At 42.1% G+C, this 72,089-nt stretch overlaps 1 protein-coding gene and 1 long non-coding RNA gene across 2 annotated transcripts in view; one reads left to right on the top strand and one right to left on the bottom strand.

Annotated features, from left to right (window-relative positions):
• The window catches only part of lrrc4ca (leucine rich repeat containing 4C, genome duplicate a), a 44,554-nt gene extending 42,899 nt beyond the window's left edge, over positions 1-1,655 (bottom strand). The window contains exon 1 of the mRNA XM_062390303.1: positions 1,087-1,655. The gene's annotated coding sequence lies outside the window, so the exon portion shown is untranslated. The remainder of the gene's footprint in view (positions 1-1,086) is intronic.
• A 39,574-nt stretch (positions 1,656-41,229) lies between these two features.
• On the top strand, positions 41,230-47,327 carry LOC133954778 (uncharacterized). Its single transcript, XR_009920819.1, has 2 exons — positions 41,230-41,769; positions 46,939-47,327. It is a non-coding gene; the product is annotated as an uncharacterized LOC133954778 (long non-coding RNA).
• Positions 47,328-72,089: the final 24,762 nt, after the last annotated feature.

Here is a 72,089-nt window from a genome sequence, read left to right as displayed (position 1 = left end):
AGGTTCAAAGGGACTGATATGAAATATTTAATATGTCTGTAGTAGCCTCTGTTCAGAGAAGCACTCATCCCAGAATAGTCCTACACTTTAATTTAGAGATAGATAGATAACTATATAGATAGATAGAGATATAGATAGATAGATAATTAGATAGATAGATAGATAGATGATTGATTGATAGATAGAAGGTTCAATGTTAAATCTAACTACAAATGCTGCTCTCCGACTTGGAACTTCTTCAGTATGACACATATGCATATTTTAATGAATTATCTGTTGCTTACACAGGGAGAGGATTATATTCAGCAGTTTAGTAGCTCAGATTCTTGAGCCATTACCCACAACACCCATGGCTTCTGCAGCCGAACAGAGGCAGATGGAAGACGGCGGAGTTTGTATTTCAGCACCATGTAAGAGGGACAGCTCCCTCTCAGGCTGTGTACAACCATGATGCTGAAATAAAAGGGAGAGAAAAGCAAACCGACCGATGTCTGAGACTCAGGCAACTGTCAGACATGCCTCATATAAGATAATTTTCTAATATCTAAAATATGTATTCCACATGTCCCATAAAACATCTCTCAAAGGTTACTATAGCAGACAGATACAAGCGCTAAATATGGCAGATTTTCAGATGCGTAATGGTTGAGCGCATGCAGATGGATGAGCTGCAGGTGCGTTGGATTTGCAGTGAACCAGTTGCTTACAGTGGAGGATTTGTTTGGAAATCTAAACTCCATCGTTTGCCATGACATTTTAGCGTGACGCTCGCGCGCACTCAAGTCAAGGGCGCGCAGGGGAAACGCAGGCAGACCCACGCGAGCGCGCATCCATGCTTCCTTATCTTCCAAATCGGCGCATGATTAGAGATATTTTAGTTAGAGGGCGCAGCATCAGTGAGGAAACAGCACCGGGGATACAGTGCTCTGATTTTGCTTCTGTCGCTGCTGCCATCAAAAGAGAAAACTGCCAAATATGGGGATTCAACAGGAAGGAGCAGGGGCTGGAAGGGGTAGTTTGGGTTATGCTATTGATACTAGTGAGACCGTCACAGGTTTTCTTTCTAAGCCATAAACACTAACTTACTTGTTCACGGAGACGCCGAGGTATGCAGGAGTGGTCCCTCTTCTGCTCCCTCCCCAAAAAACTGCATCGACAAAACATCCGCAATTCTCAGGCGATTGTGCAGATCCGCGGTGACACTTTCTTGTCAGGCACACCGCGTCCCCCTCTCTCAAAGCGACGTTGTATGTAATCCACACATCAGTCCGGATGCCGTGCGAATGACTCTCACAGTGGTGATAATAAGCATCTGATATCTCCTTCCCTTTCACCCCCCTCTGGACGCACAGAGCACGCAGGCACCCACAAGTGCCAGTGTTGAAACTCTCACGATGCGAAAGGTCTGGATACACCAACTGTGTTTCCTGGTTTTCTCCAAATGATGAGCCGGATCACTGCGAAGTAGCACGCGGTTCCTTTCTTCTTTCTGTTCTAAATCTAATGTTTTAAAAAAAGTGGTCTCTCCACGACGTGCAAGGAGAACGTCATGCGGTCAGTTTCCAGGAGCACACATCCTAAAAAGCCCTTCGTGTGACTGTATACAACAGAGCTGAGGTTACTCAAATGTTTCCAATGCAACTTTTTTTTCGTTCTTGAAAGTCCCTGTTACTTCTTAGTCATCGACCCTGCTGGATCTGATTAGATTTCACCTCACAACCCAGTGCGCAATTCAAGACGCTGGTATCTCTTTTCCCTCCTGGTTACCTCGACGGCAGAAGTCCCGCAAGCTTGGTGACTGACTGTGTATCCTGTACGTCGGAGAATTGGTAAAGTTGCCGGGATTAAAGATGATCTCTCTCTCTCTTTTCAGAATGCTCCACTCTCAATTGTCGAGTGGGAGAATGCGTCCATCTGGGATTGACCGTGGAAAAAGGGGGGGAGAAAAAAATCCAGCAGGTATCCTCAAGAAGCCTTGAAACCACCGTCGTTTCTTCAGGCAGCGGCTTCAATCGCGATGAGTCTTCAGCAAACGCTCAGTTCTTGCATGGTTTCTACGCCAACCCTTGATTTAACCCTGTCTGGACGGGTGCTCCACTTCACCCAAGGCAGTCATCACTTGTGCGCCCTCGCTCCTTCTGTTCACGCACCTCGCCTGTCCACCGGTGTGACACAACACGGGAGGGGGGAACTGCTCATGGGCTTATTATCCAAAAATCGTCAGAGCCCGATCTCCTTCTCCTCCCTGTGCGTAAAGCTGCTCCAAATGTGACCACTCCGGTACAACTTGCGCACGCAGGCAGGCTGCATCCATCGATGCGCTCTACAGTGCCTCGTTGCGCTCAGCGTTTACGTACCCAGATAAAACGAACGGCGCTGCAGGGACGGACAGTGGATTGATACGAGCGAGAGTGGGGCATCGTGTAGGTCCCCTCCCACTGACAAGCTGCGCTCTCCCAGTGAGACTGCTCCGCCACTCTCTGTGCTGGTGGATTGGCGCTGTCGTCAGCCGCAGGACTGAAGCGGCGAGAGCAGGAAGGATTGTTTCCCTTCCTCCTCTCAGAAGCCTCCTTGGGTTTCTGGGTGAACTCTTCTGGGGCTCCTAAAATGTCTTCACCTCCGCCGCAGGGAGCCCGCCCTGAAGAGGGGCATTCATTAATTGATTCTTTGCCCCAAATCCTTCTAATCCATTGATCAGGTTTTAAAACAGGGGAAGTAAATGCAAATTAGGCGCGCACTCTTTTGCATGAGCGCGCGCTTGTTTGTTTGAGTGTGTGTGTGCGTGAGAGGTATATAGAGAGAGAGGTGCACATGGACAGGGGAGACAGTGAGGGAGCGTCTTCCCATCTGTCTCCTGCAAATGGGACACCACTGCCACCTACCGACTCCCCACGTCCGTTTCCTCTAGGGTGATGTGATAGAGTGGCCTCGGGCCGATTGTCGCATTGCTTATATATATATGTGTATGTGTGCGTGCGTGTGTTTGTGCGCGTGTATGTGTGCATGTACAATACAGAGACACCAGCCTACAGAGAAAGTCCATGAACAGTTCACAATTGTGAGTGGAGTGAATACGAAGTGTAATATGAGAAGCTTGACATTGCAGAAACAGTCTCTCCACGGTTTATCTCTTCATAACCACTGGCTCTGTGTTATGAAATATGAAACACACAGACTTGCAGACCTGAAGCTTGGCAGCTGACACGTCGTCAGAAAGACAACCGCCTGTTAAGCAGTTATCTCAGGTAACCTGCACATTTTATGCTAAACTCGTATGATGTTAAAAGAAAAGACGAATTTGCAGACGAGAGCATGTCTCATCTGGAGGTGGGGCTGGGGATGAGGTGTGTGTGTGTGTGGAGGGGGGGGGGGGATATGCATTCACAGTCCATGTGCAGATGTGAGAAAACATTTGAATGCCAGACCTGAGATCTGTCCGTCGAGCTGTGAACACCTGATCTCATTTCCCCACAGTGCATCATTCATCTGTCTTCATAACTGTCGACCTGCCTGCCTGTGTGTCTGGCATATGCCAGTGAAGAGCACCGCCCTCTTGCTTTCCAGTCGACGGAGGTATCATGAAGTAGCATCACCCTCCTTCTTTCTCTCCATTTTTTCTCAGCTCACATTCTTCTTGAAACAGGCCAAGCGAGTGAATTGAATCTATTACCTTCTCTTGATGGTGCGGTAGTGTTTGTGTTAAACCTTTCAAATCGACAGTGTATTCATGTCGTTCACATGTGATCGCGGAGGTCTTCTGCGAGTGCTGTCATCCATAATCCCCCTCATGCCACTGAATGAAAACCTTGTCTAAGGGTATTGATTTATTGTGTCTACACCTCGATCACCTGGGAGTGAGTGGCTCTCTGGTGACCACAACTTACTACTTAAGCGCTTACTTGCCGCATTGGAACCATCGCTTGAGCCCTTTATCCAGATTTATGTAGCTTTTGAGACCACAGAGTATCGGCTGGTTGAGACTCTGTGAGATATTGCTGCTGGAATCCATTACGCCCGGCACTGCATGGCTACATAAGAGCGTTAATTGTAAAATACATCTTTTCAGGAAACGTGAGGCATGAGTTTATGTCTTACTGATGTGACCTCACGAATCAGAGTATAGATCATTCTGCCCTTGGAGAATGTTCAAGAGGTTTTCTGCTGCCCTTGTAAACAATGTGACCTTGTTCCCCGAAAGGGCAAGATACATACAAGACTCAAGGGGCCAGTTATTCCTGGAGTGGACAAGTAAAAAAAACCTTCTGGGAATGCTCCAGTATAGATTATTGGTTATGCTTTCAGCATCCTCATAAAAGTAAAGGTTGCCTGACATTAACAAAGTGAATTACAGACGCGGTGATATAGGCTTTAACATGATGTATATACACTTTTTATTACACTAAGCTTTTAATCACTCTAATCACTTTATTTGAGACTTCCCAGAAAAGCTGATGCTTTGACAGAGGAGAGGAGAAACAGCAGTGATGGCTCAAGGCACAGAGATCGCTTCCTTTCTCTGAGAATATTATGTTGTCGGACCTTGAATAAAACATGTGTTGGGATACAATAAGATAATGTAATAATCATGTTGGGTACACCACGATGTTCGGGCGCCGTTTGTACTCTGGCATAATCTGAATTTAACCACAGCATTTTACCACATATTGCTCCAAAGTTAAAATGAGACATTTCTTTACCGCTTTTTTAATTTATTATTTTTGAATCAAAACATGGTTTCTTTCAACTTCTAAAACCAAAAGTAATGAAGTATTTAGTTACAAAATAAAAGCCATAGTCTTTCTGTTATGAAAACACATTACAGAGGTTCAGCTGAAGGTGATATTTACCTGCAGCTCGGCTTTACCCTAAATATGAGCGGTTTGGAACATAAGCCCCATATAATTAACATTTCCTTTTAATGATGAGACTTATCTGATGTCACATGGTTTATATGCTTAGTTTAAAATCTGTGTGTCATCTGTTGGGTTTGTTATTTTTCTTAATTTAGTTATTTTTGATTTAGAAATTGTAAAACTCTGACGTTCTGCACAAACCTACCTGTTCAGAGTCTGAGTGAAAAAGGGGGTCGTGTGGCATCTACAGCAGCCTATTTTGATTCTGAATACATTAATAATGTGTGTTATTTATTTTGAGATCTGGCATTCATTATTCACGATGTTGTTTTGGAGGAGATGAGACATCACTACCGATATCCTGCAGGGCTCGGAGACAATGAAATAATGTAGTTAAGGCGATGGAGAGGGAAGACGGATGAGCGAATCCGTGGGCCCTGCGAGTGTGTCACCCGTTTCCAGTCATCAGTCTTAGGGCCTCCTCAGGATGTGAGGTGTAGGAAGCTTGTCTCTCTCTGTCTGTAATATTTGCTATCCCTTTTTTTTTGCCTTGCCCAGTTTCCACTGCACTCTCCAAAAGCGCACATTTCACCCGCAGAATTCATTTGGCAAGCGGACTCCACAGGACGAATTCAACAAACACCTCGGCCACGATGTCTCCAAGATTCAAAACAATTCATCACATTTTACGGGCTCGATAATCAGGTGCATCAAAATGTTTGCCATCCTATTTAATCTCCACTTTGATCCACACTTATCTCTAACTGTACTTTTTACCCAGCGCTTCCTTTGGCCCATAGGGCTCCTGACTGAAGAGGGAGTTTGTAGTTTCCCTTCTAGGCCATTTTGGCTCTGGGCCTCAGGTCGTCCGTGTATCTGGGCTAAATTAAAATAATTCAAAGAATGCTTCAGCCTAATAACTCTCTAAGCCCATTCAACTGCAAAATACACAGAAACATTGGATATTGGCTGCAGCTCAAAGCTGAATCATGAGAAGGCCCACACTCAATGAAGGATGTGGGACGCATCAGCTGATGAGCACGATAAAATCAACATAATTACTTATCCTATCACGGAGCATCATCGTCTTCCATTGGTGTCCTTCAACATGTAAACTCACAACACGTGAACACTTCCAGCCTGATGCAATTTTCTCCCATTTTAAAATGTGACATCCTGTCTTCATCAGCTGATTGCCAAGCGCCGGCTGGTTTGAGGGCCAGGCCCACAGAGGCAGGGCCTTTGTTCAGCTTGGTCTCTCTCCACGCTGCAGTAGCTGTGGTGCTTGGTTTATGCTTCTCTCATTTCAGTAAAAAAAAGAAATAATGCAACAAACCATTACTATGTGTGGTCAAGCAGCCATAACACACAGTAGTTATGTATTAAAGTGCACTTGTTGTGCACAAGTCTGACATCATCAATGATGCAGAAACATGTACTTCTCAGTGACATCACAGAATGTGAAGAAGAGCAATGCCAGAAATGTCTTCATTCCTTTTGTTGTGTTCTTTTGTTTTTGATAATCACTCTTCCGACAGACCTAACATAAGGAGGCTGAGTTCCTGGGAACCCTGGGAAGTGTTTTAAATGAGTGGCTATTTCTGTTTCTGCTAAACTCTCACATGAGCGATTGTCAAGACAATAAAATATGGACAGCCTGACAGACATGTGTGGATTTATCGGTAGGGGGTCAACACGGTGCGTCCTTGGGTCACACAGCTGCCATGAAATAACGTAGAGCGTAGGTTACAGCTCAGAATTTACTGCTGTTCTTATTCTACAGAAATGCCACAATTCGTTCAGTTACCACAGATTTTGATGAACAGATTGTTGGCCTCTAAGAGACACAAACCACCAACTGTAGCAGTTTTAGGTCATAAAGTTTCTGAGGTGCAGATAACTTAAAGAAAACTGAGATCAAACCACAAAAAAACCCAGATGATCCATCTTTGGCCACAAAGCCGAAGATGAAAGACGTCAACATGTGGCAGCAGCTCCACATCCCTTACCCCGATGCAATGGATACTGATAGCATAGTGGCATAGGAACACCCCCCCATGCCACTATGCTATTTACAAAAATAAATAAGGAGTGAATGAAGAAAGTACTGAGCACTCGAGAGAGTATCATGCTGAAGCCAGAAGCCATCCCCAACTCTTTTATTTCAGGAATTAGGCTGGAATTTATTAGTCATTAGAAGTTTCCTCAATCACTCATTAAACTTTTTAATTCATCTCCAATGAATAACTTTTATGTGAGCTGCCCGCATATTTGTATACGTTTTTGTATATAAATCTGCTGATCGTACATCTATAACAGTGTAATATATCACCTCCAGACAGCTGTAGGAATGAATACCTGACGAGAGTGTTGAGGCCTTAAAACACACGCCGGGTTTACTAATGCCGATCTCTCTCTCTCTTTCATCACGGTGACACATTTTTAGAGAGAGAAAAGCTCCGACCTCGATCGTGCATTCTCTTCCGGAGGAATGCTTTGCCACAATAGAGTCAGATGTTTCAAGTCAAGCATGACTGGCTGTTTTCTCTGCAGGTGAACAGGAGCCCTCAGAGTTACCCCATGCATAACAAACCACCGCGGGAGCTGCAGATTTTTGACGCGAGGGTTTTCGTAATGGGTGAGTAACTGTTATCCGTGTCGAGCGTGCATTGTTACATTTGATAGAATATAATAAGCAAACCGTCTATTGACTGCCACAACTTGGGTTTTGTTTTCCACCTGGAGCTGTCATGAAGTTCAACCAGCTGCACAGTGGTTCAGTGTGTCTCTCTTCCCACTTATCGCCCGGCGTCAGTTTGCTTTACATCTTTCGACAACTCCCACATTTGCGGCTAGAATTGTCTAATAATGCACGACCGTTATAGGCTCAGTAAGTTTGCCACTGAGAAAGTGACAATTGGAGGATCAAGCTATAATCGTGACATAAACCTTGTAATCCAGTATCGTAGCAGATTTAGACTCGGTGTAGCCTCACATTTCGTCTCTTCGGCTGTTTCCCTGTACATGCACAACAAGCGGTGCCCCAGACAATGGCCTACCTATTCACATGTGAGGCAGAGGACAGATTTGCAGCATCTGGATGTGACTGCTGATCCTCTCGCTCTCTCTCTCTCTCTCTCGCTCTAATCCTCCATGTGGTTGTCTTTCTGCTCAGACACATGGGGGATTGAGTGGGCCCTCCATTCACATCCTGCCTGCCATAGGGCAGATAAACAGGAAAACATAACACGGCCACATAATCAATAAGTAATATTACAAGGAACTGAACCTTTTACTGGTTGTCTTCGCATTTTGCTAGCTGGCTATCTTCGCATTAAAAGGCCTGAAGGTTGATGAGCCCTTAAATTTAATGTCTGCTCGGGACGGAGTCGCAGAAATGGCAAAGATGAGTGAGAGGGTGTGATTTTTACAGTGGATTGACTTTGTGTGGTGCTCAACATGCAGCACGTGCACTCCCTGAGTTACCAAAACACCACTGATTGGGCCGCGTGTCCTTAAATGGCACCGGGCCCGAACGATTTGGCTGTCAACGGTTATCAGGAAGAACAGCTGAAATCATAAATGTCACACTTCCTAATCTTCTTGGAGAAGGAAATGCAGCATTAAGGGGGGGGGGGGATACAGAGTCCAGCCAGAGCTTTATTGGGCCACTCCGAGGTATCACCTTGAAAGGTTGGGAATAATTGAATACCATGAAGTTCACTCCTGATTACCTTAATCATCTTTCGCCGAGAAAGGTCACTTTACAGTCTGGTTAACTACGGACAATAAGAATCAATGACTGGTAAATGATGACATTCTGCTTGAGCTGCTTGTGGAAATGTCTAATGGGCAAGCTAACACTATTTTAAAGAGATTAGCAAGATGAGGAATAGAATATGGAGCCAGATGTGACACCGCATGAAAAAACTGTGACCATTAAACACCGTGGATAACTGGGAAGTGAATCACCACCTCTCCCATCGCCCTAGTTACTAAATGGTCAGTTCATGATTACTTTTTAACCTTTTTAACCGCGCTTATAAATCTGCCAAATCGTCCGTTACCTGCTCAGTGATTCCAGTCAGTCCACATGTGATCTGGTTTGGAGTTTGCACAACAGATGGCTGTTGTCATATAAAAACCTTGTAACCTGGGTTTAGGTGTTTTATTGCCGTGGCACAGCTTGTGTCACACTGTAGATGGATGCTGACCTTCTGATGATCATTGCACATGACACCTGGATTATTCTAAAGTAAAATACTGGTTTTATAAAGTATAATATTCCCTGTATGATACTGATAGAGGTTATAATCATTTTAAATGTTGCAGCTGAATACCCATCACCGTGCCCTCCCTGTGGTAGCCTTAACTTGTCATAAAAACTAAAAAGGTGTTTACTTTGTCTAGTTTGGGCTACTGGAAAACAACATTGAGGGCCTCCATAGAAAGGACCAGCTCCTATTGTAAATTTAAGGTTTTAAATAAAAAGGGCCCATTTTTTGCCTGGATGCCAGACGAATTTAGCCCCGCCCACAACATTTGAGGTCGGGAAGTTCGGTCTGGAGGTAATGTAATCAACCACGTCATCAAAGTGCCCTTGGGTTGAATTCGTTTACAACAAACATGCCTGCCGCTGGAGATCTGAGATGTATAGATGCTGCCATTGAGTCTGTTTTAGAAGACATCGACAGCGCATTCATTTTGAAAGAGGAACAGAGAACGTGGAGGCGACGCCAAAGCAACGCGCTAATCCCTACCGCGCCGGCGCTTGGCTGTTCACACCGGACACTGAAGCGACGCTGAACCGCCGGGCAGCGCTAATAATATCACCCGTTGATCCAGTAGATTAAAAGCATATACTTACTTGTTGCTCCAACATTAAGCAACAACGTCCCAACATTTGTCTTTCTTGGTGTTGTCTTTATACAACATGTTCCGAGGATCATACAACTCACTGTACTTCTCCACTTCAATTATTAATTTAATGTCATCCACGTTGAAGAACTTCGCTGTTTGCTCCGTCAATTGTCGGGTGTCAGGGGTAAGTTACGTATTCTCCACTCAAGCCTATGTGGAGAATACGTATTCCCCCCCCTCTCTCTCTTTTTATCTTTATCACTGCTTGTGTGGCTGTAGTGGATGGGCAGAGAGGGACATTTAACAATGTCATTGGCGCGAAAAATAGACTCGATGCCGAAACGATCGCTGCACGGCGCGAGGCAGCCTCCGGTGTGACCCGCACAAAGTTTTAACATGGGAGTGGATGGGAGCCAGCTGTTATTTAAGGCTTGGCGCTGAGCTTAAGCGTCGCTTCGGCATCGCTTCAGCGTCCGGTGTGAACCCGGCGTTAGTAAATAACTCAAAATGCGTTGCTTAACATACGTCACGTACTATGTTGCTCTGATTGGTTGTAAGTCTATCCAATTGAGCGAAGAGGAATTTTATTTCCTGGTTCGGTTGAAACACACCCATAATCACAGCCCAATGGAGCGGTCTCAGACACACATTCTGACTAGAATTGTGAGTCTGACAACGTCAGGCTAGACCATTTTAGGGCTAAGAAAACAATTGATACAATTTTGGTGAAACAGACTAAACATCACTAGGATTATTTAAAGTTCAATTTCTGCCAATAGATCAATTTCAGATACATCTTTCACACTGGACCTTTTAATGCAATGGAGCAACACTTATAGCAATGTACAGTATTTGGTGGTTGTCAGTTACAGACACAAAAAATGAAGAAAGTCCATTGCTTACTCAAAACTCAACCTAACCACAGTTAACATCTTAACCCTAAACTTAACCAGGACATCATACATTGTGGTGATTTGGTCCCTGTGAGGTCCACTGCTGCTGACTAGGGATGGGCACAATTAATCGACGATCGATTAATTGATAATTATAAATTATTTTTTCATCGAGAAATTCATTAATTACACATTTGACCACGGGGGGGCAGTGTTTGAAAAAAACGCCACAGGACTAATCAGTTACCTGCGATTGGCTGCGAGTTACCGTGTATTTCCATTTCCAAAGAAAACATTAAGAGGTCATGGCGAAGTGAAGAGTGGGACCATTTTGAGTTAAAAAATGACTTCACTGCCAATACTGCGAAGCTATCCCCGAGAGTGGGGGAGACGAGAAGCCTGCCTTGTCTGACATGGACGAGGGGAGCGCAAACACCGGAGCCGTGGCCAGGCTAGCCAAGTTAGCACGGAGCTACCTGTGTATCACGGGGACGTCAGTCCCCTCAGAGCGAGTTCTTTCGGCGGCTGGACTGACGGTCACCAGGCTGCGTTCACGTCTGACCCCAGAGCATGTTAACGTGGTCATCTTTCTCAACACAAACCCGTAGGCTGGTGCTGAAGTTGTATGTGAGTTACTGGTTATTTTTATGAAGCTTTCTCGACTCGGTGCCTTGTTTGATAGTTTTGAGTTACATCTGGCAAAACCTGTCAGACCTAAGTATTATATAGATGTGGTTAAGTTGTTGTTTAACATGATATTTTTATATTATAATTATTATTATTATTATATTATTTTGGAGGAAAAAAAAACGAGGGTCAGTTGTTTGGTAGAACCGGCTTCTAGCTGTCGGCTCCGCTGCTTAAGATTACGGCAGCGCATATTGTGTTCATCTTGTAATAAAGATCTCAATGAGGAAACACGCTTTGTTTTTTCAGTTCATTTTAATATAGCCTATAAATAGTGAATTTTTGAAGCTGAAAATATGAATGATTAATCGAAAATTCTTCATTAATTCTCCCGAAGATCGATGAAGACTATTTAATCGAACGCCCATCCCTACTGCTGACAACTAAATTGTTTATGCTGGAATGGTCCTAGAGGTAACAAAATATGCGCGCGCACAAACAAACACACACACACACACACACACACAGTACAATCAATCTCCTCCACACATTAAAATTAAATTAAATTGCACTTATCCGTTATTACTCTGCCATCAAAGTGATTTTTCATCTCAGGTTAGACAGGCACAATTAAAATTGGTTTTAGTTGATGTTCTTCCTCGACTTGAATACATTCAAATACTCCTTCAGTGTAAGAGTCTGCCTCACTCTGAGTAACTTCATCATGTCGGACGATCACCATGATGAACTGGAGCCTGAGTTTAACCGGCGTGGCCAGAACCCCGTGGGTATTTAGCGTGGTGTCCCCTGTCAAACGCAGACATTGCTTTGAGGCATTTCTCTCTTAGCTTCAGTTCACAAGCTGCTGCTCTGCACCAAGAAAATATCCTGGCAAAAAATAATGAACAACAAAGAAAAAACTTTGATCTCTGCCACTTGCAGTATGAATAATAAAAAAATAAACATTATTAAAGTATTGTATTCCTGTTCGGGGGAGAAGGAGGGAGCCAAATAGGAGGGATCCCTGTGCCAAATAAGAGAAGAAGAAGCAATGAATCACAAGTGGAATGTGAGGACAGAGCACACAGAGTCAGGAGAGCAGAGGAAAACTTTCAGCTCTTGCGAGTGACCTGCAACTTTTCCCTCTCAGGACAGATTGAAAATCTACTGTTCTGCATTCTTTCCATCAAAGTTAACCATCAGTCAGATGGAAGAGCTGTTTTAAAAAAGATACCACATGCACTTTAAACACAAAAGGTCCCATTTTCATATAGCACTTAACACCTAAGACTACAGCAGTGCCGTGACATCTTAATACCTCTCTGACAGACACACAATATAAAGGAGTGTAATTAAGTTTCATTATGAGAGGATATGAATTACCAGGTCGTTGTATTAGAACGAGTTGGATGTGGGTACAAGGTGCAGACTTTGTGGAGGTTGTGCCTGTTTCAAAGGGGAACAGAGATAGAGGGGGAAGAAAGGGAAGGATCAGACAGACACACACAGACAAACATTGTAATTCTCCATGGCTTGATTTGATGCATCATTAACAAAGCTCGTGATTCTATAATAAACAAGAACACCACACCCTGGGGGGCTTCTGCTCCTGGTCTGTGTCTCATCTAAGTTGAGGAGTTCGTACTGACCCTGTGTGGATAACATTGTGCCAAAGCCCACAGACACCAGTGATAAGCTATTCCTCCCAACCCTCTGCCAGCAATTTAAGCCTTGCCCTTTGCCATAATCCCTCTCAGACTCGCTATTGGCTGACATGCTGTAGAGTATCTGCTCTAACTCAGTTTCCAAACTGTGCCTATGCTGATAATCTTCTGGTTGAAGCTCTGCAGGACGAAGCGTATATCGTAAATCCTGTGATGGCGCTGGTGCACAACTGACGTGGTTGTGTTTCGGGGCTTGGAAATTCTGCCTCTCTTAATTGGCATCATTGAAATACTTAAGAACACCAACATACGGCTGTCAAAGTCCAAAACCAGAGCTCCTGAAAGCTGTGACGTACAAGTGAGTGGGACTTGACCTCTGTAACAAGAGGTCAGACATAATACATGCATAGCTTCCGAGCTGTTTTATATTGTTTTGTCGTTAGAACCATTAGAATCATATTCAATTTGTTGTTATTTCAATACAATATTGACCTAGTTTTTCTAATCTTTCTAATCTAATCTTTTACACAGTTCTGGAGGCATTGGTTTGGGAAATGTTTCCCCGTGCACGCTTCAGTTTTATGTTGATACTCTGGCTTCCTCCCACTGGCCAAAGAAATGTTTGATATAAATTGCTGACCAGTCCAGGGTGTCTCCCATCAGGGGGGGGATCGGCTCCAGCTCCCCCGCCACCCTCAAAGGGATAAGTGGTAGAGATAATGGATGATTTAAAGTATGTCAAGATGAATTCCATAACTGTGGATAATTATCACCATGCATGTAGGTTGATAATTACTTGAGGTTGAGAAACCGACTCTAGCTCCTCAGTGAAGATTGTGTTTTTTAAACTTAAAACATCTACCTGACAAAATAGCAAAACGTGTAATTGTAATAATCATTGGTATTGCTTTATGGCCCAACCCTGTTTTATAGTTTACAGAAACCTAATTTCCAAAAATCCTAGTTTGCAGGGCTCCTTCTATAATCAGATTACCATTAAAGTAATAACAATATAACAGCCAACAAACGACGACGTATAGACACGACAAAAACACTTAAAAAAGAGAATTAAGAGGATTTACGTTTTGTTTTCACTGGATCCTGTAATCAGTGACTTTGTATTCCTCGCGCTCCCCGTGAGGACAAGCAGACATGTTGTTCCTTGAAACTCCTCTTTACCATTTACTACAGCTTCGTCCCCAGAGTGAAGTGGGGGCACAGCGCTGGTGCATGCAAAGACTGAGAAACGCAGAAAGAATCAATGTCTCGGATCAAGGTTTATACGTCCCACAGTATACTTGGACAGGTTGATGAGTAATTCAGCGCCGTTCTCGCGGTGGTTATTGTTTTTCTAATTTCAAGCTTACAGCACTTTGACCGGGATCATCGAGTAACAGCCTAGATACTTTGACATAAAGTGCTATGGGGTTTTACGCTCAGGGAGTGCATCGTAGTAATGGTCGGGTTTCTCCCGTGCCTTTAAATATCGGTTTCAGCAAAACAGCATAACACAATTCTTGCCTCAGACGTCGCTGAGGTGTTAGTGACGGAGGAGTTGAGAAGAGCTCCTGAATTGTGTCACAGTTCAACGTGAATTAGCTTCAGCTCATAGTTTATACACGAACGAGTGTTGAGCCAGCAGCTTAGACACAGTAAAATATCTCACATGTCAACTAAGCTCTGAACCGAGGAACAAATGTACAACTGGAACCCTCGGTAAAGAACATTTTGTGCAAGAGCGGCAAAACATCATACGCACAGGCCTTGGAAATATATAGCTCAATCCACAAGGTTCCTCTCAAACAGCTCTTTGGACAACGTGTCTGGACACCTCTTCTCCGGTTCCTTGTCCCTGTGTTTTCCCTGAGCTGATTGATGTGCAGGGGGCTTCCGGTGAAGTGTTACATGAATCATGAAAGAGCCACCACAGTGTCCAGAGCCATGCAGAAAACTCAATAAACACCATACGTGCCATTGAAGCATGCATCCTATTTACTTCAGCTTGTTAATCACAGCATCTCTTCTGAGCACCTCTGTTCACTCCACTAATCAATTTCCCTGCCCTTCCCATTTCCGGCCAATAAGAAATTTGAATTTGGCCAAATTCAAAAGTAATATTTTTCAGCTTAACGTTGAATTTACTTGAAGACAGTGGCGAGAAGAAAAAAAAGATTTTGATTCATCACATGTGTGTTTGTAGACTCAAGATGTGTAGCCCAGTGTTAACTGAGCTCTGTGGCCCATGAGACAGAGAAATGCATCAGAGACTCACAGCTGCAGGTCGGTGCTGCCTCTGCAGTATACACACTGTACCTCCAAGGAATCCATGTTCTGCTCGTGACATGTTCAGTGACACACTCGCCTAAATGCAAGATGTGATCACACTTGATACAGAACCCACATGCACAAAGAAATCTTCAGCAATCTAAAGATAACAAAATGAAGGTGTTATACCCGTGCATGAACAATGGTGGCTGGAGTGAAACACTCTTTTTATGTGTGGTGTAACCTTGAGTCCAATATTTTAAATAGACACAGGAGGCTCATAAATAGTAAAGAACTAGGAGAAAAAGAAAAATCAGATTTTGTGTACACAGCATTTAGTACTATCCATCGACTTATTTCAGAAATATCTGTACCTGGAACGCATATGTAGAGAATTATTCATCTTATCGGCTTAACATTTCGTTTTTTTGTATTAAGGTCCCAGGAAAGTGCAGGGTTGAATTAATTAGGCAAATGACAATTACTCCACACAATTTGTTGCAGTTACACACGTATGCAACGTCCGGTTGATGAATCTTCTTGTCAGCTTGCTCTCTCTCTCTCGCTGTTACAGGTTTCTGTTGTACCTCGACTTCGAGGAGGCTCCGACTCAATCGGAAGCATTAAGATTATTTTGTAAATCGCTCACACCTCAGGATTATTCGGGCAGATAATCGCCTCATCTATTTTGTTTCTCACTGAAACAAGTAAATCTACATCCCCCGCATCCAATATCAATGTCTCATTGTGACTTTTGTATTCACCGTAACATGTGCTTCCTCCCTCACACTGCGTAATGTCCCCCTTGTTGGTGGACGGGACTAATTAGAGGACAAAGCTGCCGTCCTGTTCTCTCTGTATCCTTTGACCTTGCTGACTAACCACATGCACATGACTGTCGCAGAGCTGAAGCTACATTAATGAGCACTTTGTACTAATTAAGAGCCAGATTTCTACATTCAAACTCATTATGGACAGTACGGCGATTATAATGTTCTATAATGATAGTGTTTACAAGAGTGCAACAGTATTACTATGATCCCAAATGCTGCAGTCTTAGAACATGATGCATTATTTACAAACATCACCCCCCGCCCCCCCGCCAATAGGCTCAGTGGTATTAAATGCGTGAACAAATGCATGAGCGAGGCGCATTAATAAACATAGACAGTGTCCTTGGCTGATAGTAGGTGAGTCAAACAAACCTCTCCCTCTCTTACTCTTACTGTTCCCTCTCTCTCGCTGACTCACTCACACAAACACACAAACACGCACACACACACATGCTTCACTAAGCATTGTATAGTTAAGACAGCAGATTTGTTTTAATACCAGCTGCAGTCCCACAGCCGCAGCTGCAGCCGTGCAGGGCTTTTTACATAAAGCGAAGCCGTGAACTCAGATTTGACAAGTCACAAGCTGAATCAGTCCTGCAACACAAGCCCTGCGGCCCTTCCCCTACCACAGCACAGCAGCCTACATAACAATGCAGACTCAGTAATGCTAGCTGTGCAAAGGCCACATCCTGCTTTTGGTTTAGTGACTGTGCAAGTTAGAGTTTTACCTTAGCGAATGGAAGTTAGCGAGCGCTTTCCCTGTACGTTGATAAGCAAAAAGACGTATCAGGGTTTCTCGACCTTCACCTGGTCTGAACTTCTTCTGTTTCAACAAAAGAGATAAAACTGCAATATTCTACCTATTTTATATGCTACCGGTCAGCTGCCCACTCTAAGCCTTTCTGTTTGGAATGGGCTGTTTGCTTGGCTTGTGCCAATGTTGGTGGCAGCTTCCTTTCCTGAAACTGAAAAAAGTGAGCAATTGAGCCGGTCCAGTACCTGCTGGTCTCAGTCCACAGAACCCTGAGGCTGCGTCACCGTCCGTGGAGTCAAAAGTTCAGTGGAGCTCAACGTGAAGAACCCCAGACTGGAGAAGCAGCTGTTGTCTGCGTTGTCTTGAATGTGCCTGATGTCGTGATCACCGCCTGTTCCTTCAAAGTGTCACAGGTGTTTTCCGGTGTACTCCCTTTATACCTCTGTGTTGTCTGTGTTTTGGGGGGCGAGGCAAATCCCTCTCTCTCTCTCTCTCTGCTGCTGCCCACTCAAGTGGACTCACCTGCATCTCCTGATCGACACCAGCACTGAAAACCCCTGGATGTTCTGTCCACTCAGTGGTGCTTTGCTCTCTGGCTCCTACTTTGAATGTTTGATCTTGCTTGGGTGTTTCTTGCCTCTTAGTAATCAGTGGTTTTGTGGCATGTTCTCTGGCCCACGTCCACTTGCCTGCTCACCTGCCCTCCCGCTCGCCAGTCTTGACTCCTTCAGCCACACCGACCACGCTTCACATGCCTGTCTATCTTAATACCTGAGTCGCTGTAGCTCGACTTAGTTCGGACAGACAGCGATTCCTGGAATTATTAGATAGACCATTTATGTCTGAATGACATATTTCTAACAAAGGTAGTTGCACAATGGGATCAGACTGAGATTTGACCAATTCATTGCCAAGACACTACAAAGATCAACTGACGATGAACCCTTATGCTTCCTGCTCTAAACACCACAATGGTGCATTTCCATGAGTCACATTAAGCTATGAAATGAAAATTTGCCCTTTATTATGAGGAGTTGCCCCCCCCCCCTTATCTTCTACTTATACTTTCTCCCAATCTTCTGAAGAAGTGAAAGATAAAAAGCTTTCAAAATGCATTGTGTTGGCGTAACGGCTTTTGTATTGTTTGCTACACATTAATTGCAATTTCCAGCAACTCCTGAAGTAGTTATCTGAATTCATTAGTGTCTAAATCCTGTTGTGGTCCCAAGTTACTTGCTAACTTTGTCTCTCTGCTGCTTGGTGTTGAGTGGGGAGTGTAGAGCAGGGTCCTCAAAGCAATTTTTCCGGAAAAGACCGGTTTGGTGGGAATCCTTAAACACATGAAAGTTCCAAGAGGTAACTGATGGACTAAGAGGTTTACAACCAAAACACTGACCTAGAATCACTGCAGAGCCGAGGGAAGCTGGAGACACATGTTTTCTGTGGGTGACACCTTCTGTTTTATTACACATAGTAATGTGACCCATTGTTAATACAAATATATTGAGATATGAGTAGTACAGTGGTGTTTATATGGCAGCCCATTTAAAAGATGGTTCATACTAAAATCATCGGCCATGATAAAAATGCTAAACAAATGAATTTTGTGTAAATCTGAGTAAGAAGAAACGCAACTATTTCTCTTGAGAATCCAACAGTTAAACAAGTGAAATGATTTGATGATGATGTCATGCCCACGTGGGCTCACTCTCTTTTGCCTATCACATTATCCGGAAGGCGTACACAGGAAGGTGGCGAGGCGCTGCTGGCGAAGTCTCGATCCTTTCAGATGTCTCCTACAGTTTTAGACTCTAGCATCAACATATGGCTGGATTACGTGCTACACTAGGTCTTGATTTCCTCCTGTCTGTCCCCTCTGCCTAACACATAAACCCTGTGAAAGTATGCTGGTGTATAGCAGTGATGTGCCTCACTGCTCTTTGCTTTCTTTTTCTCTTTCTGTCTGCGGCTCCTTTGGCCCACAGAACCACAAGAGAGGCCCATCATGGATGATAATGGCTTACCTGTAGTCAAGACACTTATTCACGTCCTGAACAACAGAGCTGGTGAACCGATAATTACTACACAGTGTGGGCAAACACTCCCCAGACATCATCCTGAGGGGCCGGAGCTGTGTGTGTGTAACAGTTAGAACCAATCGATACCAGCAAATGGCAGCTTGCAGATCTCACATAATTAAACAGAGACACGGGATGAAGGGAAGAGCTCCACTCGCCTGCGCAGATGAGCATTAGACGAGTGTTGTCAGCCTCCCTCTGACCATTCTTCACCAGCATCCATGGCATGCATTTCCCAGGCAAAGCCAGACAATATAATTGCTGGAGACTGGAGGGGATCCAGGGTTTAGCTAAACACAGCAGCCAAAAGACAGCAAACGGCAGAGGGGTCTTATCTATTTTCTATTTCACCCTCTGCTTTTATCCGCATGAGGTGATTAAGAGGTCCCCCCCCCCCCCCGATTCATGATTTTGTACCTGTTTGAAAATAAAAGTTCACTAGTTTTTAACTTTAGGAGACATATAAATGAGCCAGACAAAAGCATGCTTTATGTACCTACATAAAAAACAGATCATTAAAGGCATCTCTTAGTGGTTTTAGTCGAGTGAATTTGTCTTAACAAGGTTTTTATTGATATTATTTCAGTTCTGGAAGACTGAACAGTGCTGCACGGCTTCGTATTGTAGAGTCCTGGCATTTAGATGAGTCCATAGGCCAAATTTACATGAGGAAATACAGGAGTCAAACCAGAAACCTCACGTGGCCATCGCGTGTTGCACATGCTCCCTGTGTGGCCCGGCCATTATCCCTTGTGTCTGTTAGATATTTTAATTCCTTTTTTTTTTAAATCTTTTTATCTTTCCTACTTTGATGATAGCTTTCTCTGCCCCAAAGTGTTTGTGTCCAATTATCTCTGTTTCCCTTCTGTATTTAGTGTCGATGCTCCAAGTCGTTTTTGTGAGGTCCTCTTTCTGTATCCTCAGTTTGACATGGTCGGCCTCTGCCAAGTTTCTTTCACAGTATTTCTGAGTTTGGATTTTCAGTATTGCTGAATATTGTCGTGTGAACTACAGAGTCTGTGAGTCTGGTTGCTTTCATTAGTGAATTATTGAAAGGTGTTCTGGGTACAGGTGGTTCGATTTCTTCCCTGCCGGGGGACTAATTTGGATTCATTTAAAACGAAGAAGAAAGCTTTAGAGGTCTCTGAAGAGCACAGAGCTTGATGTCTCAAATGCTTAATTTTGTGGCGTAATAAATGCTGGATGAAACACTGGGGGAAGAAGGCCAGGAGAGCTCGGGAGAGTGATCACATTTCTCGTGGATGTGTGGATTTCCAAGAACCCATACATCCAAAGCCACCGTGTTTTTTTAGCGTATGGCCTTTGAAACTGCCGGGAAATCCTCCCAGTCCAAAAAACTGGCATGGCAACAAAACATATACCTGGCGCCTTGGTTCTTTGTATGTTTGACAGCAGTCTTTTTACTCTGGGGTATTTGCTTCAACTCAGCGAATGAGTTCCTTTTTCTCAGGCCATTTGTGCGTCCACGCCTTCAAACTCTGCTAACTCTTATGCTGAGTGGACATTTTTTTTTACAGAAAGAAATTAGCTAAGACTCTGAATATGTTTTGACTCATTAAACGCTGTCATGTCTTGTTAATTAGTCTGTGGGGGGGGGGGGTGTTGCTCCTTTAGTTGGCCTTTGAATTAGATTAACAAACACAACACATACTCAATGCGTAGAAGCCCCCTTTTTCTGTTACCGACTTTATTTGATCAGCTGTAATTAAAGTGTGGTCAGAGCGCGGTATTGCCAAAACTTCCCTCTTTTAGATTCTACTTGATTAGTAATTGATGACTTCATCTGGAGGCGTCCAGTTCTCTGGAGATATTAGCAAATTTGTCACTAGATTTGTTCACTGTTCAGAACCCTGGCATCTTTCATTACTTCAAATTGACAAATCACACTTCTTCTTCTTCTTATTTAACCTTGGGGAGAACGGATTACGTTTTGATGTGCATTTCGAGACAAACGTGTGCGGCGAATGCAAATCTGTTCGGTTTCATGTCTAATCTTGGGCTTCTGATGAAGACAGTGCTTTCCCTACACTGTGTAGCTGTCCCTCCGTGGAGAATAGAGTCTGTAGAAACGGCTCTGATGTGTAAATTCAGTTTTATATATAATTAGACTTTGTCAGTTTTTCAATAGTCACATTTGTGTCGAGCACGTTACTCTGCCACCCCTTGGGTTTGAGATAGTAATGCGTGAGATTCCCTGCATTGTTGCATAGATGGGAAAGAAACTTGCAACTTAACAGCTTTAACCAATGTGGATGGAAAGAAGAGGGAATAAGAAAGCGAGAACTGTGCGTTTATGCAAATGGTGATGGAGAGGACGTTCATCTTGAACCAATGCTGTTCCTACACCATTTATTCTGTATCAATGTGCTGCTGCTGCTGCGGCTGCTGGTGCTTCAACGAGCCTTCTCCTGCCAACACTCCTGTCGCACGGACCTGCTCTGCGCTGTGGCTCAAGTTTTATCTCCAGGTTAATACAATGTACCTGCTTTATTTTGTTTGGCCACAAACAACCGAGCAGCTGCCGCCAACCTGTCTCTGCCTCGTTTCTGTAAGAAGCTGTTCAATACTGTTACTCACTTTGTGGTTTCTTGGTGAGATGATACAAGATTATCCTGAATCTTGAATGAGTTGGTGCAACTGGAGATCAAAGTGTTTGATTCAACATATTTAGCTCAGCGGAAGCTGCAGATTAGACCTGTGGTCTGTAAAACTTTTGGTAAGAAGCAATCTATTGATTACCTTTGCGTAAGAGAAGGATGTCAGTTAGTGGTTGGCCCTGGTCACCATGGCTACACAGCGGCATATAGAGGTGTTGCTCTCAGCATTATTGATTTTAATTCCTACATTTGCTTTCAGAGCCTGCGACAATTTTAAGATGCTGCGCTGAGCACAAGCAAGAACGTTCTGATGAATTTTTTAGACATTAATAAACAGACGGACAGGAAGCAATGTGATTGGGAGAATGATTCATTCAGGAAAACAAACAGGTCAATACAGTTTGAACATTATAGTGTATAAAGTAAACATATATCTCTCTCTCTCTCTCTCTCTCTCTCTCTCTCTCTCTCTCTCTCTCTCTCTCTCTCTCTCTCTCTCTCTCTCTCTCTCTCTCTCTCTCTCTCTCTCAAAGGTTCAGGGTATAAATCTCTCTTTACAATAGAATGCAAGAGAAGCAAGCTGGGCCTGCATTCACAACACTTTCATCTCCCATTATTATATTGCCCTTTCGAGAAAACAACCTTCATGTTTCAAACGTGACAACCAGGCTTTCAGATAATGCTTGGATTGTTCTCTGTTATTATAACTATTCAGAGGACACTCCTTTTTTTTTAAATATGACAAGTAAAGTTTCCTTGTTAACACAGTAAAAACACACACATGCACATTGTTCTGTCCTCTGGGTTTCACAAGTGTCTGTTTTCTCCTTTGATCTTTTGTGATCGCTCCTGATCATACGTCAGGTGTGCGAGAAAAAGAGAGGATCAAGTGGAAATAAACTAATTGTGAAGGGAAACACAACGGATTTCTTGTTACTCTCACTAAAAGTCACTCTAAAGCACAAGTACAATGATGCAAAGTCATTGTCGCTTTTTGTGACAACAAGGGACAAAGGACACAAGGTTGTTGAGAGCAGCCGGAGATACCATCAACATCGCTGATCCTGTGCCGCACATGTCCTTAGGAAGAGAACATGTTATCAGAAGCAACAGGGGACGGATGAGGCTTTGAGATTTGACCATCATGTCATTACTGATAAATAGCACAGCTTAATGATCAGGTTCCCTGCACGAGATATCTGTTCGCTTCTGTCAAAGCAGTGCCAACTTTAACATTCAAGTGGTGTGTGTTAAACCTGTGTGTTAGTGTGGGCTGGACTAAAAGGAGAAAGTCAGCGTGTAAACCCTTGGAGTTGGCGTGGAGGACAGTGGAAGGCCAATGTAGAATTGGCAGAGATCTAGGAGGCAATACTGTATCCAATTTAAAATGAAAATCATAGTTCAATTAAGTGCTGTTTTTGCAAAGCAGCCATGGGTAGCATTTGTTATTTAATTAAAAGGTTATAAAAAAGGGTAGGGTTAGGGTTAGTCGTCATGAAAACAAATACAGAAGCAAAGATTTTGTCTGTAATTCAGAATAATGGTGCCCTAGATACACATTCCAATTTGTTTCATCTTATCTACAATCAAAAACAGAATTTACTTCAGAGTATTCAGCCCCTCTGCTCAGTACTTAGTGGAAGCCACTTGTGAGTGATTACAGCCTCAAGTCTTTCATGGGTATGACACAAGAGCTTTGCACACCTGGATTTAGGGATTTTCTGTGATTCTTCTCTGCAGATCCTCTCAAGCTTTGTCAGAATGGATAAGGACCGTCAGTATACTCTCGAGGTGTTCGATTGGGTTCAAGTCAGGGCTTTGGCTGGGCCAGTCAAGGATATTCATAGGTCCTGGGGTTGTCTTGGCTTTGAGGTTATGATTATTGTGCTGTTGCCAATAAGCTCGGCATTAGTTTCATCAGACAGAGATTCTTGTTTCTCAGTCCTTAATCCTGTAGGTGCTTTCATGTGGGGTTCCTTGAGGACAAGCTTCCATTTGGAGGCTATTACATAAAACCAAGATCAGTGCAGTTACTGTTCTCCCTTTGGAAGTCTCTCCTTACAGGATGTCTGGAGATAAGCCAGAGTGACCTTCAGGTTCTTAGTTACATTTCTCAGAGAGTTTCTTCTCCCCCATTTGATCACTTCAGCTGGGCAGCCAGCAAATTAGAGTCTTCTTCCATCATTTTCATGATTTCGTTAAAGAATTATGGAGGCCACTCAGTTCTTGGAAACCTTTGGTGTTGGAGATATTTTGTGTAGCCTCCCCCCAGATCGGTGCCTTGACACAATCCTGTCTGAGCTGTGCAGACAGGCTATTCAACCTCATTGCTTTAGTCTGATATGCATTGTCAACTCATCCTTGAAGGTGTGTGCCTTTCCAAATCCGGTCCAGACAATATCACAAAAAAAATTGATATCAGTAAAATTCAGAATTCCCTTCAACCGAATTCAAACTAAATACCTGGATGTCATCCCACCTCATCTTCCCACAAGTCGCCTGCTGCTGGACATACACTTCGGTCACATGAATTTCTGCTATCCTGGTGGCAAAATTACTTTATCGTAAAGGAGAAACGTTTTTTATTTGTTTATCTATAAGTTACACTGTTCATTAAAAAAAAGACCAGGAGTGCTGTTGCTAATGTGTCGGTTATATATGCATTAACTTGCACAATAACAGCTGTTGGGGCCACATCATGAATGAGTCGTGCAGGACCTACCAGCATCTCCATGGTGTGAAACGCCAAAACGTTAATGGGCTGTGAATGATTTATTTTGTCCTGGTGGGAGTGAGAAAAGGCACAAAGCTTCATGCTATAGAGAACTGATGCACACCACAGGTTAAAACCTGATGCCTTTAACTTTTCTTCAATACTAAGATAACAAAGGAAGCTCTTCGAAATCACCAACTGCTCCTCACCAAAATCACTCAAATGTCTGAACCAGCGGGAGAGGATGTGAAGCACTCTGGTGACAAATTGAGAAAATACCCAAACAATCCACAGTAAAATGGTTTAAACTTGAGAAGAAAATCTATTTACTCGAGTTAGCGCCTCATTAGGAGTTTGCTACTTAGATTCATCAAAGCCTAGTGCTCGCTTAGCGAAATGGGGAAGTGGTACTTTGCTATGGTGTAAAGTCTGCTTTGGTGATCAGAGAGTTTAGCTTGAGTAAAAAGTGTTCAATGTATGTTTTCATTGACGATGACTGACAGCCAACATTGTGATGCAGGCCACTGTCCATTATTAAGTTCCACTAAATACAGTGTCATATGTAATGTGTATAAGTTCACACCGCCCCCTTAAAAATCAGGAAACAAGGAATGCTGTTCAGAGGTACCATTATTTTCAATAATCACTTACTGATATGTGTAGCATGTTAAGAGACACAATTTGCTTTGTATGGTCTTTAAACACTGAATTCAGTAACATGATGTCAAGTGTCCCTATCCATAATGAGGGAACATTACAAATGTTATAAAATGTTATGGGAGGAGCCTCCCAGTGGTTTATTTGTCTCCGTCGAATTACGTCACTAAACACACATTCATATTTGTGATACTACATGATGTTGTGATGTTGATGTTATGCCAAAACAATCTTAGTCAAGCAGAGCAACTGCCAGCAGTCAGTATTGTGGAGCGGGGATGTTGTTTTGGGGCCAGCCTGTTTCTGAATGTCTAAATTTCTGCCTGTTTTGATCCAATGCGCCACACACGTCGCCCACAGGTTTGGAACTGTTAGATGTTTACTCCGCTGTGGGATGAAGGCCAAACCTAAATGGCAAATTCAAATGGGACAGTCCAAATGAATGGCACAGGTTTCAGCGGCTGCAGCCCTTTAAAAGCACTTGCTCTTGGCATTTTACACCTTATTAAATTCCCTTTAACCCTTTTAAACTCGTCTGGAAAGTACTGCGGGTAACTCTGGCCAAGCAGTATGACAGGTGAGCAATGATGGGACTTTGCTGTCTGTTATGTTGCCTGTCTGAACATATTTTACTTTCTTAGCTCTGCTGGATTCAAATTTACCTGAAACTAACATGTGCAGCTATTTAACAAAATAACATGTGGCTATTTTGATTTAATAATATTTCATATTTTGTTAATAAATTTACATCCTGCATGTATAAGATTGGAGGTAAGTGCAGCTTTGAGCGGCAGACTCCACATGCCTCATCTGCGAGCCGCTCTGCAAAGCCTCACAGGACGTGAATCAAATTAATAAAATAAATGTTGAATTGGGATAATGGGACACTGTGGGAGGGGGGTGTGGCTCGGGCACTCAGCTGGAGGAGAGCGAGGCGGCGTGGAGCTGCCTCAGCAGGGACACTGCCAGGTGAGATCCCTGGTTGTCTACTCACTCTCTCCTATTAATGTGGTAGCGGCTGGACTCGGTTGGGGGTTGGGGGGGGTCACTGACAAAGACACGCCAGGGAATCACAGAGAAAATAAATGCAGATTTGTGGAGATCACAGGAAGAAGTCGAAGACGAGTTGAAAGAACGGGCGCCAGTGAAACCAAGCAGGGGGCGAGCATCTTTACACTGCAGCTGTTGAATAACAATAAAGATCTTTGATGGAAGTTCTGAGTCCGTGGGCTCCTAACAATCAGTGTTACAGTCACACTGTGAGAAAAGTCTCACCTCAAAGTCGTTCATATCATTGTATTGATCTGTGCACGAGGGGACAGGAGTAAAATGCCTGGAGAATAAAGAACAAAAAGTTATAGAAATAGTAGCCGAGCCTTACCAGCGTTTACCTGTGTTTTTAAACTGTTTATACTCAGTTTTGTCTTTATTTAATAGATTAAGCATGACATTTTTTAACGGAAACATGATGCAGAATGTTTCCTTTTTCAGGTATAGGCCTATTCATTAGGTCTATATGTAATATTTGTCAGACCTCTGTACCCAAGATCAAACTCCTCAGTAAATACTGATAAGACCAGTGTTTCTGTGTCTCAGGGTCAGTCACCCTAGTTACCCTGAAGTACCAACCAGAGGTGTACTTCATTTATAAAAACTGGCATGTTAGTAATGTATATGTGTTTCCAGGGGCTGTTGAAAACTGAAGCTTGAACTAAAACTTTTCTAATCAACGTTGTCTTTAAAAGGAACCCTGTAACAATTTGTCCAGCAAGTTCCGCTCTTGTATTAAAGTATTGTCACAGTGATCTGGAGGATTATATAGGACTATTGTTATTTACATAGGCTTATATCCCAGATTTGTGTAATGTATGCTAAGAGATTAAATCGATTCAACAGTAAACATGATGAGGAACAAGTGTATTTATCAAAGTCGATCCCTGCTGTTTCTCTTGGCTTAAAAACTAGCTCATGTCATTTGCTATATTTGTATCAGGTTTTCTCAGTGTCTATAACAGCTTAACTATTACTCTGTAATTATTTTCCAATTGGTCCTGCTCTGCACAAGGAGTTATGACCGCTGGCTGTTATTAGGGTTACCTCTTCTCTTTCGGATGCTCCTAGCCTGTTTCTGGTCTAGCATAGGTTGCCCTGCTAATAACTGTAAAGCCTCCCGGAGCTGTTCTTTGATTTGCCGACCAGAGCAGCACCCCCTCGGCTGTCATTTCTTATTTTGGAGAGGGAGGACGCTCATGCCCACAGACAGGACTCGATTTGATTGGATAACACTGGTGTGCACTGAGCAGGCGGAAGTGTGTGCAGTGGAAATAAATGGCAGCCACATGGGGAATCACGCCTTTAGGTGATTTGCAAAGTGTAAGACAATGGCCATAGAAATACATACAAATGTTAAACATATAGCCCACTGAAATACAAATTGTAGCACATCCAAAGCCTGTCTTACTTCTCCTAAACCAACAGTAGCATCCATCAAATTAATTTTGAGGTCAGCATTAGTATGTGTGTGTGTGTGGGGGGGGGGGTTGTTTGTGATGCGTGGAATCTTAAAAGGAAGGAAACAAGAGTTTTGCATAATTATAGCATGACCGGGTTGACAAGACAGAGGCCAGCGACAGACCCCTGCCTGCCTCATAAGTCTGATCCCTTGATAAATGTATTTCATTATTCAAACAATATTTTTTCTCCTATTTGAAGTTACTATTCCTTTTTCTCCCCCCCCCCCCCCTCCTTCCCTTATTCTCTTTTAACTGGATGAATATCGCGGCCACATGAGTTGCCGCCACAGCGTGTGGTTCAGACGTTTCTAAAATCAGCGACACCTTCACAGTGTCACCCTTGTTTATCACTACACACACAAATTAACTTATAATATTGAATTTGGCAAATAATTTTTTTCCGTATCCTCGCACTTTTAGGTGAATTAAACACAGCAAATGTAGACAGTCCGCGACACACTTCTCCAAAGGGCAACTGCCCTGTGACTTTGATTTATCAGACTCATTGGAGTGATGTCACATATGCTTGATTTTCCAACACGGGGTGCAAGAAGAACAGATGGTATCTGGAGTAACATATCCTCATTAGGAGGTCCAGAATCTGCATATCTGAAAGGGAAAAACCAGAGGGATGGGGGGAGGGGGGGTTGGGGTTAAATCCTCAGAGTTTTGGCACAGATCAGCCTTCTGACCTTCTGTCCAGTCTGCCCGGCTGACAGGCAGCAGTAAAGGGATGGAGCCGGGGAGGGAAACTGACAGCCTCTCGATAGCAGAGAGGTCCAGATCCGAGTCGGCCCCAATCAGTAACCACTGATATGCTGCATTCACCTTTCACAGGACTTTAGTAAGGAGAGTAAATCAATAAGTTGCATTACTCCCCATACAAATATATAAAGGTTGATTCTCCATTGTAACTACATCCTGTATAATCACCACGGAGCGTGTGCAGCTATGTGTTTCTGTGTAAGGGGGTCGATGGAGGAGGGCGTTGCTCCTGCACTAGAGCCTTCAGTAAATCAGCAGAATGAAGAAGCAAAGTGACCTCAGTGACTCCAGTACCATTACAAAATACTTTATATTTCAAAGCATTTTAAAGCAGGTTGCAATGTGAAACCGTCTTCGTGAATAACACAAATAGGTAAAACTTCACACGGTTGGAATATTCACTCACAGAACGTAAATAAACTGGTTTCTCCTTAACTCAGAGTAGTGTGCACCTGATTCTTCTGTCTCCTTTAGCCTCTCGGTCACTGTTTTTGTTTAAGATTGTGTTGTGTACGTTTTCCAGGAGGACACTGTGCCCTTTTGTCTACCAAGTCCTACCTGCCAGCTGAATGTCAAAGCATGTCCCTCGACTGATGTGTCAAAGTGTGAGGACGGCTGTCGGCTTCAATCACCGTCTCTATTTCAAATGCATTTCTTCACGTGCAGCAGGCAACAGGGACAAGAAGCTACAATAGCTGAATGTTTGCTGTGATTGCATCATTAGAAGACAGGTCACAGCTTCTGCACCCACTATCTCTCTGTGAATTTCTAGGACAGAAACTCAAGTGCGAGTCAAACAAATAGAATAGTCTCAGGATGGCATCCATGCTTTTTTCTCCAAATGATACAGTTCTACTGGTTTCATAAGGCGAGCAGCACACATCACAGCAGAGTGTAAGGGTCGTCCTTCATGAGGAGCCGCGTTCTTCAGTTCTCCCTTGAAGAAGTTTGCCATTATCTTCGGGTGACCCAGGTGAGATGGAGAAGGAAACACAACAACACGCAGTTCAATGCGGCAGCAGCTGCGGTCCTATAAGCCACACCGCTGTGTTGAGGAAAGAGCTGAGCGCGGAGGCACAGCTCACATGATTACCTCACAATCTGCTGCATGCCACTGTGTTTCACTGCTTTTGAAGTTTCCCACAAAGGCTGTAAAGGTTTACGTTAAGAGGTTGTGCGAGGAGATCACACATCCCAAAATAGCAGAGAGGAGAGATCCTGCTCATTTGCTCTTAGGGGAGCCTGTTGGGGTGAATCAGGCATTGATTAGGACGCCTTCCAGGGACTTCTATATGCATGCATTCCAGTGGAGAGTTGAAAATACCTTTGGTGTCCTCACGTGTGGCCATGGCTATAAGTTAAGAGATATCAGTTTTTTCAAGACATCGGTTATACGATGTAGGTCCTTCAAATGAGACCTCCAGTTAACCCTCTTCTGCACTGCGCTAGTTTCCTTCACTGACTAGTGTCTTTAACTTAAATCTGAAAGAAGCCCAGAGGATCAGCTTAATCACTGATGAAGGAGTGCTGCGAGTCGGTTGCAAAGGAAAAGTGTGGACAATACGCTATGATTGACTGGTCTGCAGGGAAAGTGATTGGCCGCAGCTTGTTTCCGCCACAGGAATCCTTTGCCTTTTGAATCCGGAATTGTCATAATCATAATCCATCCTTCTCACTTCAGCTATAAAAGCTTGGGAAGAGAAAAAAATAAATCCCCTCAGGCTGCAGTCTGTGAAGATGAATGCCTCGTGCCAACACAAACATTTCCGAGAGTTACCGTACCTAAAATGAAGCAGATTCGGATATGATAAAGCAGTTAGGTTCCAAGTATCCGCTTCGGCGACATTCTGTAACCCTGACACACCGGAATCCTTCATAGAGCACGACCACAATCTCAACCTCACCCACCCAAACACCCCCTGATTCAAAAAGCATCTGTTTCCTTTTCTCTAACTCCACAGCCTCTGGAGAAGAGTGATGTAACTTTAAGCCCCAGGACCCGCCAGTGGGAAAGTGGCCTTGCAAGAGCCCGTATCGCTCAGTCTGACTCATTCTATGTCTGGCACAACAGCCGCAACAACCGCACACCTCAGGCTCTCTCAGGTGAAAGTCCGGTAGGTACAGACGCTCCGGCGCCGGCGGGCCAAAGTGTAAACAACACTGTTGACTCCAGGATGAAAAGCAGAGCCGGTGACCATTGCTGCCCCAAACAATGGAGGTGAAAGTCTCTGTTTGTCTCTTTGTAACAGGGGAGACTAAATAAAAACGCTGCCATTTGACATGTCATCCAAATCAGGCAAAATTGTCAAAATGTAGAAAGATAATACATTGTTCAAGGTTCAACATAGAAGTGTGGCTCTAGTGGAGATCTCATACAATAGTTAGTTAGAGTTATCGTCACAGTTTAACCTTGAGACTGGAAAGTATTTGTGAATGGTGCTTTAGTGCCTCACATCAACATGCTCTTTCTGTCTTTTGTTTTTTTCACTGATCTGATACTTTTTTTTTGGGGGGGGGGGGGTAAATCTTTAATGCATTTATTATTTGTCCCTTAAATCTCAAGCAGTGGAGCTGTAGGGCTTTACCTCCTAATCCTCTTTTCCATCACAGTGTTCGAGAAAAATAATCACAAATAAAATTGCTAATACTGTTTACGGCCCTGCTAGAAAATCAACACTTCCTCAGATGCTCCTGCGGGCAGCACTGATCCCGGTGTCTCGTTTGTTAAGATGAGTAACTGATGGACAATGACTTAATAACTTCAAAAACCTGTGCGGTGATCAATGAAACACAAATGCAGTGAACTGTGACATTTTACCCGAAAACGTAAGATAAAGACAGACCAAGACAATGTTTACATACCAATTCTAGAGCAGAACTTTTTTAATAACATAAAGAAACTCTCCGGTTTCCTAATCCCTGGCAGCCAGTGCACTGAGCAAGGCTTGTTTAAATCAGATTATTGTAACACAATGTAGTATCTATTATTCTTACTATCTCAGTTTAAAATACACAACACATCAGGGATTTATCTGCCTGCCAATATATTCTATAGTGAGATAAAAAAAATCAATCCTCCCTGAGCACACAAAATACTTTAATACTTTCCGAAGCCTACTCTCTACATCCTTGATTGTCTTTTCCCAAAATTATTTTTGCTGCAACAATTTTTTCAGCAGAGCTCTGACGTATGATTTCATAACCTCCTTGTTTTTTTTTTTCTTTTCCACCTCCCTGATGCTCATGTTTTAAGCTCAGAAAGTGATTTAACATTTACCAGCGATAACATTTCGAGGCAGAACTGTGTCTGATTGCTGCGGGCTATAACAGACCCCTTTAATCCTGCATGAGCTGGGGTATGTGTGAGACTCACGGAAAAAGAAAGAACAGTTCAGAAAAGGGGAAATAACGTTGTACCTGTTTTTACACATGATAATAATGGATTCACTGGAGATATTAAACAGATGCTGCAGTCGCTGTAGCAAAAGTGCTCCATACCTATCGTTGTGCTTTCATATCAGAAAATCTCAAGCCATGCAGGTTGTCTGTGATAAAAAGGAAATTCCTCAAGGGAGGCTGAGAGATGTCGCTTTCGCCCTAATTGCATAATTTCTATGGCTCTGATCTACACTTCTGTGGTTTGTGTACTCTGTGTTCTTGACTTTTATATCTCTAATCCTCCGTGGATGGCATGTGTTAAAACCTTTCCAGAATGGTTTGTGTTAATGGAAAAGTTTTATCCTTCGAGTTTGTAACCGCTTCTTTTTTTTTTCCCCCTCCAAAAGATGAGTCAATCAGTGCTTCCTGTGTGTCGGATGACGGGGAGAGGGACCATGAAATATAGAGTCGCCCTAAATCTCTCCATCTTGAACCTTCGGGCCGAGAAAGCAGGTTTTGCGCCAGCCGGTGTGAAAGCCGAAAGTATGTTTAATTCATATTCAAACCGAGGAAACTTTTAAAACATGGCTTTGAAAATCCATTAAGAAAAAACTGATTTAATTCCAAAAAACTTGTGCTCTATCAATCCTTGACAGATCATAGTATAAATATGAAAAAATGGATGAAATGGCAAAAAACGTAGCGGCTTTACTGAGGGTAACTTTAATTTTTTTTTGTCTTCTGTGATTTCTGCTCGCCTTGCTTCACATATATCAAGCCCACATTTCTGCCAAGTCTGACGCCAATCTTTGCCCTGGAGAGGAAATTAGAGGTGCAATAACTTTGCAGCTGCCCAGAGGATGTTCACCAGTGGCTCATCTCAATCCCTGTGTAAAGCAACGTGCGGACCCCGCAGGTCACCTATACCTCCGTGACTATCCCAGAGGGATAAATAAAGGTTCTGACAACCTAATCCTCACACCTAAGCCTGGCACTGCTGAGTCTATGCAAGTATTCACTTTTTTGGGCGGGTTGAGGACGGGCTAGCTGGAGTGATGGCCGCAGATTTTGCTGACCATGACCTGATCCGTTATATTTTATTTATTTCCTTGTCAAGTCCTTCCCGGCTCACTCTGCTATTTTGACAGCCGCCTAATTTGGAGTATGACAAGTTTAATTTAGATAGATACGGCACGAAAATGTGGGGGGGAAAAGTGGCACAATTTCTGTTTAAAAATGCTTAATCGGGTGGTGTCAGCATCCTACAAAGATTTGTTAGTGCTGCACTTATTTTCTGTCAAGCGGTTACACACAGCATACGGCTGTGTGTATGAGGAAAGTGTGTGGCAGGTGAGATTTCACAAAATGATATTACCGGCGCTGAAACGCTTTGACACGGCCACGACAACAGGTCTTGTCTCAGCCTCCATTTCGCTTGTGCTCTTCTACATTTGCAAGCGGTAATGACATGTATTTATAGCTGCGCCTGTTAGGAATTTAAATTCTAGCTGGTATTTGGGTCTGACTGAAACTATTTGCAACTAAAGGGGGGGGGGGGGGCATGAGCAGTTGGGCCATATATAAGGCCTTTATTCAAATAATTTATAAATAACCCTTGCTGCATATTGTTAACAATGAATCTTATAATTGTTCTGAATTCTAACTTTTGGTATTAAACCATTATTCCCTTAGACTCATCCAAATATATTTCAAGCAGCTGTCTGATAAGTTCTGGAGGTCGGACAGAGTGACTTTGTTGACATTGTTTTGTCTCGTTGTTTTGGTTTCGAGGATCCTAATGTCTACATCAACAGGACATTGTTTGAATATAGCAGGAACATCATATTCATTTCTCCAATGGCCCACATGGCATCAGCTGTGTCAAGGCCTTTCATGAAGAGAACATTTTGCTTAGCAACTATCAGAGTAGTAGAAGCGTCATAGAGAGCGGCTTCTTGTCACTTTATGGATTTCTGTGCCAAGAGGCGTGGACATGCCTGTGCACCAACAAGGGAGAACCAAATTGATTTGCGGTGACTCCCCTTCAATCTTTCATAACCAATCATATTAAATCTACTGTTATAACTATATCAAACCCCTTTTGTTCGGGGCCTTTATTCACTACCTATTGCTAACTTAATTAGCCTAGGCTGTGATAATTGTCCATAGCTATGTTTTTCAACTTTCATTGCATCTCAATAAATATTTAAATTGGACCAGTCCGGCTCTTCTCTTATTTAGGATAAACCAACACGCCTGACACACCCAGCATGAGACTACATAGCACAGCAGGGGACGCTTTGTATCCCAGAACGTCCGAAAGCTACCACTGACCTGCAGGGAGCTCTGTTCTAAAACAAAGTATATGTTGGTTTATTCGAGGGATATTTCACATGCAGGATTTTCCTTGGACGAATTCCATCTGCTTGAAAAAGGGGGAGTTTCTTTTGTGCAGAGATTTTTTTCGAAAACAAAATCTGATGATTTGGCCCGAAGTGCAAGTTAGCTAGTGTTTTGTTTGTTATGGACTCAGGGAGGATGTGTGATGAGGTTGTGAACCTCTTCCAGGAATAAAGTAACCAGAAGAGTTTCTTGGGTAAATACTCCCTGAGTGAGGGGTAGCAGAGCCCCCGCCGGTCTGCTGCAGTCCTCATCGTCTCCACTGAACACTTCTACATAATCATGATCACTTAACACCTAACAGCTTTTTTAATTTAGCACTTCTGGTCTTGCGTCTCTCACAATTTGCGAATTCTAGTGTAATGTGGTAACTTAGCGAAGGAAAAGAGGAAATCACTCCTGTCTAGCCACAGCAGGGTGGCTCTATAAGACAATGAGTATATTGTAAAACTCAAAATGGCACTCATTTTCAATCTAACCATTTTTTTAAAATGTTGCTCATAGAAAGATCCTTGTGTGATAGCCTGTGTGAAGCAGGTTGCTCTATGTTGGTGGCAATTTTCCCCCACTATAATCATCGAATGACTTTCTATTGGAAGGGAAAAGCAGGATTTTGCCGGGAGGTCCAAATCAAATCCATTTAGAGACACACAAAGGAGGAAAAAAAAACATTATCCAGCATCCTCTGGTTAAAATTTTTTAACATGTATTTTGAAATGCCATTCATTTTAATGTGCTTAATGCCTTATTGGCAGCCCTAGTTTACTTTAAAGTGACATTTTTATGAATATTTCAATGTATTACATTAAGGGTTACTACATTTCCTGTATAATGCATCTCAGTACATAATATATGCTTATTAGAGGGAATCTGTTACATGTGATGTGAAGCATGACACAGCATCCTCATCATTTCACGCCACATTAGCCACATTGGGCCATAATCCAACTCGCCTATGAAACGAGACAAGTTGACAGGGAAATAGAGGGATGACATAAGACATAAATGGACATTGTTATCCAAGACCAGGCCAAGGAATGGATTTGAATTCCAAAACCGTCGCCCGTTTCGTTCCCCTCGTTGCCTTGTTGATCTTTCACCGACGGATGTGTGATGTCACCCCCGGGGTTTAATTGTGGGTGATTGCCAGACGGAGGATTTTCTCTTCAGCCTGTAGGTCGGGATTTGGGTTTCAGTGAGCAGAGGCTCATACAGCGCAAATTTAAAGAGCGTAATATTCAATTAAATTCACAAATATGTATATAAATACGTATATATTTTTTTACATATGTGTGTGTGTATAGCATATTTATAATGCTTTTTTAGAGAAAGTGAATTCTACTTATTCACGCCAAACACAAAAGAAGGACTGTATTGGATTAGCTTTCTCATATATTAAAAATATAGTCTTTTTGTGTCTATTAAGTCAGTTTTTATTTCCAGACTACACCGTAACCACTTGACTGTAAAAACAATGAACCACACAAAGATTTACTCTAATGATTTACAAAATCATTACTGGAAATAGCCTTTTTCAGTTGGTCCCATTGAAGTCTTTGGTCTTGAGATGGATTTGATGCAAAAGTTGTCTTTCAAAGTCGAGTTTATAAGAAAAAAAAATATAATACGACAAGTTTTTGCAAAGTCAAATAATTATTCTTTCTTGTGTCACTGCATTAGGATTTATCATCTTGTTCCATGATAAGTGGAGTGAAGTGAAGCCCTGTTCAAATGCACAGCGTGATCATCTGCATTCAAGCTGTATAAGTCACAGGAGGCGTTAGATGATTAATAAGGACTTCAGGGATGAGGGCACAGGAGCCGTGGAAGTGAAGGGAAAAGTCAAAGGAAATGTTGTTACATCTCATCATTTCTTGTGAGAGGGACCAGAAGTCATCTCGGCTGCTGATCCGCTCGGCACGGATCTATTAATGCAATCAGTTTGAATGAGGTGAAGCATAATTTAGGAAAGATGATGGAGATTGGGGTAAATTAAATAAGACTCCAAACTGATAATTGCGGCGCTGCGGAATGGACTTTATGTCCCCTAAAAGAGTGAAATAAAGTGGACACCTCAGGAAAGAGCAGCATAGGGCTTTAATTTCACACGAATCATCATCATTTTATATCTCCACTGTCAGCCCCACACATTTTTACATCTCTAAAACGCTGAGCTTTGCATTGTACGGATATTGCAGAAAGTGGTGCACATGCCTTGGTTACTACTTATTCTGAGGCACTCTCTAGACGACAGTGGACAGTGAATATCGAGATTTTTGTCCATATTGACACAAAAAACAAATTGAGTGTCACTTTTACGAGGACAGAAGGTGTAAAAACAAACAATTCTCCTATGAGTAGTGATTCTTCCTCCTCTGAAATGGCAGAGCAGATTTCTATTGCAGTTCAATTCTAGCTGGATTTCAGAAAGAAAAACAAAAACGTAATGGTTGACTATGTCTGAATCTGTATTGATTTTTACAAAGAGGAAAAGTCAACCATTCCGAATAAGGATGTACACACACTGCTCATTGCCGACTTTGTCTTAATCCACAAATACAGTGCACTGGGCTTAAAATAACAACATGGAACGAACCCAGCATGAGTCATTCTTGATCACTGTGTTCAGTGACACTGAGAACGAGGACCCATAAGTCGGTCTTCCTGTTTTACTGACTTCAGTCCGCATATCTGTTGTTTTTAAAGAGATTCATGTTGCTTGTATCCAGGTTCTTGTTTCATTCTTAACTTGAAAAGGTTTGAGATTCTCTAATGTTCACTTGTGTATCCTCTTGGTTTTAGCTTCTGTCTCTTTAATGCCCCAACCCCCCTTTCCTGAAAAAGCCCAATCCGCTGTGATTGGCTGGCCGATCGGCTAAGTAGTGATCGGTCCAACACTTCCAGCGTGTGTAGCAAACGGCGACCTCCGCTTTACCTGACACTGTTTGAAGATTTGCCCAACTATAGCTGCTGGGCTTATATTATGGAAATGTGGGACGTTGTGATGTCACATAACACAGTAGTATCGGCTGAACTACACTGACGAAGGGTCACAGGAGCTTCGGGAGTTTCCTGTCAGAGAAGCTCAAAAAATGTTTGCATGACCTTTCACATACACAAGAAAAAAACGACATAACATGCCAGAGGGAATAAATCTGAAAAAGCTGAATATGTCACCTGTATTCTAATATTGTAGCATATTGACATATGTCTTGAAATAAATTGTTTCTGTATCATCAGTACAACTCACCAAATGTTTCCATCACGTACATAACAAAGCAAAGACTGTGATTTGACTGTGACATTTTAAAGGTCCCTCTACTACCGAGGTACGACAGTCCGGTATCTACATGATAACTCAATCCAAACCTCTGCCTGCTTATTTCACTGTAAGCCTCAACATTAACACATTTCTACCCTGATCCATTCCTCCAACAGTACACTCCACAATCACGTTTGTGAATAGAATCGAGTTAAAGGACAATTCAAAATGTCTAAACATCAGCCCAGCGAGAAGCAAAGAGAAGTGCACCAGACTGATGGCATATTCGTGCCAACACAATTAAAGGCATTGTGCACATTTTTAATGGAGAAACAATGTCTAATCAACAACAAGGGAAAGTTTCACATCAAGAACAAGTGTATGTTGTGCTACCTATTGCTATTTCACTTCTTTTCCTTTTTTTTTCTTTTCCCTTCACGTTTGGTAGTGGATCGTCCAACTGTGATTGAAACCTGTAATCATGTGCAGATATGCAGCTCCAGTGGAGATAAGTGCCCCTGTGAGACAGCCGCTGCCGTAGCAATTTGACCAAACAAGCAATTTGAGCAAAGATGCTGGTAACTTAATAGTGTGAAACTGCTTAGACTGAGGATGACAATCTCTGCTGCTCTCTTTCTGGCATCTCTCCGTTTCATTAAACGGTATGTAAGAAATCAGGAATTTCCAACTGCATGCAAATGCACTTTCTTCAGTTTAAAGGGATGTTCTATTTCTCAGAATTGATTTTTTTTTTTCAGATATTAGCGAACGGATTAAATAAAGAAAAGCTTGTATCACATACACTTTAGGTGGATTTAAAACAATTTAAACCCTGCTAGTACTACTGAAAAAATTAAGCTGAATAAAAGTGTGGATTTTAATCCTTTTCCTCCGAGAAGAGAATATCTCAGACAGTGACTGATGACATTGGAGATTAGTAGATTTCTTACACTGAGGTGCGATCTGTGGTGGGGCTGAGAGCGTCTGCCCACTAATCTGACAGAGGTTATTCCTTCCCTTAAATCTTATATCGCAACGATACCTCATTTACTGATTTAGAATCACAATTAACCTTGGTCCCAAGAAACTTAACTTCAGCTCAAACGTCCCCTGCACGAATCCCACCAAACCCATAACTCTGATCCATTATATTGTTAAATCTTGTCTGGGTTTTACAGATCATGGTCAATGGAGCTTCACAGTTAGCTTAAATTGAGGTTAGGGATTTGTGCTCCTAGTACAGCATTGTGAATCAAAAACAACTATCTGCTCCTTTTAGCATTTGTACAATTTGCCTATACAACCTGAGGAAAAAAATCATGCTCGTGCAAACATCAGTGTATTATTACATTACATGTCATTTAGCTGACGCTTTTTTAGAACACTCAGCATTTATGAGGGGCCATTTTAGGGGTTCAGTATCTTGCCAAGGACACTTAGGCATGCAGATGGGAAAGAGTGGGATTCAAACCGGCAACCTTCTTGTTGCAGAACATCCGCTCTATCCCCTAGGCCACGCTCTCCTCTTGTATGTGAAGAGGATTACCGTGCACACCTAGATGATGGGGACAACTCTGAAACACTTCCTCAGCCGGCTTTTGAAATGCTAATATTTCTGTTAAGGGGCGAGCTACAGTCTCGGCGCAGCCACCACAACGAGGCCCATAAACCTGAAAGACTGTCTCCCTCTCAACATCAGCACTACATTTGTCATTGTTTGTCTGTGAGGGTCACCGTTTCACCCGATCACGAGTTAGGAGGGAGCTTCTCTTACAACGTAGTAATGTGAGTGCTTTTAAACACCTGGGTCCTGCTGGGCTCAGCCGGGCGTTTGATCTCGGCTCCAGAGAGCCTCTCCTTTCTCTGCAGAATTACAGATTAGCATTAAAATGAACAGGGGATGAGAATTAGAAGGCTAAGTGTTTTACACATGGAGAGTCTGGAGCAGAAAAAGAGAGAAAATATTTGAAATTATTATTCAACTGCCGTATGATGAATGAATTTGTATGATTATAAAAGCAAGGTGACCGTTTGAAAGGAGGACATGTTTGTGTATGTGACAGGTCACGAGGGGAAGTCAGACTCTCTTCCCCACAAATGCTTTATTCTCGTTCATGGGTGCAGCTGTTTGAAAACCATTGAGTCTAAATGTGCACGAGCTATATCCCACAGTGTCATCATCCTTAACACAGAGCACAAGCTGCTGCCTTAGATTATTTAGATTGAGTGTGGCCCACTTTAATGTCCTTATTTTTTAATCAGATCATTTTAAAGTATGAATCCAACGAGCCAGCCGCTGGAAATATGATCGGTCCATTTATTGACTGAAAGGGCATCGCTGTGTTTACCATATGACTTATATGAGGCGACGGGGGAGGGTTCGCCGTACATTTTTGTTTTAATAACGCAAAGTTAAAATGACAAAACAGAAAGATTTCCTCAAAGTCCAAACAAATGGAAGGCAATCCTCTCAAAACAGGCGCCACAGAAGCCCTGGGCGAGACCCTTGAAGTACAGCAGGGGTCCCAGAAAAGCAATTTCTCCCTTGACATCACTAACACTGTGTGTGTGTGTGTGTGTGTGTGTGTGTGTGTGTGTGTGTGTGTGTGTGCGTGTTTGTTTATCTGTGTGACATAAATTTGGTCCCTCAAAACTCTAATAAATGGCATCTTCTCGAATGTTCAACGAATGGCGATATGATGACATAATATAAGGAGTATATTAATACATGGAATTATGTAAATTCATGCTGAACACTAATAAATGTCTCATTGTGCGATAAATTGCACATAGGATAAGAAATTGGAAGAATTTAGGGGTTTTCACTCTCAGATAAGAACCAATCAGACCTCAATCAGATTCCACCAAGGCCTCAATGATCTAAAGCTGACATGAGAGAGTAAATCAGCCCTAAGACAGAGTTGCGGCACAAAGACCCTCGATATATCTGTGCAGGATCCTGCAGTGTTGAGATGAACACTGCAATTGAGACGAGGAATTATTTAAGGTGAATATTTGTTTCTTCTCCAACCCGCACCAAAATGTTAAGTGTTTGTCCCCGACCCACATCAAATCCTTCCAACGAGTTTCATGGTAAATTGTTGACTAGATTTAGCATAATCCTGCTCACAGACAAACACATAAACATGCGTCGTTGAAAACAAAGCTTCATGGTGGAGGTAACATTTCTCCTCAAGCACTATTTACACACCATGACTACAACTGTAACACTTCTTTTAAATAATACACCCTTCATATACTTTTAATCTGCTGTTCCCTTATATAATACATGGCATCATAAAAACAATAAACCTTTCTTTAATGTCAATCCTGCAAAAATGCCGCGGCCCAAACAGTGCTTATGAGTGCAGCATTGAATTAATAGTGTGATTATAAGAAATGCACTGTGCCTTTGAGAAACAAATGTACAACAATATATGTTTGATTTAAAAGCAAAAAAGAACGGCTCCAGTTATGAACCTAATGAAACCTTTCAGATAGTCATGGTTGGGTTGTTTTATGTTTTTTTTATATTGCAGTTCGCTAGTTGGTTTTCTTTTGCACATATATATATATATATATATATATATATATATATACAATTTTGATTTTGATTTAACTTAATACAGCTTAAGCACGCCATTGAAACAAAATACCAGAAGTTTCATTTAATTATTTAAAATGTGTTTTACCGTGATTAACTTTTTTCAACTCTACAGCATTTTCGTACTTCCTTGCATAGATTTTTCAAAAAATTACAGTACTCACTTCAAATAAACTCCAATAAATGAAAGACAGGAACAACTTTAGACACTGAAGAGTTTCTGATCTTATAATCTTTGTCTTAAACAACATGAAATGGGCTCTGGACTGTTAACCTGCCGTGGTGCTGTGGGTAAGTTGCACGTCTCTGACCTACAGAGCACTCTGTCAGACTTACTGCAGAGTGGGACTGAACCCCCCCTTGATAATGGCCCTGTCACTGTTGATGTTAGCTCCATTTACCTCTGACTTCAGAGAAAAGCCTCTGGACCCTGCCAACTCCAGAAGCTCTCCTACGAGCTCTCGCTGGCGATAGAGGCCGATGCAGCTGTGAGGGAAATGTGACCGAACCTGCAGCTCAACATTAGGGAGATAAAAGATCTTGTAGAATTTTCCCTGAACAAAGCTGGAAGTCACAGACACCCGGCACCTTCCAGATAGAGGACACAGAGATAGTGTAGCCGGTTATAGGAGGTATGTGTGTGTGTGTGTGTGTCCTTCAGCGTATGCAACACACTTCTCTGTTTGTTCAATCAATCTGTTGTGGCAGGTGCACGGCGCTTTGTGTGTGTGTGTGTATGTGTGTGTGTGTGCTGCTGCTGCGAGGAGGTGTTAGGAAAAAGTGTGAAAGAGACAGAAATAAAGAACAAAAGGGGGAAGATGAAGAAGAGGGTTTTACAACAACGGAGGCAGCAAAAACTCTGCCCTCTGAATCATCAGCTCACTGTGCAACACGGAGCACTTTACATTTCCAAGGAACGTCTCAAGGTGTCATGTCATCACATTCCAAGGATACAGAATGCTGCATGCCTTGCACAATATCATCTTCTGTTCATACACGTGGCACCTTCATCTGGATTTCTTGAGAAAGGTACATCATGTTCAGTTCACTGTATTTTTTAGAGCAAACTTAAATTATCCCTTTGTGATAAGACTTGTGTGAGGACATTATCCGGATTCTCATAGTTTAAAGCTCTGAATTTGTTTGTTTGCAGTATGACTTATAAACTATTGAATGGATTGACATATAACTATATGAGAAACAATTACATTTTTGGTATGGTTAATTGTTCAGTTCTTTAACGTTAGGAGACACGGCATATTTTATCTGTTGGTTGGTCTCTCTGTGAATAATAGTTTAGGGGACTTTTTAATGAGTGTGTACAATTTGATGCAGATCACAATAAAATAGAGTGCATTAGAATGTGGTTTAATACGGGGACTGTTGGCCATTTGTTCATGAAATACACTTTGGAGTTTGTACGGAGTGTTGTCCTCTTTGTTTGTTCAGTGGAATTCAAAAAATCGTGGCCAAACTTCTCCAAAATAAGTATATACAAGATTAAATGTAGAGTAAATATGGAAAGAAATATTCATTCAATTTTAAAGACGAAATGTAGGTAATTAGGATGGTAATTATAAAATGAATAAATATCGACAGTCTAATTCCTGGCCTGCTGAGGTCCCTGTGTGAATTTTTTTTTCCTTCTTTAAAGTCTTTCAAACATTCCAAACTGGGAAAAAAGAAACAGGCAAAACCAATCGATGTGAGCGCTACAGTAAGATGGAAACAGATATCAGGTTATTGCTCTCTGTTTCTGGAAGCTGTTTCATTGCACAGTGTGCTCACTCCGGGTTATATACGCATTAATGAGAGTGTTTGTTGGGGAAAGCGTTCCACATTGATTAATGCTGCCGGGGACTAAGTGGTGCTGGAAGAAAAAGGAAAACGTTGCCACCAGTAATCACTTTCCAGCTCAAAAATCAGCATGATTTTTTTTAAATGTATGGATGAAATCAGAGGGGAAGTTATGCAACTAGATTCACAATGACAATGAACTCAAGGGCAATTGTGAAGATGGCATGGTGTGTTGCAGATGAACGCCTCTATATTGTTGTCTGTATTGTGTTTTTTCTTTAAACTAACACAATGTGGAGTAACTGATCAGGTCACATGGTCAGTCAGCAACCAACAGGACAGGTCAAGGTCACTGTCGGGGCAATATTTCATTTTTTCGTTTCTTACACAAACACACACACACACACACACACACACACACACACACACACACACACACACACACACACACACAGAGCTTGAATGTAATCGTTTCCCCTTGTCAAAAATATGTGCTTATGCAGAGCTCAATAAAAGAATCATGGTATGTTTCCCTCCAGCTATAAAACGCTGTGTAGCACCGCGACACAGACACTCATTACTCATTACCATCAGTGACTCTGAGGCTGACTCACAAACTGTGAACATAAATCAAAATATAACATACCCGAGTATAAGAAAAAAAGAACCAGCCCTTAATATATGGCGACGTCCTACAATAAACCTTAAGAGCATTAATTTATTTATTCTCCCTCAGGTTTGGGGCTCCTCATATTCAAGTGGGGTTCTCAGCACCTTTGTGTTGCGAGACCGCGTTTTGTTAAATTTGAATTCAATATTCATGGTTTATATTATGCAACTCCAACAGCGTTACCGACCAGGCGTCCAATGTCAAATAAGTCATGTTTTAATAATGATGTATTTTAATGACTCTTTCATAATTCAATATTTTTAAAGAAGCACCTTGAAGGCAACACCTCGGTGTGGTGAATCACGCTCACGTTTCACTCTGACAGCTCACTTCAGCTCGGCTCAGTGATATTAGAACCATGAGATGAGATGAACTTCTGACCCTGCACACAAATATTGCATTCGAGTCAGTCTGCGGCAGGACAACACCACATGGGCCTCCATACAAATCCTGGTCCAGATGGCCGGCCCCCCCCTCTCCCTGGCCTCACGCGGCCTTTTTGGATTTCTCTCTCCCCCGGCTGGAAACCAGCAGTCGCTCCAGCATAGGTGAAGCAACAGTTAGCCGCAGACTCTCCGTGTTGCCTCAGCTGCTGAGTGCAAATGACTGAAACGACATTAACGCAGGGTAAAGGCCTGTGTTTAAGCAGGAGCAGGAGCTCGGGAAAAATCAGCCATTTATTTGGTTTATTTATCTGCCAGTAGGTAAAGAGAGATGGGAATATGAGCTCTGACTTTACAGCCGACAGAACCAGTGAAGCTACCAAACTCAATGGTGATCGGTGCAGGGTCGAGACGAGAGCGTGTGGGAGTCTTCCAATATATTAATCAGCTACAGTCAATGAGGCTGGGATTTGATAACTGTTTGGAGATGAGGATGCGCACTACATTTACTTTTGCATTTTTTTTGTTGTAGAAATCTGACTCATGCTTGATTTAAAAAAAAAAAATGGTGCAAGAGTGAGAGGTGGGAAAAACAGGAAGAACAAGAAGAAAGAAGAAATAACTGTGTTAAGTGTCCCAGTGGGTTATTTCCAAATGTGAAGATCAAGTCTTTCACAGAACTGTATCCAGGATATTTATTTGTATGCAAAACCCTGAATTATGTTTGTGCGCTGTATAGTAATGCAGAGAGTTCCATCAGTGCAGGAAGCTTAATGTGTTTGGCTGAGCTTGAGTCAACATAACACAGACACTGGGAACATCTGTGGAAGTAATGCTCGTCACGTCTGCCCTAAATTCAGCTCTGGAAGAAAAAAAAAGGTTCAGATAGGACGTTGAGGAACAACAGAAATAGATTGTGTTATAAAATAATGTACAACATGATGGGGTGTTCATATTTTCTGTGGTTTTAGGATAAACTTTAAAACTCTTATCGAGCACAGATATGAGCTTCTACGGGTTCTAGATGTCACTTGTAGGTCACATCTGGAAATGACGTCACACTGACTATGTCCTAGGTCAAGTTGGAAGTTATTAGCCATCCATCTGATGTCCTCGCATTCAATCGTATTTTGTGCATAATAAAGTTGTAGCGACACGTCCACATACAGAAGTTAGACAGCTCTGTGCGTGCGACGTGTGACCGATTTAAAGAGACACAAATGAGACAGAACTGCGAATAAACAGTTTATGACGATAGCTTTCAACCCTGGTGATGCGAGGTTGTGCGTAAATGAGTGTGCTCAGACTCAAAGTGCCATTTCAGTTGGAAAGTTCCCACTGGTACCTCAGGATTCCATCCTTGATGTTGATGATGTGATCCTTGAATGGATCACATCAATAGTTCTGCTCTTAGAGGCAACATTATGCTCTTTATTTAAACCGCAGAGCCGCCTGCGCTATAGGACCAATGCCACAGAGGACCAATTGATCTATCTTCTCATTATTACTTTAAGATGTTCTGTGTGCAGCATCATACCAGTATGCAATCAAATCTAATTAACACTGGTGGCCCCCTCCAGAAAACTGCATTATAGAGGGATTACACAGCTATCTGTGCTGGTCTGATTAATGGCCGCAGTAATTAATGCTGAAGGGGTCTGTCCGAGTGCCTCAGTGTAGAGGAGCATGCAGCAGAGAGCCAGCTGCAGCGGGCACACACACAGACACACACGCACACACTGAACACCTGGATCCTTGCATATGCTGCACACACTATGAAGCTTTATTTGGAAAGTTGTGTGCATCTGACAGATATGGACAGGAACATTAAAACACAATCTGTAGGAGCTTGTTCCATATGTGCAGATTGTACAGAGAACACCATGAAACGAATGGCTGTAAGTCACACAACAATTAACACAAAAAAGGACAGCATTGAAAAATTAAAGAAAAAGAGAGCTAGATACTGATGCACACTCTTTTTCTTCCAACATGTTAAAAGCATGTGAGGGATTGTTGTACTTGATGCACACTCATTCAACACGCACCCCGTCAGAGAGAGGGAGCGGAGGAGGCACGCTGAGTGAAAACGCTGAACAGATGTGGAATGACAGACGCATGCCTGAGCTAAACAGAGAACCCGTCTCTGTTCACATCAGCAGCATGTTGTGTGACTTCCTGTTTCATAAGCTGCTTTAAATGTGCATCAACAAAACAATAGAGTACAGCTTGTGTCACACACACAAACACAAACACACACACACACACACACACACACACACACACACACACACACATCTTATCCAACCAATTACCCCAGAATCCTGTTAGTACACACAGACTTATGCTGAAAAGTTTTGAAAGAAATTTATATCACTAAAATATTTTTGAATAATTCTCTCTCAGGCTAAACAATGTACAATACCAAATTTCACCTCATTATCAAATATATCATTTGAAATGTAAAAAAAAAAAATCTAAAGAACAGACTATAGAATATTCTTTAAAAGTGTAACATCACCCTGCTAACGTTATAACCGCCGATATGATTCATTCACGCGCCTCCTAAATGTAATTACAAGTTTTGTCGCTTTTATCCATCGCAACTTTAAAAATTCAGGAAACAGGAAAATCCTCAACCGACACTCCGCCGGAGAATCGTCAAGCAGACGTGCTGTAATGTATAATTGAGGCAAACCAATCCAAATAATTCATAGAGCCATCTACTTGAAGCATCTGATCACGGCGATAACAATCCGAGGCATCTTCGGCGCAGAATAATCACAGATGGTTGAAGGCCTTAAACCTAATCTCCGGGATGCGACGTGCAAATTTGAAGACTTTTTCCGTTGCCTCACTCGGCGTGCATCTATCAGTCTATTTCAACATCAAATACCGGGTATCGGGCTACGTTATCTCGTGTTTCAAAGGCTCTGGTTGATATGGCATGACTCCAGCCTGATAAGAGCACAAACACCTGCTTGCTCTGCGGGCGCGCTGCTCGGAGAGAGAGCCCTTTATATTGGCTCTGGATTGCTCTGCAGATACATGAGGTTTAATCTCTCTGTTTCACACCTGTTTTTTTTCCAAATCCTCTCGATGTCTTCGTCTCTCGTCCTGACGCATAGTCATTTTCCATAGACGGTGGCACAAAGGACTCTGAAAGGCTTTGCAAAGACACATAAATTCCTAATCGCTTTCAATTTAAGTGCATTTCATGTATTCTTCAGTCATTCTAAGGCACTCTTTTTTTCAAATAATATTTCTGTCTGTGTGTGTGTGTGTGCATACTTGTAACCGGCTGACTTCTGAAACCGTACTAACTTCTGCTCTGTATCTCTTCTGTAGGTTGGCCGCCGCAACACAGAAAATTCCCCATTCACGGGCTGTAAATGCTCAATTCTCAGTATTCTCTGAAGGCTGTTTGAAGAGGAGGTGGAGCGACGCTCATGAATGATGCATGCAAAATGAGCCCCCAAAATAAATGTCAATCAATGCTGTAAATGTGTGTTGAACTGATGAAAAATGGATAGCGTGTAATCCTCCCGTCGTCCATCATAATTCCATATTTTTGAAATAAAGAATGCACGCGTCGGCTTCGATCTTGAGGCGGCGGGAGAAAACGCCTTGAATTCATAATGCACGCCGGCAAATTTAGCAAATGTTGAGGCCAAACATGAGAAATGCAACTGCAGGGTGAGATTAACGGCTGATTAAACCATGACTGATTAAATCAACTGTGTTCCTTCCTTTTAATTATTATCATCCTGGGAAAGTAAATCAATAAAGAAAAAAGGGGGGGGGGGGCACAAAAGACAGCCATGTGCACCTTTAGCAGTTGTGTAGCTGCAGGCGCTTGGTACACCCGGGTGCTTTTTGTAATTTGCTGGAACAGAGAAAGATGTATTGTGATTCTTTGTGGGTGGGTGTGTTCATTTAAGAGTTTAAATGATTTTTTTTTTTTTATTTTTAATGGAAATATTAGGGACTGGTGCTGCCTTGACCTACACAATGCTCTGCAGATCAGAGCTTTCTTAAGGTTCACCAGGTTTTTTATGCCTGAACATTGCAGTATATCAACATCTATGAAACCACATCTCAGATTAACTCACTCACCCGTCAGATCTTCAGATGTCGGCAGGTGTCGTTGATAAACCCAAATCATTCATAGTTCTGTCGACTTCTAGGACCTAAAAGACAACGAAAAGTCTCAGATTAGTGTAAAAAAATACATGTATGGTCAGTAAATCTTTAAAAGGAAATTAAAGTTGGGTTAAAAACAAATATAAGATGATTACAGTCCAAGTCATATTTTTATACACATATTACAGAAATGGAATTCCCAGACTTGATGCAGTTGTCAGCGTCACGATAATTGTCCGAATTCTCGTTTCCAGTCGTGAGCTGGAAAAAGGTTTTCAAATAAACACGCCGGGTGAAAAAAAAGCTCCTTTCATGTGGAGCACAGGTTCATCATCACACATTTCCGTCGCCCTCACTTACAGAGCTGACGCGTCACAACACAACGGAAAAAAATCGGGCCGGCAGCCAAATTGGTTTCATACGACTGCGAACTGATGGACACGCCGCGCCCACATCAGGCCCCTGATGCGATCGAGGCAGTGATGTTTTTTTGCTGTGGGCGCAGATGGAAATTGGCGGTAATAAGGATGTTAAAAAAAAATATGCAGTGGAGACATCTCAAGACGTCCAGACCAGCCAATGGATTTTTCACTTTTTTGTGTTTGTTTTCACTCGATTATCAGCTGCAGTGGCCAATCTGCCATCATTATTAAAGCGGCCTAGTCTTTAGCGTTTCACCGTAGCCTACAAATGAACCGGCCTCTGCATTGATGGTTATCACGAGGGAGCCGTCTCCGTGCCATGACAGAGTAACTTGAACTTTATCAAATGTCAAATATTCCAAATCAACCATGTATTTGCATCAAATACACCCCCACCCCCTCCCCCAACACACACACACATAATGCACTCTCATAAACGCTTAGACATACAAAATAAACACATGCACAAACACTCTGTATGTAAAAATATATCCTTGCTAGCCTGCGTTGGCTGAATGATGAGACGGCACGGGGCGCAGAGCGAATCCGTTCAAATTGACACATGTTTGATTATTCCTGCATTACGCCACCGTTGCTAAATGTCATGTAAATGCTTCAATGAATTTCAATTTGCCATCAAGTCACTAAGCCCCAATTTGTACGTTGAGCTGATAAAGTGAAACTGAGGGATGGGGGGGGGGGGAGTGAGGAGGGGTCTGCACGGGACACTTCTCCACGAGTGGTATCATCCACCGTGAATGCCGGATGTCAGGAGTGGGGGAATAAGAAGCCATGCGTCAGCTGGATCGAGACCCTGAGAGAGTAATTCATGTAGAAAGAGACTTACTGAACGAGAACAAGATAGCGAGTGTCCAAGTCTACGTTCATCAAACAAACAATTTCAATAGTTTAGTAGGTAAAAAAATGATCATGTCATCTTCATTTTATTTGCCTGTAAAATTTCACGTTAGTCAAACACACAGCCATGTGTTGAATGTGAGCCGAGCACAAAGTAATTGTTAGTATTATAAGATAGTTTTTACTAAAAAACAATAATGAATTATTCACGCAAAACAAGACCTGGTGTGTTCAACAGGGACGTCACAAATCTCTAGTTGATAAACTACACAGCCTGTTTTACATCATTTCTTTGCTGAGTTAGATTCCACATAGAGCTCCCAACCTTCGAATCAAAGTATAAAGTATAAAGTTAAGAAGTATTACCGCTTGCTGACACTTTCTTTTGTTAAAGCTTGGAATCCTCCCGCTAAAAGCAATGCCAGCTGGCAAGGGCCTGCCAACGTGGCTTTTCATTTCACAGTCAATTCATCCCGAACACTAGATAAGTTGAAATTCATTGGGAAACAATTAGTCTAATTGCAGGATGAAGCAGTGAATTTGACTAAACGTACAGTTAATAACAGACAATGGCATGAAGCTCTATTGGAGGAATACTCTGGAAACATTTACCGGCATCATAACCGTGGTTGGAATTAAAGGTTGATTTAATAGTTGTCAGCCTCTTAACCTTGGAACAAATTGACTAGACTCACTTAGATCAGTGTATTAATATGATGTCTGTTCACAGGTGCATTAATAGCATCACCCAGAGGCACAAACTTGTTTCCGACACTAATGAGGACGTTAAGTTGTCTGACATTCATTCTCTGGCAACTTAATCAACCTGAATCATGATCACTACGTGTCTAAACTTAAACCCAATTCAGTCTTACTCCTAAAACTTTTTTAGGTGTGGGCAGCTGCTTTGTGCCTCCAGAGCGAGAGGATAACTCATATTTGAACTTCTCCTAAATTATTATGCTGGAGTGCAGAGCTTTGAATCGACTGTGGTTTTATAGTATGTAAAATAAAGTGAATACAGCAGTTGTTCAGTCCATGTGGAACAAAAGCAGAGATTGCTTCGTCTATCCATAAGTACGCAACGTTTCCGTGATGAAAACAATCCCTGTGCCGTTGTGACCTTGTGGGATTTACAAACTCACAATTACGAAAAATACACCTACACTGGTTATTTGTGCTTTAATGGAAAGATCAAAATTGAAAAACCTGTTAAAAATAATGTCCTTCTTCCCCTATGGGCCAGAGTATAACAAAAATCTGTCTTAGTTTTGTGTTAAAATGTTGTTACGCATCCAATTAATAATAAAAGATGGCAGGCAGCCTCATACGTTTATGTCCTTTGGTTCAACAATGATGCAGTCGGTGTGTTGTCGTCATTCATCTGCAAATTCTGTCACATCACCCGAGGGGAGCATGTACCGAGCAGAAAAAGTAATTAATTTGTCAAATGATTTACTGTTTGCGCAAAATTTCCATCACAGAGAACTTCCTCGTGAACCTTTTATTCTTTTTCAACCACAACATTATTAGGTTGGTCAGCCCCTCGGGTTAGAATTGGACTATGGCACTTGAAGAAGGGCTGACGGTGCTGCAGGGCCGTCAGGAAGAACAGAGTCAAGGGCCGCTCTGAAATGAGGTCCTCCTGCTTTGTCCTCGGATAATTAAGTCGCACGAATCAAGTATTGTGTTATTTTTGCTAAATTCTTTTCTTGAACATTATATACTCTGCACCAAGGAGGGTTCTTTACAAAGGTAGTTTCACCGAGAAAAACTGGAGGGCTTTGGTTTGAAAGAATAAATAAACAATCAAACTAATCATAACAGTTCCAATGCCCCGTGATGGCTGTCGGCACAGCAGTGATGGCTTACGGTGAGATGAAAGCCTTAGCGTGTAGTCCCGTTGGAGACAGACCTTCCAACGATGAGCTTTAACCAAAGATTCACGTCTCTCACCGCAAGATTACCAGTGTAGCCAGCTGTGAAAAGCCACTTTAGGGTTAGACGGCTCCTTGCAGCTCCAGCTCCTGTATTATTAATCTGTATAATATACAAGCAACTTAGATGAGAATATGGCACGAGGCTCTTCTGGCTTTGTCGCTGCTACTGCAAACACTGTGACAGCTGCTGGTTCGCCCGCTCTAATGGCCTCTCACTACAATTTGCCCTGTTCCACTTCAAAGCGAGGCCATTCGAAATATATTATCGTCCATTAAAATCAATACAAACTGTGTCTCTGCCGTTCATTTACTGCCAAGTAGATTATTGATTTAGTCACTTGCTGGTGGGTTTCTCCATTTGGATTTTGAAAGGGTCATCGTTACACACATCTTTCCCCGGCTGACGGCCCTGCCCTCACCGATACGATGGTAATGTGGCCAAATCTGCACAGAACGGAACCGGATATAAACAAATAAAATAAAAAGTTCTTCTCTTGTGGTGAGGAATCTTTTATAGTTCTCTATAGGACTGAGGTTGAGGTTTTCATCGAGCTCACACTGTGTTTTCCCTTCAGGCCGTGATATTTCTCCAAATTCTCTTTTCTCTGTTTCCTCATTGCCACAATGTCTTGTTTGGTCTCTGCCTGCATCTGTAAATGCATATGGTGAATGTTCTGTATTTGTATAACATTTTCTATACTTTAATAACACCAAAGAGCCACTTATCCATACTCCATCACTTCGGCAGAGCTGTCAGGGGCAAGCTGGGGTATCTTAGGAACGTGGACTGGGGAGAATGGGATCGAACCATTTTCGGTTAGTGGACGACCTCTGTTTTAAGCTCGCCTGCAAAACCTGTAAGAGACCTGCACATTTACAGTCCAACTACATCTACTGTCAAATTCACCCAATTTAGAAAAAGTAAATAGCCCAGTAAAACTACACAGACCGACCAAGGGGGATAATGTGAGTTCCCAAAGCACATCATATGTTATGCCATATGTAAGAACAAGCTGAGAAATCATGGGAAAATAGAGAACATAGGTAGTTAATGCCGGTGCCAATGAGGTATTTTTAGAGGCATTGTGAACATGAACATCCATCACTGATCCTCACCCCGGGAATGGTGCTGGTGTGTGTGGCGGGAAACCGAGTAGAGGAGAAAACGGGAGACAGGAACGCGCGACAAAAATAAAAAAAAATAAAAAAGGCTTCTTTCTGTCAGAGGAAGCATGTGCTCTTCCCAAAATGAATTTCATCTCATATACATGCGTAAATCTCATCAGCCCCCCCATCTCTCTCTGGGTGGGAAAAGCCGGTCAGAGAGACAGCTGAGATAAATCAGCGTGTGGGGCCCCTGATGTAGCCTGTGTGGGCCGGGACAGAGATGAAGCCACTGCAAGCGGCCTCTGGGTTTAATGATGTGCAGTGAGCCGGTGGAGGCGTGTAAATCTGCAGCTGGCATCTCATTCTCCGCTGCCTCAATTCCACCCCAACCTCGGAGACGTCTCTGTCAAAGTCACCTACGAGAGCCAGTGTCGGGCTGAGGTGCAACAAGCGTCCCAGCAGGCTGAGGACAGACAGAGACAAGATTCCGCAGGAGGACAGAAACCGCTCCGCCAAGTTGACACCTGATGGACATTCATGATTAAATACTCCAAACTTAGATTTACTGTTTAAAGTCTGCATGAGGACAGGTTTGTTCCAATATGCTTAAATTAACCTGATAAGCTGATGTGGTTGAATCTCGAGAGTAAATCACCAAAACAAACTCATTCAAACAGTCGGATCCGGCCAGCTCACACGGTTTAATTAAAACAAATGGTGGAAATGATGATGAGGAGGATAAAGTAATGTAATCGGCTCTGTCATCCCCAAAGCCTGAAATCCTAATGAAGCCATTAATCAAGCTAAGAGGTCACATCCTTCCAATAAAAGCTGTGTTTTTTTTTTTTTGGGGGGGGGGGGGGGGGGCGGGGGGGCGATTGTTCATCGGAGAATTCACACAAACGTTGCAACCCTGCAATCAGTCGGGTCACGCCGACAAATGCCAATATTCCACCGCTGCAATCTACCACAAGAGATTTGTTTATGGATTGAAAAGTAATTAAGGGCTGGAGGTCGTTCATTTGTCAGTAGAATGTAGTACAAGACACCGCACAGGAGGATTATGGAAAAAACAATATGAACCAGGTGCAATAAAAGCTCCGGTGAGAATAGAGTTTGAAGACATAAGGTCCCACATTCAGTTTAGACCCACATGTCCATGACTCATCTATTACTGTGCGTGTTTATAACTCTGCTTTAAATGCTTTTGGTGTCACGGGAAGACCTAAAGCTCGTGGAGCACGAACGGGGCAAAGACAGAGAGTCGTCATTGACAGATCTGCAGTCTATTGCGGGGCTGACATATTGACAGACACGTGTCCTCTAATTTCTCATCAATGGGCTATTAAAAAGTCTCCATTCCACCAGACCTGCAGGCGTTTGGACAGCTGGAGGATGGACACACGGGGAGAGGATGAGGACTTCAAACCGCTCAACAAACTCAGAGTGTGACTTTTTGTAGCTGTCAGTGTTGAACGTTACCGTTGAATATTTCATTTTGAACAAGGGTGTGTGCACGTTTCATATCAAACGACCCATGTTCACATCAGAAATGATGACAATTCTGTGGAAGTTACGAACACAGTATTTATTTCACTGCCAAACGTAAGAGACAAAGTGGATGGTTGGCTTAAAAATACTTTTAGCTGCTTTTGGAAAGTGTAGTTTGCCAAAGAGTATTTGTATGAAAGATGAACTGACACAAACTTTTTTCAGCTCTTGTGTGATGAGTGAAATCTCCCTGAACATAACTCAACAGCACTCCAGGTTAATTCATCGCTGTGAGAGATTATTCATAGTTGGTCTCACACACAGCATCATAATCTCACACACTCACACACATACTCACACATACACACTCACAGCAGTACTTTCAAAATTGAGGTGCAATCACATTTATGTTTTCACAAAGGCTTACTGGCCTAAAGACCTGTTGCTTGGAATCATGAGAATAATGTACACAATACACACGCATGCACATAAACACACACACACATTTGAGCCTCGATGACTTCAGAGGACATTTCATTGACTTGTATTGATTCCTGAAGACTCACCGTAGACTTGACCATAGTAACTGCTTGCCTAACCTTAACCTCAAAACATGTCTTCACTTTAGAATGAATGATTTACATTATACTAAAGCAAATCTAATATACTTTATAGTCCTGTAGGGAAATTTGTGGCTGAAGTGCCACAGCAGCTGCAGAACAGTACATTGTACAACAAAGAACAGTACACAAGGAAGGACCTATCACTTAAAACACCAAATCACAATGCAGAATAAAAGTTAGTTGAATATTAAACCGGCCCTAAAAACACTTACAATTATGAAACACTAAAAGGATAGTATATATATATCAACTTGCTTTTTGTAATCATAAGGAATACTGTCATCATAATCTGAGTATGTAAACAGAATTAGGTCCCCACAATATGAGGAATACTTTGACCCGACACACACACACACACACTCACACACCCCTGCTCCTATACTGTGTGAAATGGAGGAGAGACTTTGCTGCCAGAAGAGCTACTGACTAATCTGAGCACAAATTATAACCTAATGGATTTATTAATATTTACCGTGTTACCCTTCAGTGGTCTGATCAACTCACTGCTGCTCGGTCCACTGTGCCCGGCCTCCTCTTTTCACTTAGGCTATCAGAGGATCATTTATTTTGCACTGTGTGGGGAAATAAAAGTGACATTCACACAGCAGAACCCTGTCTGATCAATGTCAGCTGTTAGATAGTTGTATCGATATTATTAAATATACCAATAGCAGTACAATGCTACTATGCTATGCTAATTGCTAGTTTAGCTGTAGTCACAGTTTCTTCCACACACTTAGTCACTGTCCTCAGTCAGTGATTGGAGTCGAGCTGAATGTTTCCCAGCCTGTAAACAGACGACTGTGTGAAGTGATAAGACTGTGACTGAGGGTCAAAACATGCTGCGGTGACGGGTTGGACTAAATCAACTCAAAGGCTGGTCAACAACCAGCTCCTGTTATTGCTCCTTTTTGCTGGGAAATGTAAAATGATCATTGATATGTGTGGCACAAATATATTCATCTGATCGTCAGGGACTGAACGGGGTTTACTTTTTTTTTCTCATGAAAAAACTAAAACTAAGATGGCAAATATTTTTCTATAGAAAAAATAACATGGACTCTTTGGGCTTAGAAAGTGGACTTTGCTTCTTTCCAATCGACACCCTGCACCTCAGGATGTGTTTACTGCTGGCAGGGCTTTCATTGCAACCACAGCAGCGCTCTGTGCCAACTCGATTACTTTCATGGGATAAAAACTGCGGGGTGCACCTCTCACCTGCAAAGAGAAAACTACACATAACTCAACTCATGTGTCAAATCACTAAAGGGAAGAAGCGACATGTCTGTTTAAATTTGCAATATCACATTTTGGCTGCTCTGAGTCTCTCAATCAGAACGATAGCAAAAGAATGAGCTTGATGACGTCGATGCAGCTGCGTGAGGATCATGAGAATTATTGTCTTCACCACCACCACCGTAATGAGAAAACGTGACTCAGGTCAGTGTTTTGTTCACTCTACACATCACGAGTGACCAATACAACCTGCGGGAAGGATATAATGTCCGACTGGCTAATTGGCGAGCCGAGTGTTTTTCCTTCATCATTTGTCTTTGACATTACAGCAGAGACAAAGCAGTTGGGACTCAATTAAAAGGCGGCCAAAAAGAAATGTCCCATTAACTTGATCAAAATTGGCATGAACCCTTTGGATTATGCAAGTACACATGTCAACATAAAGACATAGGTGTAGTTGTTTAATGAAGAAATGTTCACATCTCGTATTTTTAACTCAGCTCATCTTTAACTTGAGTCCCCTGGTAGCTCTTAGTGCTCAGGACGATATCCAGACAAGCTATGAGACAGAAACACTGTGCTCCAGCTGCTGCAACTGACATTGACATTATAAACCCAGAGATATAAGACGAACATACTATAAAGACATGAGCCTAGGTAAAACTAGAGTACAGTAATAATGCATGAGACAATACCTTGATTTATCTAAGTCAGTGGAAAGTAAATACTGATGAAGAAATAGATATCCCAGACCTGAGATTTATACCTACTACTTACAGAACATGGCAGGACATGTTTGTATGATGCTCTTGACCTTATGATTTCTAACCACCTCTGCTGAGGACCCGGGGCTGTGATACAGATGCTTAGGAGTTAATGCTTGCTCTCATCTTCTCCCCAGCCCGGGCCCCGGGGGGCCATGTGAGTGTGGTCTGCACTGCACCTGATGATTAGTGGGGCTAGATTGTTTCTTTACCCTCCGACGTTGCCACAGCTCTTATTTCAATGCATTATCTCAGCGCTACTTGGGTTCCGGTTCCTCACATGTACTGTTTTTTCTCATTTGTGTTTGATGATTGCCACACGTGTTCAAATGTAAAGATGAGACGGCGAGACCCTTCTGTACTCGACTCAAGGACATACGTTCTCTGGGAGAAATTAAAGCTCCATTAAACCAAAGGGCCTAGGGGAACAAAAGTGTTTATTTGCCAAAGTTTATGGGTTTCTTTTGATAGACACTGCGGGCTAGGCTTCTCAGTACCTTTACTCCTGAGGTTACCTACCAAAATGAGCTCGACTCTCTGCAGACCTCACCTTCCAGACACAGGGGTAAGGGCCACACGCGGCTTCAATGGATAAGCCGGCCTGTAATTGAATTGGGTCCTCGCATTGCTTTGGAGGACTGGGTTTTCATGTGTTTATTTATTTTCAGGCAAAACCTAGACAATTTGCCATGCACTGCATCGTTCAAATCAACGTTTTCTCACTCCAGGGTATGTGACCTCTATGTTAAATCAAAATTGGAATAATTTGTTTTATACATTTTGAATTTGCAGCCGATTTGTATAAATTATTCCCCTAAGTCTTCCTTGATAGATTGAATCTAGCTATTCTCTCTTTTTTACCTAACACTTAAAAATGACTCAACATACTAAATAACTGCTCAAAGATCCTCATCAGTTCTTCATGGTGTTGAATCAAGTTCATACAAGAGCTGACGTGTGGTATTAAAAAGTGTCTATTAGAGCTGCACTGAACTAAAACGCACAATATTTCCTCTACTCCAGCAGAGCAGATTGTGTGTTTGAGGAAACCTAATTGAATTTTAATGGTGCTTCTAATTCAAATATTCCACTTTGCCTCATTCTGCGTTGAATTACTTTTTTTTTTGTGGAACTCAATGAACTTTTTTTCTTCCTACAATCCAAGAAACATACATGAAGTGTTATTCAGGTCATTGGGTAGGTGGGGGGGGGGGGGGGGAATTTAGCCGTACGTATTGAAGTAGCCACCAGTCCAGCTTCCTTTCCTTTCACTCAGTGCATGCTGGGATACGCGGCAGATACTACATGACCCTGAAGTAACAATTATATTCAGAAAGATGATGGAAGGTCTGGATCTCAGGGATCATTGCGTCTCATAAAACAGAAAGTATCTGAACACGAACATCAAGGGTTTCTCCCTGCTGTTACCATAACACAAGACAAGTTGATTCTACATCGAGACAACACAGTACAAATGGGAAATAATTTAAACTTTATTTTCATGAATATGAAAATCCTCTCAGGATTTCACTTTTTGAACGCCATGTATTTGTTGTTGGGTGCAAAATGAAATGCCCAATTAATGCACTGCCATTTAGCTGTCAACATCTTTGTCTGTCTAACCAAATATTGAGATAATGCACAACAAAACACAAAGAAAAAAAACAACAGAAGGATGTTTGACAGGATTATTTCCCCAGAATCTGTTTTCCTGGGAGATACAGTCGAGAGGAACATTTCAGCCCATCAAATTTTTCTTTTTTCACAGTGCTCTTGCTCAACCGTAATGTTTTGTGGGGAATAAAAAAAGATTGTAATTAGAAAACAGATGAATGAAAAGCGCTGATGAGACTGAGAGAGAGAGACGAGAGGAACAAATTATTCCAGACACAAATGGGAATAATGCAAAGAGCAGGAGGAAGAATAGAAAATGAAGTAATTGACTGAAAGACTTATGGCTGAGGAGAATAAGGATTAATAACGCTGTACCATGACATTTTCACGGTTACATCTCTCTTTCTCTAAGAATACAAATGCCAGGCTAGATGTGTTGAAGGAAGGGAAGTTATGAGTGTGAAATGCAAAAACCCAAAATAATGTGTGCTATGGGAATATAAATGAAGCTTTGTGCTGAATACAAAATCATATAAACCTTTTACAACCTTAACAATGACTTTTCTTTCAAAATTCATATTCATAACCTAACAGCCAAGCACCAAGCCACATTTCTTAGAAGTCATTATGCACAGTGATGAACAAGGCTAGTAAGAGTGTGATCCTGCACTGCAAAAAAAACAACATTGGAAAGTATGATCTATGTTTCGCCTGCAGAGCGGGTTCAATGAATATTAAATACATAAAGTCTGAGGTGAACAAGAACCTCAGGAACAACTTGATATCCCCAAATTATCAAGATAAAATTTATGTAATTATTCAGTTCATTTAAAAAAATGTTTTATTATATTTTAATTAATTTATCGATCAAATATTTCCCCAAATCCCTCTGACTGTTTGCATGTGGCTTGAATACCTGGAGATTCGTTCATCATATCAGCTACAATCTTTTACGCATATTCTGAAGGACCCAAGGAAGTTTATTGTTGAATCAGATGCATGATATGCTCACTATGAGTAGATTCTTGAATAAACAGGCAACCGGTGGCTTCTGGGACTCAATGTAAATGTAGTGGAGAATGGCAATTATAAACTGATTCTACAGTTTCAGCGTTCTGGGTCTGAGTCGAGAGTCACTGAACATTGAATAAACAGGTGAACAGCTTCCTGTGCAGCAGCGGCTGCTTCAGAGTTCTGTCTCAATTTAAATGGTTCTGATTGCCTTTGACTCACCAAAGGTTTTTGTAGGCTGTAGTTAGAGCCCCAAAAATAAATAAAGAAGTAAGTGAATGAATGACGACATCTTAAAGCGCTTCACAAATAGACTTTTCTTTCGAGGACTCTCTTATAGCTCGTGTGAGCCTCTATTGTTTGTCCTGTGACAGAATGCAGGTAAGTGAAAGGATTTTTGTAGTTGTGAAACTTGACTGTATAAGCCTGTTGTTTGTTCCCTGCTCGGGGGGAATCAATACTGGAGTCCTGCCAACATGGGTGTCCACAAAAATAAATAACAAACCCCTCGCGGTGACCCAGAATCAATCAGACCACTTATTTATCACTAATACTTTCTAAATCCCCTTAAGAGATACAGTGACACACTGTGGACGGCGAGGCTCTGTAATTCTAATTCTTATCAGTGACATTTACGGTCAAGGGGTGAAACATCTCTCATGTCTCTCACTTGAGGACTTATTTCTACTAAAATGAGGGAAACTTACAAACTATAAAACTTACAAGGCATGTGATGCAGTGCCACTTAAGGACAACTGGCAAGGCGGCTGGGTTGCTGCAATATATGTTTTTCGGTTAAGTATTCCAAGCAGAAAATGGTTTCCTTCTGCTTTCTGTTTTACAGTGTTTCCCTGACAAAGGTGCACAAACAGGCAACCATAGAAACAGGTGAGAAGCCTGGTATCCATGTGGAGGAGAGGCACATCTAATCCTGCTGTTTTTAGCTCTTCACGCTTATCGCAATTCACAGAGCGGCGTCGGCGAACAAAAGCCACCATCGCATGCGGATGCAAATGAAAGTGATTGCGTCGCATGGCTCTCGCGGCTGTGCTGTGCCGAGCAGAGGTATTGTGTGCCCTCTGCCTCCGGTGGATCAAGTGCAATGCATAAGCCGGACATTCTTGAAAAACACAACCCCGATCTGTGAAGGATGTGCTCGCCGTGCCGATGAGTCACCGCATTTCCAGGTGTTTGCAAAGATATTACACCTCGGAAAAAAATCACAGGCGTTTGCTCATTTTAATCCAGAAATTCTCTGTGATGAACTTGTTCGTGGGAGCATTTTGGAGCAAGCACAATTTGCCAATTTCTTTAATACCTGTAATTAAAAATCAGTTTTTTTAATTAAAATCTTGAATGAATTCCCACTTTGCAAAAATAAAGAACACCCCACAAGGTATTAATGTCTCTGACTGTGATGTGATTAAAGGACTCGGTGTATTTTGGGTAAATATATCCTTTTTTAGTCCTGCACAATTTAGGTTTAAGGTCCCCGACAAAGTTGTGGAAGCCTGGATTAGTGATAGTTGGCCCTCTGCAAATATAATTTTTGACATAATGCGATATTATCAAAAAAACTAGAAAATTCCTCCTGCTGAGAAATTTCGAAATGGGTGCCTAGAATTTGCCGGTTCCAGACTAAATATTTATTATTTTTGGGAAGAGAGACAGACTGTGTCAATTTGAGAGAGAGACAGAGAGAGACCCAGAGTGAGAGAGGGAGAATGGCTGGTATAAAGAGAAAGAAAGAGAGACAGAAAGACTGGCTGCTTTAAGAGAGAGATAGTAAGATCCAGAGAGAGAGAGGGAGAATGGCTGGTATAAAGAGAAAGAAAGAGAGACAGAAAGACTGGCTGCTTTAAGAGAGAGATAGTAAGATCCAGAGAGAGAGAGACTGGTTTAAGAGAGAGAGAGAGAGACTGGTTTAAGAGAGAGAGAGAGATAAACTGGCTGGTATAAAAGAGAGAGCGACAGACTTGATCAGTAGCTGGCGCTATCGCTAACACTGCATACACACTAATACAGGAATGTGATGTGGAGCCAATTACATTGTAGTTCAACAGTTCCCCCATGAAAGACAAAGAAACATGTCTACGTCCCACCCACACTGGGACTTGAACCTACAATCTCTGGGTTTCTATCCCTCTGCCCTTCTGACTGGACCACCTATAGTAATTAGTATCACATGTGTAGGAGTCTAAAAATAGATCTCACTCTCTCATTTTCTCCCCCCCCCTCAGCGTGTGTGACTTCACTAACGATGCAGCTGTGACACAGAGAAAGTGACAGATTCGACCTGAGGAGAAGGTCCCGAACAAAATGCTCTTATTCAAAATCTATAACTCCTATCCGTAAAATGAAAACACTGTGATAATCACAATGTTTGGACAAACAAGTACATGTCTATATCATCATTTAGAGCCAAACAATGAGGCCATGCGAGCAGTTTAGAAACGTAGTTCTCATTTCATAAATCTCCTCCTTTTGCTATCATTAGTTTTAATTGAAGAGACATTTTTCCAACCTCTAGCACCATCATCAAACAAAAACTTGTTACTCAAAAACTATAAGTCCTATCTGATAAATGAACACATTTGAGAATCACAAGGCTTGACACTACAACCAGATGTATTAATATATTTGTCCAAAAGTAATTTTTGGCTTCTGTTGGTTTTGAAGTCCCAACCAGTGGATCACTGAGTCAGCGGCAGATCCACTAATCCAATCACATTGACTTTAGATATCATTGACAGTTGATTATTTAAAGAATTCAACAGTTTGCCCTGAAAGGCAAAGAAAAAAATTCAATGTTTGTATCTTCTTACCCACACTCAGACTTGAACACGCCATTTTGAGTTACTGTCCCTCAGCTCCTCTGAATGCACTACCTGCAGTTTTGATTACCACCTGTGAAGTCTAAAAATAGATCTGACTGTCCCCTTTCCCCCCCCCCCCCCTCCCTCTGCGTGTGTGACTAGCTGATTACGGCAGCTGCGACGTGAGAGAGAGAGACATCAGAGCTCAGGAGAACCTTCCGAACAAAATGCTCTAATTCAAAATCTTTAACTCCTATCTGAGAAATGAAAACACCGTGAGAACCACAAGGTTTGGACGAACAAGTACATAAATGAGCCCAAAAATGAGGCCATGTGGACAGTTTAGAAACGTACTTCTCATTTCATAAATCTCCTCCGAAAAAGTACATTGGATCGCATGAGTGGAGAAATGATCTCCACATTCTAGCACCGACATCAAACAAATACTTGTTACTCAAAAACAAAGTCCTATCTGGAAAATGAAAATATTTTGAGAATCACAAGAGTTTACACTACAACCAGATATATTATATCTTGTATATTATTTTTATTCATGAGAGCTGAGAAATGGAGCCGTGGGAGCGATTTACGTTTTATTTTTTCAATTTAATCTTTCAGAGAAATCTTCAGAATTAACATTGGGCTCCAATGAGAGATCGATCTGGAAATAACTCCTCGATTTTTCGATGGGGATATAAGCACAGGTCCGAGAGATTTGACAGTGACATGTCTGCGAAGGAAACAATCTCACCACCTCAGATATCTAAAAATCATGTCTGAGGACCTCCGTTTGGGGATTTGAGAGCATTTTTAGTGCACCCGGGGCACCTGAAAACGCCTATTTTTCGCACTGTCGCTCTTTTGGTAGGGCGAGCTTGACTCCCATTGTAAGTTTTTGGCCCCGTTATCGCGATTTTTGTGCGATCTATTGGACGATTTTGTGGATCTATCTTATAAAAGTAATAGCACACCATTCGACGTAATTCCGCAGGTTTATTTGTGGGTCTCGTGAATGTGCGACAAAATTTGTGGGAGTAGAAGCGGTCCAAACTTTTAGGAAGAAGAAGTAAGAATAATACTTGCGTTGCACCATGAATAATAAGGAAAATAATAATAAGGAAAATGTTCAAGACAAAAATGTCTAGAGGTATGCAGTGAGCTGTAATTGGAAGTAATCAGTTGTGCAGAAGAATGTTGTGAGGAGTCTGTGTCGAGTTTCCGAACATTTTGGGCACAGAGTTTATGAATAATTACAATTATGATAATCACAGAATGGTTATCACAAGAGGGCTCACTGCACTGGCAGGAATGAAGAGGGGGGGGGGGGGCAAGACGAGTGAGCCTTTGATGACACACGTTTTTTGGCAATCGCAAGCAGCGAAGCAAGAGGCTGATCTGACTCCGCTGACATGTTCCACCTGTGTCAGTCTTCATTAGGATAATTACACAAGAGCTTAGCCGACAGTGCAGACTGAGGAGGGGAAAGATGGGAGCGTGAAACTGACGCTAATAATGACAATATCAGCATTTCTGTCCGAGGCGGCGAAGAAGTGAGAAGCGCATAAAGAGAGTGGATTTGGTAAACGTATTCATGGGCTGCATAGGTTTCACTTGTCTAACTTGAGTGAGACACTCCTTGAGGCACTGCTGTAATGCCTTGCGACCTTCATGTCACAACATATCAAAACACCAGTCAGGTGAGAAGTGAGAGGCATGAGGGATTTTCTTTTTTCTTTTTCTCTTCCAGGGGAAAGGAGGTGGTTTAAAACTGCTTGTTGACCACAGCTGGACAACATAGAGGCATTGTTACGTTCTTTCACTGTTCACAGTCAGTTTAAGTCATTGCTGGAGAAAGCACAGATATGTATATTATGATGTATATTGTGTCCATAGAGATCATATGGAGAATTTAGGTCACAGGTTCCTCAGCTCATCAGGAACAACTGGGAGCAACTGGGAGCAACTGGGACCTCACTCAGCTGTTGGCAATCAGCTGAGGCTGGGAGGGTTCGGAAGGAGGTTTGGTTTCCTCGTGTAGTTGGTTGTTTGCTGTCGGAGGGTCCACACCTTCAGTTGCTTCACTGAGTTTGGGTTGTTGGTTTTGTTTATACTAAGAATTTGTTTTTTCCCCTTTTTTCTCTGAAACTTCCACTCTCTTTTGGTTTAGGTCAAACTTTTATGTTATTAAATCTTTTTCATAGATTTCCTGGTTCACGTTTGGGAACTATTTTCCCACCGTTACCTTTCCAAACCCAGGGACCCATTTTGTTAGTTACGTTGCAGTGTTTATTGTTTTGTTAAGTTTCCCCAACAGTGGCTCCTATGTACCAGGTTGTGTTTCTTCAACCACATCATTACAGCTGAGACTTGGCCCCCTTATATTTTCAGTGTTTTGAAGGAGTCAGGCTCAAATGTCAGCTACCTGCTCTGACTAAACCAAAAAGACAATGTCGATATGTAATGTAGAAAATGCATTGGAATAGAAAGTAAAGATACTTGCTGCTTTATAAAGTGTTGTAACAGTGAAAAATACCCAGGAATTAAATCAACTTAATCCAGTTTTCATATATATTTACTTAAGAAGTAAATGTACTTTATTAGATCCCACCACTGATTTATGTTAATCTTACAGTGACCATGCTCGATGCATTAAAATCTTTATTCAAATAATATACGTTTCATATACAGTATTTTTAGGCACAAAATGAAACCCACAGTAAGTAAGTGAAGTACTAATTAATGCAAAGCCAACAGCATGTTCCTTTGTAATGGATGATGAGGAATAAATGAGGTGTTAATATTCTAGTAGGGTGACCAGAACTTCCAAGGACAATCCCCAGATTTAGTGCTTTGTCTCGGGGCGGCTGGGTCCTCAGAGAGGTTTTGCCCTCTCTTAATAGCATAAGCATCAAAAAAAGGCACCACAAAAAAATTTAAAAATCACATCCACTCTGCAGCTTCTTATGTGTTTTTATTATTTCAAAAAGCATCTATTTGGTGAGGAAACACATTCCTGTAACGATTGTCCTTGTTTTTCTTACACGGGTCAGTTGTTAACGTTTTAAGAATTTACTTCCTTCGAAAGCTCAACAGGAATTAGCCTAAAGCTGCAATAACTCAGCTTAGTATAGAAGTCAAAAAGTTCTTCACCAATGTTGGACCTAGAAATAGTCCACTAAATTCAAAATACTACACAAAATACATTTTAATAATTCGTAGGCACAATTGTATAATTCCTTCCTTAATTACCAGTCATGATCCCTCCCTTTTAAATATGAATATTTATCAGTTGTTACAGTTTTGATTGTAATCTAACATTTATGTGATCTAGTTAGCAAACTCATTGAATTAAACAAGCCTGCTTGAATGCACAGTCACCGAGACAGAGAGAGAGAGAGAACACAAATTTGATGTGAAAGCAAGTGCCTCTATGTGACAGTGATGAGTTTACAAAACTAACAAACAGTTTATTTAAGTCTCAGGAGCCAATCAAGGTAGGAAGCTGTGAAACGAGAGGAGAGAAGAATGAACTGGCACCACAAGTCCACAAGCAAAAAAAAAAAGAAAAACAAAATTGGTAGAGGAGCTTCAGAGGAAACAGACATGAGCTGTGTATGATGTGCTGATCATTGACTAGACATGATGACCAATAGAGAGACAGACAGAGCTGCAGCAATTGTGACACAACTACACCATTTACTATAAATATAAAGATCAACAAAAGTTAAAAGAAAATTCCGCCACACTGATTTATTTCTCGTCATTATTATTCTTTAAAGTCCTGCACTGAGTCTTGTGTCCGCAGTTAAAAAACCTTATATTCACAAGTTCAGGTAAAAACTAAATATACATACAACAGGTGAGAACTTAAGTATCAAATCAAGTAAATTTCTAAAGCACATTTAATTCAAACCAGAGTTGACCAATTCAGACCACCCAATGAGCTTAAAATGAGTCCAAACTCATCAAGAGGCTAAACGGACTAATTCAAATAAGTAAATAACTTAGTCAAGGGCAGTGAAACACCTGAGAGACCATGTGGGTCTTCAGTCTGTCCTTGAAAGTCTCAACAGAGTGGGATCACTTAATGGAAAGAGGTAAGCTGTTGCACCGTTTCCCTTGGCCTCATTAAAATTATGTTATCGCTAGAGAAATCTGAATTTAAACCGTTTTGCACAGTATTTTTACCATCTAATGGTTCATCATCTATTTTAATCACCTGGGCACATCGTGGCTGAGGAGGACACACATGTACAGCTGCAGGCCCATTCACAGATGCTCTTCCAGAAGGGCAACTCAGCCACCATACAGGAGGATCGTCACCCATAACCCAGTGGATGTGAGTGACTGAGGATGTAGCATGTGCGTCTGGTTTGAGTCGCGGGTCACCTCCTAACAGATACGGGCGTGTCCAGGTTCCACTTGGTGAAAACTTCTGCTCGGGTCAGGTACTGAGCCGATATCCGCTCTGGACCGGTTCTGGGCTCGGCTCTGTAATGTGTAAAGCTGAGTTACAGCTAAACCCTCATCATGATTCATCTTTAGTTCATGGTTTTTCTCTCATCCACTGCTGCCTCATCTTTTTTTTACTCACCACAGACTGATGCCAAATATTTCACTCCTCTCTCGTCCACGAATATGAAAACATCCACAGGAAATCGTGAAACAAGACCTGAATTGAAATCCCCTCCAGCGCTACAAATTTGAATATTGTCCGTAAGGTTTGCCAAAATTGAGAATACAACAGACTGTGTCCACTATGGGTCTCATGTTCCACCTGAGCACAAGGGTCTTGGAGTGGACAGAGTTAGAAGTGCTGGTGCAGGGAGGAGGGTTCCACTATGATAACACATTTTATTTCTATATATTTCTCTGTGACTCAGACCAGGATCCCTCCCAGCAAGCCGGATCCCCTCTGGACTGAGAAAGCCTGCCTATAGTCACGCTGCTCTTGTGTCTCTGCTCCAATCCTTATCTAATAGGAAGCGACATATTGGCGTCCAGAGCTCGGGGTGTAACAAAGCTGCATCGGGGGAATGGGCTGGAGCCTCAAGGTCCAGACTGTTTCACTGGGCTGCACTTTTCTTTTTTGTGGATTTACCCTTGCTGACCATTTGGTGGAGACGCTCTCTAGGTAGAAAAATCTGCCACAACACAATCCTATACAGCAAGTTAAATAAAAAGGAAAATGTGTAACCATCTCGCAAAGACGACTGGTATTGCAAATTTCTATAAATATATTCCTTCTCTGCTTATTACTAAATCTTCAATAATGAGAAGCTGTTATTAAACACACGAGCTACACTGTGAGACTAAAGTGGATCCATCCATCTAATCATCCTTTATCTGTACCACTTATCCTTTAGGGTTGCAGGGGGGCTGGAGCCAATCCCAGCTGACATTGGATGAGAGGCGGCAAACACCCAAGACAGGTCGGCAGCTTGGCACAGGACTGACACACACACGTACACACAGGGACCAACAACCACTCAAACTTACATTCACACTCGTGGCCATTTTCAGAGGTTTGCAGACATGAAGTACGGGAAAATTGGGTCCTGGAGATTGTTTCGGGTCAGATGTGTTCAAATCAAGAAAATGTTGGGAATACTCGGGGGGGGTTGAGCATGCAGGAGGCGGGACATGCCATTAACATTCCACTGTAGAAAGCACATGTGCAACAACTTTTCATCCTGAGATATTTCACATCTTCCAGTGTCATGCTGTAGAAATGTCATCCATGCAACCACTGGCTCGACATTTTCCTGTTGTATTCTCACATGGCTCACTCTGACCTTTTCTGGGCATTTCACCACCAGAGGGCTGGCAGGAAATTATCTTGAGAATGTCTGAGTCGGATATTTGCGTTCTCACGTACAGATTTGGACTTTGGGGGGGGGCAGATTGTTCCACAGTTTAGGGTCCCTAACGGCAAAAACGCTGTCTCCTTTGGTTTTCAGCATTGATTGGGTAATGGCTAGCAACGCTTTACCAGAGGATCTCAGACTGCTTCCAGGCTCGGAAGCAGATAAAAGGTTTGAAATGTAGGGAGGGGCCGGCCCTTGTCTGGCTTCAAAGTGGTAGAAATGGTGGATTTATATCTGAGTTAGACCACTATAGAGGGAGTTACAGTCGTCGAGTTGAGAGGAAATAAGGGAGTGTCCGTGTGAGAGATAAGATATAACCTTAAATGATAAAAGCACTATTGCACAATTCAATTTTAACTCCTCAACCAAAACAATCGTCAAATCATAGTAATATGTTGCTAAGTGGTTCTCTGACATTGGCTACTCAGATTCCCTAGAGTCAGCCTTGGATTGAAGTTAACATCATCAAGTTAAACATTCAAATCCTCAGACGAGCTTAAAACCTTTCCAGGACACACATAAATACTTTTTCCGCAAATAAAAAAATTCAACCTTTGTGTACTTGGCTCCACCAGAAACATATTTTCATCACTGAGTGCTTGAACAAACAATCCCCCCCCCACCCCCCACCCCCCCCGATAAACACATATATTATATTGTCTGCATCACATCACTGCACATATTCGGCCTATTTTCCCACTTGATGCAGTATGTCTGCAGTTGGTCGGGTCGGGGAGGCAGCAGCAGGTCAGACCATCTCAGATCTGTGTACTGATGTGCTTTAAAAAAAAGGCTGACAAATTGCTTTTGATGGAGGCAGAGAATGACAGACCACATTCCCCCCCGCTGCTCCCTGGAGTGGCCCAAGGAGGATCGTATTAAGTGAGAGCTGTACATCACTGCCTACACACACTGATAGCTGAAGTATGCACAAGCACCCAATCCACATCATTCACTGTATCCATAGACACAGACTGAACACTTGAAACTTTCTTGTGATGGGGTCTACAGCAACAAGATAGGTGACACATTGAACATCTGACTCATGAGAGCTCAAGGGTCATACGTCATCCAATAGAGAAAGAAAATTGCCCATTTAAGTGAGCAGGTGTTTGTTTGTAGCTCAGTTTAATCATAGCGTGTTAACGCGTTATTTTTCGCAGCTCTAGTTTTTTTTCATTCACCCTTTTGTGCCAGTAAAATAATTTAATCATCATTTCAAAAGCACTACTTTAAATAAGTCAGCCCTTTAACACTCCTATCTTTTAAATTCAATCAGATTCATGAAACAGTCTTTGGTTTAACTAAACTTTATTTAAAGGAGATATATTATGCCCATTTTTCCACAAGTTGATATGGTTCCTTGGGGTCTTAATGAAATGTCTGTAGCACATTTTGGTCAAAATACCACAAGGATAATTTCAAACTACACCATTGCTACCCTATCTAAAACAGCCCTCCTCAGATTGACCTGTTTTGAGTAAAGGTGTCCCGGGGCTCTACGCCACGACGATCGACTAGTGTATGCGGCCACTTAGATGTCTGACGGGTAGCAGCAGCAAGCTAACGCTAGCTTGCAGCAACTTAAATCGAGATCTACGCGAGATCAGCTCACTGGGAGCATTGGAGACTTACCTGCGGTGTAGCGGGGGAAGCGGCGGTGACACGGTGCGATCCAGCGGAAGATCTGCTGATGCAATGACATAGCGGCTGGGATGAGCTAACGTTGCCGCGTCGGACAGCCCGCTTCCCCGTCGCTTTTTCTGCGTGTTAACTCGCTGCTTACCTCGCATGTGCACTTCATTTTTGCATTGGCATGTGGCCTTCTTGGTTTGTGAGTGTACCACCACCTACGGATATAAGCTGGATGCCAGATTGCAAGGCTGCAGAAAACAAACCAATGAACATCGGCCAATGCCATTGCTGAAAGGCAAGTTTATTACCGATGCGCCGATGGCAGTAAACAAGGCGAAAATCTGCTGCTACCGATGAACGGCCGATACATCGGTGCATCACTAAAAAATCTGGATTCTGGTGAAGGTGTAAAGACTCTCTTCATCCACCTGCTGGTTCTCATGTATGTTTATTAAACTGTCCTCTGACTGAGAGGAAGAACACAATGGGTTTACCTTTGATACTTTTTTTGCTTGTTCACTATTTGTTTTGTTTTTTTCTGGGCTTTTTCTTTTGGTTGACAGTTAGAGAAAATCTTCCTCAATCAAAAATGCCCGGAGCCTTGCCGTTCTTTATCTTCTGCATGTAGTTCTTCAGCAGAGAGCTGTGTGTGTAGCTCTGCAGTGACCTCTGCAGGAACCTTGGGTAGACCCTCAAAGAATGTCGGCCCCACCTCTGTTCTCTCTTGGAACTCTATTTTGGGGGTCCAAGGCCCTGCAACTCAGTAGTTCTTTATCAGTTCTCTTTGATATTCCATATGGAACATTGATATAGTCTTCATCCTAAACAGAATTTGAGCTTCTTAGCCATTGTATGGTTGAATAAAACCTTTTTCTTTTCTTAGCCATTAGATGTGCAGTTACACCAAGGTAGTTATCGATACTCACTGAGGTCCAGTGATACCCTGTCAGCGTCACATGTTTAGTGGCAGCCAAGTCATTTTTCTGTTCAGCTTCATACAGCTGGTGGATTTTGTCATCAATGTGCGTCTTTGCGGCGCTTTGATGCTTGAGTCCCCCGTTGCAACTCACAAAATCTCAGTGAACCCCTTGTCCTCAACAATATAAATCAGTCTACAGCTTTTTACAATCCATTTGGCAACTGTGCAAGTCAACTTGTCACAGCCAGACTTAGTTGAGGTGCCTACCTTGTTCGTTAAGTGTGGTTTGGCGCTTTCCACTTGAATGCCCCTCGCCAACCAACGCATGCTTCGCTTTGAGGTCGTACTTTAGCCTGGTATTGCTGCGGTGAAGCGATTACGTCATCCAGCAGAGTGTGCATATCACCTTGGTTTTATTGAATCTTCCATTTTTGTTTTCTTCCCATCCACAGGGTCCTCAAGTTCATCAGAATTATCCATGTTGTTGCTTTGTTTACATAGCAGTTGAGACTGCATTAGAGCGGTGACTAGTGCAGATTTGCTGGAATTGTGGGTAAATTTGAAGCTCATCCTGTGCATGCCTTAAATTTTTTTATTAATTAATCCTGCAATTTAAGAAACATCTCTATAAAAAAGCTTTGATCAAATGATGTCTGATCTTTTTTATTATTATGATTTCTTTACTCAGTGAATTTGATATTGTTTCCTGTTAAAGCACTGTTATTAAAAGTGCTTAACCAATGAGTTTATTACTACTAAAAAGTCTGATTATGAGGGTTACTATATTTGTATTTATCCAAACGTAGCTCAATTTATAGTGTTCGTCTATTCCTTCATTGCTTTAATCATTTTTTATAAACTAAACCAACAACAAAACAAACAAAGTAGCAATAATGAAACAGCAATAGTTCTTAATGGCTATTTTCATGTGTGTTGCCAGTGTCTTAAATTGAAGAGAATATTTTCAACAGCTGCCAAAACCACTTCCAACTTTCTGCAAATTCAATACAAATTTAGGTTCTAAGAAAACCTGACATTTCTTATTTAACTATGTTTTATAAATGACATTTCATGGACTGTTGCCCCATAACGTAACATTGTAGCCGAAAGTACCATTCAGTTGAGTTTGTATTTCTGCCTAAAACAATGTGACAGCTGAGCAGTTTGCACTTTCTCTATAAAGTGTGTCCTTCTGACAGTAAGTGATCATGAAGTGAGACTGCACTACTGATTTTGACAGGATACCAAGAATCACTATTTCTGGTGGATTTCTTGAGCAGTACCGTCTTCTGAATGGTTGCATGCAGATGCTTTGATTTCTTTATTTCCTATTGAATTTAGGATTATGCAATTTCAGTGAGGTTTTCAAAAACATTCTGATCAAAACAGTTTTTGTTGTGCACAAGCCTCTAATGGTTCAGGCACGTTTTACAATGTTGCGCCAATTAACGCGTCAAGGCAAGAGGTTAATCCAATCTTGATGTGTAGCCATCCAAAACAAAACTTAATTACCAACGGCAGGTTTACAAATTCAATGCTTTGGAGGAAAGCACGAGGATGGGTGTAATGGGTTCATTTTTAAAAAACAACTAAGATGTTACTCTGGTTGTTTTTCTGTCAGCAGATTGACATATGCGGCTGCTTCAAGGCCAATTATCAAAGGGTCGGTTATGCATTTAAGAGATTATTGCTTCACTGTCTGTTATGGCACGGTCATGTGTTCTAGTCTTCCAGTGATATTCTCCACTATCATGGCTAAATATTTTAGAATAATGAATGAAAAAAACAACACAACTTCATGCAAACTGCAAAAAACCCTTTGGTCTTGGAAAACAAAGAGGAGAACAGAGAAAGCAAAGAGTTTATGTATGAACAGCACTGCAGTGGTTTTCTTATGTAATCTAAGACATTGCAGTTTACAGAAGGCAACTGGCTTCTTCTTTTTATCTTTTTTATTCCAGAAAAACTGCTGATAAACACCTCCAAAGCCAGGAGGCATCTCATCACCATACATACATTTTACGAATACATTTTGGGAACACTTTGTCTCCTG

Source organism: Platichthys flesus, chromosome 6, assembly GCF_949316205.1.
Source record: "Platichthys flesus chromosome 6, fPlaFle2.1, whole genome shotgun sequence".
NCBI lineage: Eukaryota > Metazoa > Chordata > Actinopteri > Pleuronectiformes > Pleuronectidae > Platichthys > Platichthys flesus.
Note: the sequence above shows the minus strand (reverse complement) of the source record. Positions and strands in the feature narration are given on the sequence as shown.